Raw genomic sequence first — 72,089 nt, 5'->3', positions numbered from 1 at the left:
TCATATGATGTTTAGTTCTGATTTAAAAAAACTGTAATGTCTCTACAGCCACAAAAATCCGTGTTAGGGCAAAAGAAGGATTTGTAGGTGGCCTCCTCTGCAACTTGTTAGGACCCTTCATTTTTTGTTCCCCCACTGGACTGAGTCCTGTACAGGTAGAGGGGCTATGCAAGGTGAACTCATTGAGCAAACTACAGCCACGATTCCCCACCACCGGAGGAAAAGGTCGCTTTGAGCTTGGTCAGGCAGTCAGGGACACAAAGCTACAAGGTAAACAGCAAAGACAACCTAAGTAGAGGCATTTCACTTCATACAAAATCTTCAGTGTCTTTCATCGGACCTGCCTCCTCAGCAGCATGCAAGAAATGCCTGGTGAATGAATTGGAAGAAAAAATATGAAACCGGTTTGACTGGTTTACGAAATTGAATCTTTTTGCTGTTATTGAGAATAATTAGAATGTCATTCTGAGCAAAACTCTGATTTCCATGTTTCCTTCCTCTTCGGTACTATTTTATCTTTTGGAACCTTCCGTGGGCATGCTCATAAACAGTGCTGTGCATGGTGATCTCTGCCAAAGCGTTTGTTGCGGGGGGAGAGACACAGCCATGAATGTGTGGTGTTGCGTTCTTGCCTCCAAAAGCACAGGCAGCCAATTATCTCCTCTATTTTCTTCAATTGAATATCTAGTTCAAAAGAGTGCTGTTAATATGATTTATCACAATAAACAGCATGGTTCCCGCTTTAATTGATTTATCTTTTTCTCCATATAAAAATGTCTATCTCTGTTCTGCACCAACTTTTATTATTCTGCCCCTCGTCCTCCATATCTTTGGTGGCTTTGATAATTTCTACAGGAATTAGATTTTTTTTATACAGCCTGCATCTTAAATCATTCTTTTTTTTTTTTTTCACTTTAAAGTGCTGACTATAATTATCCCTTACATTTACTGAAATTAGCATGGGTTTTAAACCATTCGTCAAAAAAAGAAGAGGCTTTAAAAAAAAAAAAGCCTTCTGCTTTTCTTTGTGGATGAAAGAGTTGACATTTTGCTAAGAAATTTTTATCTAACTTTAATTCTCTGGCTTTAATGTATTCTTCACAGTTATAAATGGAATGGTTTGTCCTAAATGGAAGTGCGTCTATAGTAGCATAGCTATATCCAGTCTTTAAAATGGATCATTTCATTTCACACATTCCATAGACTCTTGAATTTCACCTTTACTCATTTCAACTTCTTTACTAAAAATGACTATATTGCTCCAAATTCCTACAGCAATGGATTGGATATATATGATTGTAGTAGCAATTGTTCATACGGACATATTTTATAACATGTACTAATAGAGTAATAAAATATATTGCAATAACAATATGCTCTGCCTGGTAAAATTTCATCATGAGACTCCATTAACACATTCAGCTGGTGTCAGCTTTTGAAAATGCCTTTCACTGTGGTGGAAGGGAAGTACTCTTTATAAATGAATAGAGACAATGGGATTCAAATAGGAATTTCTAGGAAGATCAAGTAAAATTTTAAAAAATACAGAAACATGAATGGATACTGACCAAGCATTTTTGATGTTGCTCGAAACTCTGGATCCATTCTGCAACTTCCTATACTCTCGTAACAGTCTTTCACCGCTGACAGTCTAGCTGCTGCCCTTTTGCCTGAATTACACTGCTTTTGACTGGCAACCCCAATGACTATATCTTAATTTTAATTTTCCTCCTGCAGTCATTAGCCCTTTCTTTTCTTCAGTTTCCCTCTTTTCTTGACCCCAGCAAGGCTGGCTCTCCTACCTGCCTGAATGATCTCTTTCTAGCAGGCTGCTCTCTTCATGGGCTCCATGCTGCACAGTCTGTCCATTCCTCAGGCTCTATTCCTGGCTCTGTTCTTGCACTCCTCTCCTCCCTTTCCTTAGGAATCTCCCCGCCTCTTCACCACATCTGGGGCCCACCTTTTCCTCCATGCCCTTGCCTGTGAAATGCAGAGATCTCAACCTTAACTTGTCTAAAAGTAGGACAATATTTCACAGTCCCCCAGACCAGCTCTTCTGAGGGCCATTTGCCCTGTGATTTTTACTAGGTCCCCTCTGTGATCCCTTGGTTTCTTCTATCCTATCAAGTAAGATCCTCTGTTACCAGGTCTTTTGCTTTTGTTCCCTGCATTTCATTTCTGAGTTCAGTCCTCCCATTTCTGTTCCTGTAATATTGGAACAGACTTTTGAATTGTTCCCTCATTCTTAACCTCTTCTCTGACTCATCCTGCTCAGTGTCAATGCAAGAAGCATCCAAACCTGCAGAGAATATTTATGAATTTATTTGAGCAAAACTGACAGTTGCCTGAAAGCAACATTTCAATGGATTGAGAAAATGCTCTGTAGAATGGCAGTTTTGCAATTTATTTTATATACTAGAGTCAAAGGAGGAGATGAAAGGGAGATTACATGAAATTCATTGGTGGTAGATTAGGGAGGTAGGAGAAAGCAAAGCAGGGAAATATCTGGGATTGTATAAAAAGTAAAATTGAGAGATACATAGTTCTTTTACATTGGTGGGTACAGGATAGTTAACAATGACCATTTACGGCACATAGAGGTGGTGTTTGGGGAATAAGATAACAATGCGGAATTCTGTGGTCTTGTGCTCTGGTGGGAGATTGTTCCTGCAGCAGTTGGAAAAAGGGGGTTACTCTGACATTCCAAGGGTATGTTTCTTAGATGGAAAAAGACAGTAGACAGGCTTTATTAAGGTAAAGATTGACAATTGTCAAGGAAGCTAAAGGCCCAGAATGTGGCTATTTGCCATGACTTGCTGTTTAGTTAGGAATTTTTATGTTTAGACAATTTGTGTGATTACTTTTGGTTTCTGAGTTTATAGTAGCCACCATGTGGGCCTCCTCAAGCTTGCCAGCTTGAGTATGTGGTCCCTTTTTTGTCCACATCAGTATTGGAAATCTGACCTCCTAACATGTTCTCAGGCAAAGCTCCTACTAAAAACAGCTCCAGTGATACCCTATTATCTACCAATTAAAGTTTATTCAAGTTTCTCCATGACCAAGCTATGATTTATCCCTAGACTTATTTCTCATTACTTGTGCCAATATGCTCTTCTTACACATTATTGCTTGTAAACATAATAGTGAATAAATATTATTCCCACTAGTTCTCAGATACTGCAAATATGTGAACATATGAATGACTAAATAGCATGAGAAAAACCACTTAATATAGCCCATCTCACCAGGAGATACTTAATCATAAAATTATAATATATATATATATATATATATATATATATATATATATATATATATCCTATCTAATAAAAGAGAAACATGGTAATTAGCGTATGACCACTACCCTTCCCATTGGCTAATCAGGACGATATGCAAATTAACTGCCAGCCAAGATGGTGGCCAGCAGCCAGGCAGCTGACGTGAACAGGGAGGCTTGCTTGCTTCAGTGACGGAGGAAACCAAGCTTCCCTGCCTGCCTTGCTGGCCTCTCAGCTGCACTCTAAGCAACATTGTAACAAATATAGAAGCTAAACAAAACCCCTGGCTTCAGCCAGCAGGACCGCAACATTGTTTCAAATACAGAAGGTAAACAAAGGCCAGAAACCTACTTTCAGCAGCGGAGGTCTCATAGCTGGAGCCGAGCCTCAGCGCTAAAGCTGGCCCTGAATAAAAAAAAAGGAAAAAAGGACAGGTTGGGAGCTTCAGTCACCCGCCAGCTTGAAAACGGCCCTCAGCCACTCACCCAGGCTGGCCAGGCATGCCAGTGGGGACCCCCACCCTATAGGGGGTGTGACCAGATGCAAACAGCCATCATCCCCTCACCCAGGCTGGCCAGGCACCCAAGCGGGACCCCCACCCTGATCCAGGACACCCTTCAGGGCAAACCAGCCGGCCCCCACCCATTCACCAGGCTTCTATCCTATATAGTTAAAGGGTAATATGCCTCCCAGCACCAGGATCAGCGTGACAGGGGGCAGTGCCCAAACCCTCTGATCGCCCTGCGGCTCTGTGTGTGACAGGGGGCAGGGCCACAACATCCCTATCCGCCCTGCTCTGTTCCTGACAGGGGGGAGCTCCTCCACCCCCTGATCAGCCCTGCTCTGTGCGTGACAGGGGGGAGCTCCCCAACCCCCAATCGCCCTGCGGCTCTGTGTGTGACAGGGTGCAGCGCCCCAACCCCCTGATCCGCCCTGCTCTGTGCGTGAAAGGGGGTGGCGCCACAACCTCCCTATTGACCCTGCCTTGAGTGTGACAGGGGGCAGTGCCCCAACCCCCCAATCGGCCCTGCTCTGAGCCCGACCAGGGGCTGCACCTAGGGATTGGGCCTGCCGTCTGCCACCCGGGAGCGGGCCTAAGCCAGCAGGTTGTTATCTGCCGAGGGGTCCCAGACTGTGAGAGGGCACAGGCCAGGCTAAGAGACCCCCTCTCCCCCTCGAGTGCACAAATTTTTGTGCACCAGGCCTCTAGTATATCTATGAAACCCTAATATGCAAATAGACCAAATGGCAGAACAACCAAACAACAAGTTATTATGACGTGCACTGGGGGTGCGCACAGAACATGTCGGGCATTGGCAGCAGGTGGCAGAGCACATAATATGGTGGGCATCAGCCGTGGTGGGATGGTGGAGCAGGTTAGTGGGGGCGCCAGACCAAAGTGGGGCACCAGTTGCTGTCATTGGGGTGAGCCTCTGGTGATTACAGAAAATCCTTTGTTCCCATGCATCGCAGTCCCTCTGGGCGCTGGCACCTGCTGCCGGCACTGGCCCCACTTGCACCCGCTGATGGCACCGAGTGATCCGGGCCGGGGCTAGGTGGAGGCACGGAGGATGGGCTGAGACCTGCCTGGTGCCCACCACAGCCTCGCAGTCCACAGTTCTTTTCAAGGTACACAAATTTGTGCAATGGGCCCTAGTTTTAAAATAATATATAAGGTTTTAAAAAAGTTCTTTGTTTCAACTAGTGGAACCTCAGTTCTCAAACTTAATTCATTTTAGAAGGTTGTTTGAAAATGAAAACTTTTTTTTTAAATTAGAAATAATGTAAATTGAATTAATCAGTTCCAGACCTTCAAATGATTCCCTGTTTTAATCTTTCTTATATAGAGTATATGCCAAATCTACAAATAAAACTTTAAAAACAAAAAAAGACATGAAATGTAAATGAAAATTTAACAAAAAAATATATAGTAAAAAAATGAAAATTTAATAAAAATATAAGCAGCAACAAGAATATGAACATATTCACAGCATAATATCCTGAGATATTAACAGTGGTAAACTGACTCATACTTCCATATTCTCTCCTTTGTTGCCTGAGAGATTCATGACTGATTATGCAGGCATCAGCATGAAAAGATTGTTGGGTCCAAAAGTGAATTGTTCGAGATGGGAGATGTTCGAGAAACGAGGTTTGCCTATATATTAGTTATCCTAAAAATTAAGCTACATTCTAACGTGAATTTCTTTTTTGGCTGTATGCCTGTGATATCGTGATTTATAATAAGAAACATACATTTGGTAGAAGCTCTGTTTCTAGCACAGAGCTCTTAAAACCCTTGGAATTTCCGGTGATGAGAGTGATAAAGGTGTTTTTGCCTATGTTAATGACATGATTTTTTGGAAAGCTCTTATGGAGCTAGTGGAGCCAGCCAAGCGATTAGAGCACTGGAACTGAGAGTTTCAACACCACCCCTCCCACTGGCTTCTCCTGAAGGAGGGAAGAGGGGCTGAAGATTGAGTCCAATCACCAATGGCCAGTGATTTAATCAGTCATGCCTACTAAAGGAGGCCTCCATAAAAACCAAAAAAGACGTGGTTGGTGAACACATAGATGTAGGGACATCTGAAGAGGATGTGGAAGCTCTGAGCCCCCTCCCATATACCTTGCTCTACACATCTCTTCAATATGACTGTTCTGGATTATATTCTTTTATAATAAACCAGTAAGCTAGTAAATTTTGCTGAGTTCTGTGAGCTGCTATAGTAAATTAATCGAACACAGAAAGTGGGTGATGGGAACCTCTGATTTATAGCCAGTTGTCCGAAAGCACAGGTAACAACGTGGGCTTGCAGTTGGCATCTAAAATGGGGATAAGTCTTGTGGGACGACACCCTTAACCTTGGAATCTGATGGTAGCTCTAAGCAGATAGTGCTAGAATTGAGGTACATTTTCTGGTGTCCAAGAATTGCTTGGTGAGGAGAAAACACCCACACACATTAGAACTACAAGCAGAATCAGAAAACCCTTCTGCTTTTTGTAGAAAAGAACCTGACAGTTTGAACCTCAACACCCGACTTTCTCTTCCCCAAATTAAAGGTCATTTAACTTTTTGATCTTATCTCCTTGTCTGGCTTCATGCATTTCTTGGCTGATATTTTCATCATCCTGGTCACAATGCATGTGACATAGCTCTCAGCTTTTTAAGCTCTCCAACCCTTTTGTTAGGAAATGGAGCCACATTTACTCCCTACCTTTCACACACCATCTGACTCACAAGTAGCCTCCCCCCTCTTCTCCAACCCCTTTTTCTCTACCCAAGTTTAGATGTGCTTCAACATACCCCCTAACTCATGGGCCTTTACCTTCTGATCTTTCCTTATTTACATAAATATACAACATAGCACACACTATAACAGCTTATTATATTTAAATAAGTAATAGATAGGAGTTCAATTTTATTTGACACTGCAAAGAAAAGTTTTGTTTGGCATCAGACATAAATGTAGATAGCCCTCAAATCTGGATCCAACCCAGATATGCTTGTCCCTGGACCAGGTACTTTCCCCATATATCTTGTGAAGCATTTTTCTCTTCCCAATTCTTCTCTGTATTTTTTTAAGATTTTTAATTGATTTTTAGAGAGAGATGAAGAGAGAGGGAGAGAGAGAAACATGTGAAAGGAAAACATTCATCGGCTGCTTCCTGCACACCCACTACTAGGGATCGAGCCCCAAACCCAGCATGTGCCCTGGCCGGGAATCAAACCTGCAACCGCTAGGTGCACAGGATGACTCCCAACCAGCTGAGCCACACGGGCCATGACTCTTCTCTGTCTTTTATGCCTGTTCTAGTCTGAATCTTCCCATCAACATCTCTAATTATCTGACAAATAAATACATAGAAAGCGCATGCTCCTCCACCAGACTGAAGCTCTCTTAGGGCTGAGCTCTCACTGCTTGCTATTTTTCTTTTCTTATACAAGCTGGGTTTCAGAAACATAACAGACTTTCAATGGTAACTTGTTAAGTCATTTTGATCATCCTTCCAGACTCATTACATTATTTCTAAAGTAGGAAATTTCTTTCTCTAGAACTCTCTGTTTATAAACAGGTACTCATCTCCTCTCAGGTCTGCCACGCATCGTGAGCCAGGGGGAAGTTTGAGAACTCCCACCATGTACCATCTGAATGTTTGGCTCAGTTACAGTTGGGTAAATTGCCTCTGACTCTACACCTAAGCTGTGATTTCCAGTAGCTATACTAGTAGGGATTTTCTCTATGTCTGACCTGATTGAATTCACTGTGTAACGGGTGTGGTGTGATAGCCCTAAAGTGGAGAAAATATGGGGAAATTCTCTGGAAGTAGACAGGGATTGATTTCCAACATAGGGATTGATTACACTTCAGGCAACCGACTGTAATTTAGAGGGAAAGCAGAGGCAATGAGGCCAATGTAATGGTTTCCTCTACAAGCACTGATGTAATTAGTAACCGATTTTAATTGAAAAGGTGCAGAAACTCTTGGACATGTTCCTATCACTTTCATCACAAACTAGGAAATGGGAGGGAAAAGCAAGCCAGGATTCATTTTGGTGAAATTGTAATGTATAGTTAGTAATACCTAGTCTAGGAAAAATAAATCATTTTAGTAGATTCAAGTACTGTTTTAACAAATCATTAGTTTGACCTAACTTGGAATAAGAACAATAAGCAGTATATTTACATGGGTTATTGAACATTATTAAGGAGATACTTCTACCCCAATAGCCTCTCCATCATGAAGTCTTTGCTCCTAAATTTTGGGCAAAGTTGCCAAACAGAAATTCATCTCATTAGGGTTAAAGCATCGTAACTACTGAAATCATTCCTTAAATGCAAATGGTTGTCCCTTTAGAAAATGCAAGTATCACCTGGGATGCTACCCCTCAGATTCTAGTGCCCTGGGTCTAGGAGGGGACCCAATAGCTTGCATTTTCCTTAAGCATCCTCAGTGAACCTGGTATATGAATTGTATTTTGATAGATATTACTCTCTCTCTGTAGATTACATATGAACTAGATATCAATTATTAAATGTTTTAGGCTTATCTGAAATAATTTCCCCCCCAACAGCTGTTGGAGGATTGGAACACAAAAGAACTAAGTTTCAAAAGAGGGTTATGGCAAGGAGAATGTGTTCAGCATGGGACAGGTATCTGAGAAGACAGGCTCAGACTGGGTATTGAGGCAGGGAGCCTGGACAAGGTGATTAGAAGTCAGCATAGGGGCTTGGATGCTTGTGGAAGACAGCAGGACAAAGACTAAAGTGCAGGAATGAGGTATCTAGGGAGGGACTGCATTGGGTTCACTCTCAAAGTCGTGCAATAATGAGTGTTTCCTACACTTTTGCACCCTAGGTGCCTTACTCTTCTTACCTTAGTTGTGACTTTGGTAGATAGCTTCTGAAATGGCTCCCAATGATCCCCACCTTCTGCTATTTATTCCCTTGGGAAATCCACTACTTTTGTGTGTGGGTTGGACCTAGTGAGTGACTTGTTTCTAATGAGTAGAACATAGCAAAGATGATGGATGTCACTTCCAAGATTAGGTTATGTAAAGCTGTGACTTTCACCTCTCTTATCTCTCTTTTGATTTCTAACTTTGATGAAGCCAATCCCCATGTATGAGCTGCCCTATTGAGAGGCCTATGTGGCAGGGAACTGGAGGTGACCACCAGACAACAGCCAATAAGGCGCTGAACACTTGGTCCAATAGTTCCCAAGGAACTAAATTCTGCCAACAAGCATAAGAGTGAGGTTGGAAATGGATTCTTCTCTATTTGAATCTACAGATAAGACCACCATAATCAAGCTGACATTTTGATTGTGGTTTATAAGTAATCTTGAGTCAGAAGCCCCAGCTAAGCCATGCTCAGATTCCTGACCACAGAAACTGTGAGACAGTCAACATTGTTTTAAGTCACTAAGTTTCAGAGGAACATTTTATGCAACAATAGATAACTAATACAATATATAGAGATTTTTTGGGGGGCCCGGGAAATGGTTGTCTGTTGGTTGTGAGAAATTACTACGGACACACTGAACCCACATAACAGCTCTGTCCAGGAGTGGTTCCTCCTGCAGGCGCGGTTTCTTTTCTTCCTCACCTCTTTAAAATCCTCCCTCCCCCCAAAAATAAGCTAGACAGTTGTCTTATCAAGGTTGATTACTAAATTTTGAAAATTCTGTTAAATTTCCAGGATTATTGCCATTGCAACCCCCAGTTTATCATGATCACCTTCCCTGAAATTTGCCATGGTTCCAAGTAAGGTGACTATAATTAATAGTGGCAATATTTTTCACCCATCCAAGTTTACTCCTGCTCAGCAGCCACAGTCACTAGAATACAAAAAAAAAAAAAGAAAGAAAAGAAATGTCTGACATTGCAAGGATGTGGAATAACTAGAACTCTTATAATTGCTAGTGGGAATGCAAAATGGTGTGGCCACTTTGGAAAACACTACAGCAGTATCTTATAAAGTTAAATCTAAATCTACCATAAGAGTCAATAATTGTACTTCTAGGTATCTATCTAAGAGAAATAAAAACTTCAGACAAATGTTTACATTAGAATGTTTATAGCAGCTTTATCAGTAATAGTCCAAAGTTAGACAACCCAAATGTTCATCAATTAGTAAGTGGATAAGCAAACTATGATATATCTATACAATGAAGTGCTACTTGGCAATGAAAAAGAACAAACTACTAATACAGGGTGGGGCAAAAGTAGGTTTACAGTTATAAGTATGCAAAACAGAATTTATTCTTATATTTATCAATTATTGTATTATTTTCCACATGAACAACCATAAATTTACTTTTGCTCAACCCTGTATATGCAACATGATGAACCACAGTAGTGTTATGATTGGTGAGAGAAGCAAGACACAAAAGACTATATAATGTTGTTTCAATTATGTAAAATTCTAGAAAGGCAAAACTATAGTGATAGAAAGAAAAGCAGTGATTTCCCTGGGAGAAGAAAATTTTCTATGCAAGGACACAAGGAAATTTTTTGAGTAATGGAAACATTCTATATCATGATCATGGTAGTGGTGACATGACTATACACATTTGACAAGACTCATTGAACTTTAATTAAGTACATTTGTTGCATATAAATTATACCTCAATAAAATTGTATGAAAAATAAAAATGCTAAGTGGCCACATAAAATAAAGAATTGCAGTAAAGTTCTACTTCTTGTTTTTTTAATCATGATATCCACTATTCATTTCAAATCTATTATTTAAATGCAAGAATATATAGTACCACAATGGTTGGAGATCTGTGAGCTGATACTGTATAGGTTGGGAGTTCCCAGAATTACTTTCCATAAAGAATAAAATGATTATTAAAAGGAAAGCAATGAAAATTCACTACTTTGAGATTTACATATAGACCATTAAAATTCAATAGTAACCTCCACATTTGTTTAGAACTTAGACCAACAAAATATTTTTGGGAAAGGAGTATTTTATCACTGATATTATTCAGAATCATTGCTGGCTTGTGGAGATGACAGAAAGAAGACCAACTTTTAGCTTTATTATTGTTTTTAAATTATTGACAGACAGTGCACCCCTATGGTCTGCAACTGAGATGGACTACTCCTGTCACCTGTTCTTGATAAATTACTGGTAATTTTCATCAGTAGCTGTGACTTCCTGGAACCCTGGAATAATATCACAAACTCAGACGACAGTCTGAATTGCAGAGTCTGAACATTTTATTATTATTCAACCAGTTTTATTGATTAACTACCACAAACCAGACACTATTCCAGTTTCTAGTAATTTCAAGTGAAATGGTCACTGATCTCAAGAACTTTCTGATGATGTCTATTGACATTGTGAAAGCAAGCAATATAGTCTCCAATAGATCAAAGTAGTAGATTTTTCTAAAAGTAACAGGCTGTCCCCGGTTCCCCATTGATCATCTTTCTCAGTGTCCTCTCACATGAGCATCTTTCTTCTGGCACCATAATCAATCATATTCTTTATAAGTTTTTGTCTGGGGCTTAAGAGGAAGGGCGTTATCTTTTCTGATGGGAGAGTCAACAGGTGGAACTTTCTGGGCCAACTTAGATCTATTTGTCCTTCTTATGGGCCTGTGACATTCACCTGCCAATTAGCTTTTAAATCTTCTATCAGAAAGAAGTTGCTTCTGAGATTTGGGATTCAGGGATGCAGCTCAGAATTATAAGTGGCCTCCTTGATATCCTGCATCACTAGCTAAAGTTTACACAGCAAATATCTGTGATAATAATAAAAAAGTCTAAGATAAAAGTGCATGCAAGAAGTTTAAAAGGATAAAAGTCCCATCATGGAAAGAATGGGAGGTCAGAATGGGCCAATTTTGGTATGCCACCACCTCTATTCCTTAGGAGGACTGCCTTACAGCTCACCCCGTGCCGTTTGATATTTTGTTCTTTTAAGTCTACCTAATGATTCTTGACTTAGAATTGTAAAGCTACTAGAGTATCTGAGTCAGGGTCAGCATATGTAGAGGTCAAGACAATTTTTTTTAATGTATCGTTATTATTAAAAGTATCACAGATGTTTCACCCTCACCCCTCAGGCCTTCACTGCACTACTGTCTATGTCCATGGGTTATGCATACATGCATATAAGCTCTTTGGTTAATCTCTTCCTGCTCTCCCCATCCCCCTTCCCTCTGAGAAGAAGATTCTTTATGATTAAGTGAATGAACCTAGTGAGGTCAGCATTGGCTTTCCCAAATCTTACTGTCAGACTTGAAGTTGGCCAACCAGCATCTTGTTTTTCCTAAAGAAAATGAAGATAGGGTCTCAGAACCAGTATTAGGAGTTTTCAGAATCTCATGACAACCTTTATATTTTCTATGTTATTGGTTACAGAGAGATGGTCATCATCATCAGTGAGGTTTGATGTAGTCCCATTTGTTTACTCTGTTTGTTTTTCTTGTCTGAGGAGACATCAGAAACATGTTGTTGTGAGAAATGTCCTAGATTTAACTGCCTATGCTTACTTCTAGGATTTTTATGGATTTGAGTCTTACATTGAAGTCTTTAATCCATTCTGAGTTTATTCTTATGTGTGGTGTGAGAAGGTGGTCTAGATTCATTTTTTGTAGGTACCTGTCCAATGTCCCCAGTTCCATTTATTGAATAAACTGTCATTACCTCATTGTATGTTCTTGCCTCCCTTTTCAAATATTAATCGACTATAAAGGCATGGGTTTATTTCCGGGCTGTCTATTCTATTCCATTGATCTGTATGTCTGTTTTCATGCCAGTGCCATGCTTTGATTACTATGGCATTGTAGTATAATCTGATATCAAGTAGCATAATTCCTCCAACTTTGTTCTTTCTCCAGAGTGCTGTGGTCTTTTGTGGTTCTATATACATTTTTGGAATATTTTCCTAGTTCTGTGAAATATGTCATTGGTATCTTGATAGGAATTGTATTGAATCCATAGATTGCTTTAAGTAGTATGGGCATCTTAATGATGTTAATTGTTTTTATTCATGAACACAGTATATACATTCACTTATTTGTATCTTCTTCAATTTAATTTGTCATTGTCTTATAGTTTCCCACATATAGATCTTTGATTAATTTTATTCCTATGAGTGCTTTTTTATACAATTGTAAATGAGGTTGTTTTCCTTTCTAATAGTTCAATATTGCTGTATACAAATGCAACTGATTTGTGGACATTTATTTTGTATCCTGCTACTTTACTAAATTCATTTGCCAACTTTAGTAGTTTTTTGGTGGAATCTTTGGAGTTTTCTACATAAGTATCATTCAGTTTTGCTTCTCCCTTTCTGATTTATATGCCTTGTCTGAGAGCTGTAGCTAGGACTATGGTTAATAAGAGTAGTGAAAGCAGACACCCTTGTTTATTCCAGATATTAAGGAAACAATTTTAGATTTTGCCGATTGAGTATGATGTTGGCTGTGGGTTTTTCATATATGGCCTATATTAGGTTGAGGTATGTTCCCTCTCTACCCACTTTGATGAGTGTTTTTATCATAGATGGGTACTGGATTTTATAAAATGCTTTTCTTCACCTATTGATATGATCAAGTTATTTTTATCCTTCATTTTGTTTAAGTGGCATATCATATTATTGATTTGTGGCTATTATTCTTGATTCTCCAGAATAAATCCCACTTGATCATAGTATATGATCATTTTAATGTATTGCTGGATCTGGTTTGCTAATATTTTATTAAAGACTAGAGGCCCAGTGCACAAAAATTTGTGCACTCGGTGGGGGGGCTGGGGGGGAGGTCCCTTAGCCCAGCCTGTGCCCTCTCACAGTCTGGGACCCCTTGGGGGATGACCATCTGCTGGCTGAGGCCTGCTCCCCAGGGGATTGGGCCTAAGCTGGCAATCAGATATCCCTCTGGCAGCCCAGCAGCCATCAGGGGATGTCCACTTGCCAGCAGGGAGCAGACATAAGCTGCAGTCGGACATCCTTAGCACTGCTGAGGAGTCAGGAGAGGTTCCCACCACCACTGCTGTACTGGCAGCCATCAGCCTGACTTGTGGCTGAGCAGAGCTCCTCCATGTGGGAGCTCACTGACCACCAGAGGGCAGCTCCTGTATTGAGCATCTACCCCCTGGTGCTCAGTGTGTGTCATAGTGACCAGTCATTCCCAGTCTTTCTGCTGTTAGGGTCAGTTTGCATATTACCCTTTTACTATATAGAATAGAGGCCTGGTGCATGGGTGGGGGCCAGCTGGTTTGCCCTGAATGGTGTCCCGAATCAGGGTGGGGGTCCCGCTTGTGTGCCTGGCCAGCCTGGGTAAGGGGCTGATGGTTGTTTTCAGGCTGCCCGCACCTCCTTTAGGGTGGGGGTCCCCACTGGGGTGCCTGGCCAGCCTGGATGAGGGGCTGAGGGCTGTTTTCAGGCTGCCCGCACCCCCTTCAGGGTTGGGGTCCCCACTGGGATGCCTGGCCAGCCTGGATGAGAGGCTGAGGGCTGTTTTCAGGTTGCCCGCACCCCCTTCAGGGTGGGGGTCCCCACTGGGGTGCCTGGCCAGCCTGGATGAGGGGCTGAGGGCTGTTTTCAGGCTGCCCGCACCCCCTTCAGGGTGGGGGTCCCCACTGGGGTGCCTGGCCAGTCTGGATGAGGGGCTGAGGGTTTTCAGGTGGGCCAAGCCTGCAACTGAAGCTCCCAGCCTCTCCTTTTATTCTTTTTTTTTATTATTCTGGGAAATATTTACCTTCTGTAATTGAAACTTTGTTGCGGCTCCAGCTCTGAGGCCGGCTGGCTAAAAGCAGGTATCTGGGTTTCTTTAGCTTCTATAATTGCAACATTGTTGCTTAGAGTGCAGCTCAGAGCCCAACTGCGGCAGGCGGGAACCTTGGCTTCCTCCATCACTGGAGCAAGCAAGCCTCATGTTCGTTTCAGCTGCGTACCTGCTGGCCCCCATCTTGGTTGGCAGTTAATTTGCATATCTTGTTGATTAGCCATAGGGAAGGGTAGCGAAGTTATGGTTAATTACCATGTTTCTCTATTATTAGATAGGATTTTAGCATCTATGTTCATGAGGTATATTGGCCTATAAATTTTTTTTTCTTTGTGGTGTCTCTATCTGGTTTTGGAATTAGGATAACGCTGGCTTCATAGAATCAGCGTGGGAGTCTTCCCTCTTCTTTAACTTTTTGGAATAGTTTGAGAAGAATTGGTATTAGTTCTTAAATGTTTGGAAAAATTTACCTGTGAAGTCCAGGACTTTTTAAATTACTGTTTTGATTTTTTAAAGTTGTAGTTGTATTATTCATATTTCATAATTCTTCTTGAGTCAATTTTGGAAGTTTGTATGTTTCTATGGATTTATCCATTTCACCCAGATTGTCCAATTTATTGGCATATAGTTGTTCATAATATTTTTTTTCTTACAATCTCTTGCATTTTTGTGGTATCCGTTGTTACTTCTCCTCTTTCATTTCTGATTTATTTATTTGGGTCCTCTTTTTTTCTTAATGAGTCTGGTTAAGAGTTTGTCAGTTTTGTTTATCTTTTCAAAGAATCAGTTGTTATCTCACTTTTTGCTTGTTTTATTTAAAACCATCAAGGCCGTGGAAAAATTAGACTTAAAATTTGTGTTTTGGAGTTATTCCTTTTTCTGCATGAGTGTATCTTGATTCGCATGGGGGAGATGAGTGCCTGAATTCTCTTACTTATGCGAAGGTCAATTACAGCATATAGAATGAACCCAGATGTAGCAGGTTGATAAGTCTAAGTTTCAAGATAATTCTAAGGGATTGTTGAGTCAGGCAAGATCCAGAAAATTTGGGGCCAAGTTGATTGCTGTTGCTTGACGGGGAAGAAGAGAGACATGGAAATGCACAGTCCAGTTGTGGCTGTGAAGATATGGCTTTGGGAGCCCTGCATGCTCCGTGCTAACTCTGTGTTGTTTGGGTATTTTCAATATGTGCAGTGGGTAGCTTTCAGGGGATGGTCACCCCGTGATAGAAGATCTGGCACCCTCTGATGACTTTTCCCCTTTCACTGTTCTTGGGACTTCTCTGGGAGGCTCTAATTCAAAAGAAGCTTTTACTTTGAAGCTTCAAGAGTCATTTTACTCTATAAATTATATGTGGAGTGAAAGGCTTATTTACTCTTAGCTCCATTAAACCTCTCAACTTTTTCTTGCTGGTAAAATTTATGTGCATGGAAGAAAGATTATTTTTATTTGTGGTTTTGTATTATAAGTTTTTATTTATGCTCATTCAACAAATATACACTAAACACTCACTAGATGCCAGGGTACATGAGCAAACTGCCTGTTAGAGCTGTGTAAAGTCATGGTTCCCAAAGGATCAGAGCTTTGCGCTTCTGGTCCTGGGTGGAACCACGGACACAGGGAGTGCTGATAGACATGTTCTTGTCATGACCGAAGCCCTTCCGGATACGGTTCTTTGAGGAGCTCCTTTGGCCGAGGCTTTCCTGGTTGAATCTCTAAGTACAGCAGCACAAGCCAAGGCCTCCTTTTGAGTTATATAACCTGGAGGGGGCAGGAAGGGAAGTGAGAGAAACTCTAAGGTCAACAATTTCACAAAACAAATAAGCAAACAACACTGCAAATATTAACAGATTCACAAAACGATATATGCACCCCTAAGTTCAGTGCAGCATTATTCACAGTGGCTAAGACTTGGAAACAGCCAAAGTGCCATGCGATAGAAGACTAGATAAAGAAGATGTACTATATATACACAATGGAGTACTACTCAACCATAAGAAAGGATGAAATAGCATCATTTACAACAACATGGATGGACCTTGAGAACATTATGTGAAATGAAATGTCAGACAGAACTAAGCTAAGTACTATATGATTTCACTCATGTGTGGAATATAAAACTGAAACTTATGAACACAAACAGCAGTGTGGTGGTTGGCAGAGGGACGGGGTTGGGGAAGAAGGGGTCCTAATATGAGACAACAGGAGAAGATTTGACTTTGGGTGGTGGGCATATGGCCCCATGTACAGATTTTGTAAATTAGTGATCCACACAAGAAACCTATGTGTTCATGATGACTAATGTCACCCCAATAAAATTTAATTAAAAACAAAAACACTAACCTTTTTCAGATGTACCATTGTTGAATATGTTCTCCCATACAATGAGTTTTCTTTTCATTTTGTTGATGGTTTCTTTTGCTATGTAGAAGCTTTTAATTTTGATGTAGTCCCAATTTTTTTTTCCCTTTGTTTCCCTTGCCCTAGAAGGCGTATTAGTGTAAAAACTGCTACATGAGATGTCTGAGATTTTACCAACTATGTTTTCTACTAGGATTTTTGAAGTTGCACAACTTACATTTAAGTCTTTTATCCATTTTGAGTTTATTCTTGGGTACGGTGTAAGTTAGTGGTCTAGTTTCTTTTTTCTTTCTTTCTTTTTTTTTTTTTTTTTTTTTTTTGCAGGTACCTGTCTAATTTTTCCAAAACCATTTTTGAAGAAATTATCTATTCTCCATTGTATGCTCTTGCCTCCTTGGTCAAATATTAATTGACTGTATTGGTGTGAGTTAATTTCTGGGGTCTCTGATTTATATGCCTGTTCTTTTGCCAATACCAGGCTGCTTTGATTATAATGCCTTTGTAGTATAACTTGATATCTGGTATTGTGATCCCTCCAACTTTGTTTTTCTTTCTCAAGAATGCAGAGGCTATTTAGTGTCCTTTTTGGTTCAATACAAATTTTGGGGATATTTGTTCTGGATCTGTGAAATATGCTACCAGTATTTTAATAGGGATTACACTGAATCTGTAGATTACTTTGGGTAGTACCCATATTTTAACAATGTTAAAAATTCATTCTGCAAACCACCCACACAATCATCTGGCTAAGACCACTTTTAATAATGCTTTTAAAATATTTTAATGTAGATGGAAATTTTAAAAATCTGGAGTAGCAATGCTTATATTGAACAAAATAAACTTTAAAACAGGTTATATAAGAGACAAGGAAGGTCACTATGTAATGATAGAAGTTGAAATCCAACAAGACAATACAATCTTGTAAACATTTATGCACCCAACATATGAGCACCTAAACATATAAAGCAAATCTTGATGGACATAAAAGGAGAAATCAATGGTCATAGTAAAAAATGTTAGCAATCTGATATCAATGGATAGATCTTCCAGAAAAAAAACCAACAAGGAAACAGTGGCCTTAACAGTCACACTAGATCAGATGGATTGAATAGATATCTTCAGAGCATTTCACCCCAAGGCAGCAGAATATACATACATTCTTTTCAAGTGCACATGGAGCATATTATACGATAGACCACATGTTAGGACACAAAAAAGTCTCAATACATTTAAAAAGATTGAAATCATATCAAGCATCTTCTCTGACCATAGTGGTATGAAACTAAAAATCAATCACAGGAAAAAAACAAACACACACACACACACACAAAAACCACACCTGAAAAACACACGAAGACATGGGGGCTAAATAACATGTTACTAAACAATGAACAGATTAACCATGAGATTAAGGAAGAATATCTTTTGATTTTGAAACAAATAAAATTGAGAACACAACAACCCAAAATCTATGGGTCACAGCAAAAGTATTTTTAAGAGGGGCATTCTTAGCAATATGGGCCTACCTGAACAAGAAAAATCTCAAAAAATATATAACTTTACACTTAAAGGAACTAGAGAAAGAACAACTAACAAAGTCCAAAGTGAGTAGAAGAGACAAATTTATAAAGACCAGAGAAGAAATAAACAAAATTGAGAAAAAAACAACTTTAAAGATCAAGGGAACCAAGAGCTGGTTCTTTGAAAGGTAAGATTGACACACCTTTAACCAGACTCATGAAGAAAAAAAGAGAGGACCCAAATAAATAAATAAATAAATAAATAAATAAATAAATAAATCAGAAATGAAAGAGGAGAAGTAACAACTGATTCCACGGGGATTGTAAGAAAATATTACGAATAACTATATGCCAACAAATTGGACAATTTGGATAAACTGGTGAAATTCCTAGAAACATACAAACTTCTAAAACTGACTCAGGAAGAATCAGAAAATCTGAATTAGCCAGTGACAACTAAAAAAATCAAGGAGTAATATAAAACAAACAAACTCTTAAAACAAAAGTCCTGGGCTGAATGGTTTCACAGATAAATTTTCCCAAATATTCAAGAAGAAATAACATCTATTCTTCTCAAACTATTCCAAAAAGTTCAAAAAGAAGGAAAACTCCCAAGCTGATTCAATGAAGCCAGTGTTATCCTAATTCCAAAACCAGATAAAGACACTACAAAGAAAAATATTATATAGGCCAATATATCTCATGAACATAGATGCTAAAATCCTCAACAAAATATTAACAAACCAGATCCAGCTATACATCAAAATGATTAGACACCATGATCAAGTGGGATTTATTCTGGAGAGTCAAGTTTGGTACAATATCCACAGATCAATAATGTGATATGCTACATAAACAAAATGAAGGATAAAAATAACTTGATCACATCAATAGATGCAGAAAAACATTTTATAAAATCCAGTACCCATCTGTGATAAAAACTCTCATCAAAGTGGGAAGAGAGGGAACATACCTCAACATAATAAAGGCCACATATGACAAACACACAGCTAATATCATACTCAACCGGTAAAACTAAAAGCATTTCACTTACGAATGGGGAAAAAACAGGATGTCTGCTTTCACCATTCTTATTCAACATAGAAGTCATAGCCACAGCTCTCAGCAAGTAGAAGAAATCACAGGCACTCAAATTGGAATGGAAGAAGTAAAACTCTCATTATTTGCAGAAGACATGATACTCTATATAGAGAACCTTAAAGATTCTACCTAAAAATGACTAGAGTTCATAAATGAATTCAGTAAAGTAGCAGAATACAAAATAAATATCCAGAAATCAGTTCCATTTGTATACACCACTAATGAGCTATCAAAAAGGGAAACAAAGAAAATAACTCCATTTACAATTGCATCAAAGAAATACCTAGGAATAAATTTAACCAAGGACGTAAAACACTTGTAATGAAGAATAAAATTGAAGAAAATATAAGTAAGTGGAAGCATATACCATTACATGAATAAAAAGAATTAACATAATTAAAATGTTCATACTACCCAAAACAATCTATAGATTCAATACAATTCCTATCAAGATACCAATGACATATATCACAGAACTGGATAAGAAATTCCAAAAATGTATATGGAACCACAAAAGAAAAAAACGAATAGCCACAGCAACCTGAAGAAAAAAAAAGAACAAAGTTGGAGGAATTATGCCACCTGATATGACTATACTACAATGCCATCTTAATCAAACAGCATGGTACTGGCTTGAAATCAGACATATAGATCAACAGAACAGAATAGAGTGCCTAGAAATAAACCCAAACCTTTATGGTCAATTAACCTTTGAAAAAGGAAGCAAGAACATACAATGGGGTAAAGACAGTTTATTCAATAATTGGTGTTGGGAAATTGGACAGATACATGCAAAAGAAATGAAACTAGACCACCTTCCTTCACCACACACCAGAATCAACTCAAAATGGATTAAATACTTAAATATAAGACTAGAAATTATAAAAATTCCTAGAAGAAAAGAATAGGCAGAAAAATCTTGTATATTTCTCATAGCATTATTTTTCCAGCATATCTCCTTGAGTAAGAGAAACAAAAATAAAAATAAATTAATGGGACTATATCACTTTTGCACAGCAGAGGAAAGCATCTACAGCATGAAAAGACTACCCACTAAAGGGGAGAACATACTCAACAATGATACATCTGATAAGGGGTTAATATCCCCCCACCACAAAAAAAACAATTTTAAAAATTGGCAAAGGACCTAAATAGACACTTCTCTAAGGAGGACATACAGATGGCCAATAGACATATGAAAAGTTGCTCAAGTCATTATCATCATACAAATGCAAATTAAAACGGAAATGAGATTACCTCACATATGTCAGAATGGCTATCATCAATAAATAAACAAAAATTGTTGGTGAGGATGTGGAGAAAAGGGAACCCTCAGACACTGTTGGTGAGAATGCAGAATGGTGCAGCTACTGTGGAAAGCAGCATGGAGTTACATTAAAACTTGAACTGCCTTGTTACAGAAAAACCAGACAAGAACCAAACTCTGTGAGTTTGGAGTTACACTTTATTCACCGCGGTGGGCATAGGGAAGTGAATCCAAATTCAAAGCAAAGCTACCAGAAGAACTTCCCTTTTTATGGAAGAGCCAGCCCTTTGTGTGCTTACTGGCGGCGGCCTTGAAAACTACACAGTTCTATCCAATTAAAAAATGCACCTGTCATGGCATTGGGTGTATCCAGTCTCTGGCCTACAAGGTCAGACAGCTAAGTTTATCTCCCCCATTATTCAAGCAGGCTAGAAAGCAAAGTTATTATTATTTTTTTTTTCAGAATAAGAAGCCATCCAAAGAATAGCAGAGAATTCCAAACAGTAGTTTTACAGAATAGGGGTTTTCCTTCACAGCCTTATGACCCAGTGATTCCATTTTTCAGAATATATCTAAAGAAACCCAAAACACTAATATGAAAAAATATATGCATCCCTGTGTTCATTGCAGTGTTATTTACAATAGCCAAGTTTTGCAAACAGCCCAGGTGTCCATCAAGACTACTTGTTGGTAAAAAAGAAGGAAATCTTGCCCTTTGCAACATCATGGATGGACCTGGAGAGTATTATGCTAAGTGAAATAAGCCAGTCAGAGAAAACAAATACCATATGATTTCATTTATATGGAATCTAATGAATAAAACAAACAAACATACAAACAAACAAAATAGAGACTCATAGATACAGAAAACAGACTTATAGCTGTCAGAAAGGAGGGTGGTTTGGGGTCTGGGTGAAAAAGTTGGAGTTAAATGAAAGACAAACAAACAAACAAAACCTCATAGACACAGACAACAGTGTGGTGACTACCACAGGGAAAGGTGGTTGTGGGAGGTATGAGAGGATAAAGTGGGGATAAATGGTAATGGAAAAAGACATGCCTTCGAGTGGTGAACACACACTACAATATACAGATGATGTATATAAATTTTTTAACCAATGTAACCCAAACATTTTTCGATAAAAAATAAAACAAAATAAAATAACTAAATGATAATGCTTTTTAAAAATGCAGATTTCTAGTTCTACTCCAAAGACCTTTCAAATCAGAAACTGAGAAAGTTAGACCTGAAATTTTGCATTTTATTAACACACAGAGGTGAAGTTTACATGCAGCAAACTTTGAATATTCTGCCTCTCTGGTTCACTGGCTTTTAAGTAGTTTTACTATGCAAACAAAATTACTAGATGATGTTTCAGCAATGCTTCTAACAATCATTGGGACCAGCTGAATCCTGGCTCTTCCATTTATTAGTTACATTACCCGGGTCAAATTTTTTAACTTATCTATGTCTCAATATTCTCTTCTGTAAAATGTGGGTAATAAAGGCATCTACCATGTAAACATGTTTAAGTTTTAAACAAGGTAATACATGCAAAGTGCTTAGAATAGTAGTTTGTACATAGGAAGTCCTAAAAACAGATAGCTACTCTTACTGTTTTTGTTATTAAATCACTTGGGGGAAAAAAAATCATCTTTTTCTTTTGTGCAAATATAGAAACAACAGTATAACTAGATGTGCTAATGCCAAGTGAGTAGTTTTGTTACAGGCACCCCAAACACCAGGAAAGGTGTTATGGGACAGGCCCCTGAATTGAAGGGAGAGAGCTGTCCCCTCCTGGGTTCTTGTCTTCTGGTATGAGTTCAAATGAGTGACTCCAGATTAATTGTGTTACAGTGAATTTATTAAGAAAGTAAAGCAAGCAAATTTATTAAAGAAGTAAGGCAAGCATAACTATCATCTGGCATGAAGCACAGATGGATTCTCTGCTATCTGAGGAATGAGTGTGGTGGGGAAGGGAGGTGTCTGCCTCATATACTTTTCTCTCTATAGATTTTAAATTTCCTCTGCTAGATATCCAGGTATAGGTTAACTCTGAAGGTCTCTTTCCCATTTACTTTGTTATGGTTTTCCCAGGATGTATGAGAAGCACTTGGTAATTAAATCCTCTGAGACTGCTGGCTTCTCTGTTTAAACAGTGAGATGAGATAAGACTGTATTCTTTCTTCCTCTTGGCTTTTAGTTAGTTTCAGAGTGATTTAAGCTATGTATTCTCTAGGTGCATTAAGATTCCTCTTCCCCTTCCCCCTCTCCTTCCCACTCCTTTCTTAAGTCTTTTAGTTAGTGAGGAGGGGTGTTTAGCCATTTGCTCTCAAGTGTCCTTGGTTGGGGAAGATAATGGCTTGTTATTTACAAGCTACCTGCAAGCCCCCCAAACTGTTGGGCCTTTTGTAATTTTCTTGTCTCAGTTTCCCTCTTCCACTTGCTTAAGAATTTTCTTAGCTTCTCACTATCCTGTAACCTTTTAGAATAAACAAACAAACAAACAAAACTCTATGGGAGTTAGGAGAAGATGTAATAGAGGGGAGCTGAAGACAAAATATTTTTGAGAAGAAAAGAGATTTAACAGCAATTACACCTTTCTGTAAGTTGTTGTTTATGATCTATAAGGTCTTTCACAACCATTATTTCACTTGTGCTTATGAAATCCCATGAGGTTCATAGAAGAGGAGAGACAGTGGAGCAGAGGGACGACAATGCATGAGTTTTGTAGGTGATCGTCCTAACTGACATGCGCTCGCTGGGTTATCTTGATCAAGTTTTGTAACCTGCGGAGCTACAGTTTCCCACAACTGTTAAGTGGGAAGAAAATGAGAAAGTACATGTAGAGCTCCAAGCACAATATCTGGAACATGGTAAATTCTCAACAATATAAATATTCCTGTTTTGAGTAAACCAAGTCTCTGAATTTATGCAACCAGCAAGGGGCTGAGCTGTGGTTTAAGCCTAGCCAGTGGTCAGCAAACTCGTTAGTCAACAGAGCCAAGTATCAACAGTACGATGATTGAAATTTCTTTTGAGAACCAAATTTTTTTAAACTTAAACTATATAGGTAGGTACATTGTTATTAACTTAATTAGGGTACTCCTAAGGCTTAGGAAGAGCCACATTCACGGGGCCAAAGAGCCGTGTGTGGCTCGCGAGCCACAGTTTGCTGATCAGGGCTAGACCATCCGCCTGAGGCTATGGCTGTTTCTACTAGATCAAGTTCCTATAAATGTCAGAGAACTATCATCTTATAATAATCCATCCTCTTTAATCCCTCTTAATTTACCCAGAGAAACTTGCTTTCTATTGTCAGGTATAACTTTTTGTAAACCATATTGGTAAAATAGCTCGCTGGAAGACAACGTTCTACTTGAAATTTTTTCAGGAAACTTGACTTCTGGCTGCAGTGTACTAGTCCCTTCTTGAGGTGCGTGGTGCAGGTCAAGCAGTTAAACTCACCAAGCAGCTGCTGGTGCTGAAGGGTGTGAATATAGCGGGTCTTCAGGGCCTCCCACTGGGGCCTGGAGTTGTAAATCTTCATGATGCTGTAAAAGTAGCGCTGCTGCCCTCGGGTCAGGTCCTATTAAAGCACAGCAGGTGATTTTGATGAGTTGGTGGAGTTTATAGAATTAAGAGTTGATGTATGCAAAGCTGACTTTCCTTCAAATAAGATGCCCCTCTCTCTCTTTCTCTCACTCTCACCATATATATAAAACAATTGGAAAAATAGCAATTGGGTAGTTTCATTCCTTAGTTTAATTAAACAATCTTCCACTGGCCTGTGTAAAGATGAAATGCCTAAGTAAGATTCTAGTAAGTAGGTCAAAATGTTGGGCTGAGGAAGTTCCAAGGATTTTTTTTAGTTTGGACTCATTTATTACAGTCCTGTTTGAGGAAGGTAGGCTGTGAGAATCTACACAGGTCCTGAAGTATGCCAGGCCTCTGGATGGGTAAAAGGAGAACTTTCCCCTGAGAGTTGTCAGTGAGCAGGGGAAATAAGCAGATGAAGAGATGGGCAATGTGACAAGGGTTCAACAGGAAAAAAAAACAAAACTCTGCCTGCAGCAGTCAAGGAAACTTTCTAAATGAGATGATTGACATATCTAGTCTTCAGGGTGAGCAGGAAGTCCTCAAAGGGACCAGAATCCTGGTTCTAAAAGTCATCACCATCACCTGGTACTTGTTAGAAATGCAGGTTCTCAGGCCCCACCCCAGACCTATAGATTCAGAAATTCTGGGGGTGGGGCCCAGCACTCTGACTTTAACAAGTCCTCTGAGTAATTTTGATACATGCACACTAATATTTGAGAACCTCTGACTAGACAGGGGTGGGCAAACGTTTTGACTCGAGGGCCACAATGGGTTCTTAAACTGGACCGGAGGGCCGGAACAAAAGCATGGATGGAGTGTTTGTGTGAACTAACATAAATTGAAAGTAAACATCATTACATAAAAGGGTACGGTCTTTTTTTTTTTTTTTTTTAGTTTTATTCATTTCAAATGGGCCGATCCAGCCTGCGGGTCGTAGTTTGCCCACGGCTGGACTAGAAGAAAATGAAGGGCTAATTAGAAGGAGGGCGTGGTACAATTTTTCTTATAGGACACAATATATCTGGATATGCTGGGAAGCAGACTTTTTCTTTACTTCAATTAGAACATGGAGTCTGAGCTGGAAAAGGCTGTAGAGTTAGGCAGGGGAAGATCATGGAAAACTTTTATGCTTCATTATTACCTTTAAAAAAAATGAGGAAACATTGAAGGTCTTATTTAAGGCAGTGGCTCTCAACAGAAGTAATTTTGACCCTCAAGAGACATTTGGCAATGTCCAGAAATTTTTGGGTTGTCACAAATGGTGAGAGGGAGGAGAGATGCTACTGGCATTCATTGACTAGAGGCCAGGGATGCTGCTGAACATCCTAAGTGCATGAGACAGCCTCCAGCTCTTATGACAAAAAATTATCCAACCCAAAATGTCACACCTTAAGCTGATCAGATTTGCATTTTAGAAAGCTCATTCTGGCCCTGCTGTGGAGAATAAGTTTAAAGGAGGCCAGACCATTGGCATGGAGACCATTAAGAAGGCTGCCACATATACTAGGGAGGAACAAAATAGGCCTGGGCATCAATTACTATGATACACAGAATATTTCTTACATGCTTATTACATGCAGATTGGAAAACTGAGATAGAGGCATCAACATTCTAGAAAAATCAAGGTAAAATAAGTTCACCGAGACCAAAAAAATTCAAAACAGTGACAGAATTTTAAAAACTAGTTGATAATGCTGTAATAAATCCAAACTTAAGATAATTATTTATAAAAATAAAGTGACTTTTATCTATTAGAAATTTTTTTTTTTTTTTTTTTTTTTTTTTTTTTTTTTTTTTATTGCTTTAAGTATTACAAAGGGTATTACATATGTGTCCATTTTATCACCCCGCCCTAGACAGTCCCCTAGCCTCCCCTATCCCCCAGTGTCTTATGTCCATTGGTTATGCTTATATGCATGCATACAAGTCCTTTAGTTGATCTCTTACCCCCCTACCTCCTGCCCCCCAACCCTCCCCGGCCTTCCCGCTGCAGTTTGACAATCTGTTTGAGGCATCTCTGCCTCTGTATCTATTATTGTTCAAAAGTTTATAATGGTCTCTATTATCCATGAATGAGTGAGATCATGTGGTATTTTTCCTTCATTGACTGGCTTATTTCACTTAGCATAATGCTCTCCAGTTCCATCCATGACGTTGCAAATGGTAAGAGTTCCTTTCTTTTTACAGCAGCATAGTATTCCATCGTGTAGATGTACCACAGTTTTCTAATCCATTCATCTACTGATGGGCACTTAGGCTGTTTCCAGATCTTAGCTATGGTGAATTGTGCTGCTATGAACATAGGGGTGCATATATCCTTTCTGATTCGTGTTTCTGGTTTCTTGGGATATAATCCTAGAAGTGGGATCACAGGGTCAAATGGGAGTTCCATTTTCAGTTTTTTAAGGAAACTCCATACTGTCTTCCATAGTGGCTGCACCAGTCTGCATTCCCACCAGCAGTGCACAAGTGATCCTTTTTCTCCACATCCTCTCCAGCACTTGTCGTTTGTTGATTTGTTGATGATAGCCAGTCTGACAGGTGTGAGATGATACCTCATTGTTGTTTTGATTTGCATCTCTCGGATGATTAGTGACTTTGAGCATGTTTTCATATGTCTCTTGGCTTTCTGAATGTCCTCTTTTGAAAGGTGTCTATTTAGGTCCTTTGCCCACTTTTTGATTGGATTGTTTATCTTCCTTTTGTTGAGTTGTATGAGTTCCCTATAAATTTTGGAGATTAGGCCCTTATCAGATATGACATTGGCAAATATGTTTTCCCACACAGTGGGTTTTCTTGTTGTTTTGTTGATGGTTTCTTTTGCTGTGCAGAAGCTTTTTATTTTGATGAAGTCCCATTTGTTTATTTTCTCTTTAGTTTCAAGTGCCCTAGGAGCTGTGTCAGTGAAGAAATTGCTTCGGCATATGTCTGAGATTTTGTTGCCTTTGGATTCTTCTAGAATTTTTATGGTTTCCTGTCGTACATTTAAGTCCTTTATCCATTTTGAGTTTATCTTTGTGTATGGTGTAAGTTGGTGGTCTAGTTTCATTTTCTTGCATATATCTGTCCAATTTTCCCAACACCATTTATTGAAGAGACTATCTTGGCTCCATTGTATGTTCTTGCCTCCTTTGTCAAATATTAATTGAGCATATTGGTTCGGGCCGATTTCTGGGCTCTCTATTCTATTCCATTGATCTATATGCCTATTCTTGTGCCAGTACCAGGCAGTTTTGAGAACAGTGGCTTTGTAATACAACTTGATATCTGGTATTGAGATCCCACCTACTTTGTTCTTTTTCAGGATTGCTGCAGCTATTCGGGGTCTTTTTTTATTCCAGATGAATTTTTGGAGAGTTCGTTCTAGATCTCTGAAGTATGCCGTTGGTATTTTAATGGGAAGTGCGTTGAATTTATAGATTGCTTTGGGTAGTATGGACATTTTAATGATGTTGATTCTACCAATCCAGGAACACGGTATGTTCTTCCATCTGTTTATGTCTTCCTCTATATCTTTTTTCAACGTCCTGTAGTTTTCTGAGTAGAGGTCTTTTACCTCTTTAGTTAAGTTGATTCCTAGGTAGCTTAATTTTTTTGGTGCAATGGTAAAAGGGATTGCTTTTATAATCTCTCTTTCTGAAAGTTCACTACTGGTGTATAGAAATGCCTCAGATTTCTTGGGGTTAATTTTGTATCCTGCTACATTGCCAAATTCATGTATTAAGTCTAGTAGCTTTTGGATGGAGTCTCTGGGGTTTTGTATGTATAATATCATGTCGTCTGCAAATAAGGACAGTTTTACTTCCTCTTTTCCAATTTGGATGCCTTTTATTTCTTCTTCTTGCCGAATTGCAATGGCTAACACTTCCAGTACTATGTTGAACAGGAGTGGTGAGAGGGGGCATCCCTGTCTTGTTCCTGTTCTTAGGGGAAATGGTGTTAGTTTTTGCCCATTGAGTATGATGTTGGCTGTGGGCCTGTCATATATGGCTTTTATTATGTTGAGGTATGATCCTTCTACTCCCACCTTGCTGAGAGTTTTTATCAAAAATGGGTGTTGAATTTTGTCAAATGCTTTTTCTGCATCAATTGATATGACCATGTGGTTTTTTTCTTTCAGTTTGTTTATGTGATGTATCACGTTGATTGATTTGCGGATATTGTACCATCCTTGCATCCCTGGGATAAATCCTACTTGGTCATGGTGTATGATCTTTCTGATGTACTGCTGGATCCGATTTGCTAAGATTTTGTTGAGGATTTTGGCATCTATGTTCATGAGGGATATTGGCCTGTAGTTCTCTTTCATTGTGTTGTCTTTGCCTGGTTTTGGTATTAGGGTGATGCTGGCTTCATAGAATGAGCTTGGAAGTGTTCCTTCCTCTTGAATTTTTTGTAGTAGTCTGAGGAGGATAGGTTTTAGTTCTTCCTTGAATGTTTGGTAAAACTCCCCTGTGAAGCCGTCTGGTCCTGGGCTTTTGTTTGATGGAAGCTTTTTGATGACTGCTTCAATTTCTTCCATAGTTATTGGCCTGTTGAGATTTTTAGATTCTTCCTGATTGAGTTTTGGAATGTTGTATTTTTCTAGGAATTTGTCCATTTCCTCCAGGTTGTCTAGATTGTTGGAGTAGAGCTGTCCATAGTAGTTTTTAATGATCATTTGTATTTCTGTGGGGTCTGTTGTTATTTCGCCTCTATCGTTTCTGATTTTGTTTATTTGGGTCCTCTCTCTTTGCTTCTTGGTGAGTCTGGCTAGAGGTTTGTCAATCTTGTTTATCCTTTCAAAGAACCAGCTCTTGGTTTCATTGATTTTCTGTATTGTTTTTTTGGTCTCTATGTCATTTATTTCTGCTCTAATCTTTATTATTTCCTTCCTTCTGCTCACTCTGGGGTTTTCTTGTTGCTCTCTTTCTAATTCTTTGAGTTGTAGAGTTAGATGATTTACTACCATGTTTTCTTGTTTTTTGAGATAGGCCTGTAGAGCTATAAACTTCCCTCTCAAGACTGCTTTCATTGTGTCCCATAGGTTTTGGATTGTTGTGTTTTCATTGTCATTAGTTTCCAGGATGTTTTTAATTTCTTCTTTGATCTCATTGGTAACCCAATCAATATTTAATAGCATGCTATTCAGCTTCCAGGTGTTTGAGTATTTTTGGTTGTTTTTATTGTAGTTTATTTCTAATATTATGCCATCGTGGTCTGTGAAGATGCTTTTTATGATTTCAATCTTCTTGAATTTGGGGATACTTTGCTTGTGACCCAATATATGGTCTATTTTTGAATATGTCTTATGAGCATTTGAGTAGAATGTATATTCCCTGGCTTTGGGGTGGAGTGTTCTGAAGATGTCTATTAAGTCCATCTGATCTAGTGAGTCATTTAGGATTGCTGTATCTTTGCTGATTGTTTGTCTAGAGGGCTTATCCAGTGCTGTCAGTGGTGTATTAAAGTCCCCTACTATGATTGTATTGTTGTCGATCTCTCCTTTGATATCTTCCAGGAGTTTTTTTATGAATTTGGGTGCTCCTGCATTGGGTGCATATATGTTTACCAGAGTTATATCTTCTTGTTGTATTGATCCCTTTAGTATTATGAAATGGCCTTCCTTATCTCTTGTTATGGCCTTCACTTTGAGGTCTATTTTGTCCGATATAAGTATTGCTACCCCAGCTTTCTTTTCCTTTCCATTTGCCTGAAAGATATTTTTCCATCCTTTCACTTTCAGTCTGTGTGAGTCCCTTCTAATGAGGTGGGTTTCTTGTAGACAGCAGATGTATGGGTCATGTTTTTTTATCCATTCAGCCACTCGATGTCTTTTGTTTGGAGCATTTAGTCCGTTTACGTTTAAAGTTATTATTGAAAGGTACTTGTTTGTAGCCATTTCTGTTTTTGTGTGTGTGGCTGTTTTCTTTCTGAGCTTTTTATTATTTTTATACCAGTCCCTTTAGCATTCCTTGCATTGCTGGCTTGGTGGTGATAAACTCCCTTAGCCTTTTTTTGTCTGTGAAGCTTCTTATTTCCCCTTCAAGTTTGAATGATAGCCTTGCTGGATAGAGTATTCTTGGATTCAGTCCTTTGCTTTGCATCACTTTGTAAATTTCTGTCCATTCTTTTCTGGCCTGATGTGTTTCTGTTGAGAAATCATTTGACAATCTAATGGGCGATCCCTTGTATGTAACTTTCCGTCTCTCTCTTGCAGCCTGTAAGATTCTCTCTTTGTCCTGAACATTTGCCATGGTAATTATGATGTGTCTTGGTGTGGGTCTTTTCGGGTTCACCTTGTTTGGGACTCTCTGGGCTTGTGTGACTTTTTTCTTCCCCACCTCAGGGAAGTTTTCTGATATTATTTCTTCTAATAGGTTTTCTAATCCTTGTTCATCCTTCTGTTGTTCTGGTACCCCTATTATTCGTATGTTGTTTCGTTTCATGTTGTCCCAAAGCTCCCTTAGGCTCTCCTCCTGTGTTTTAATTTTTTTCTCCAATTGCAGTACATTTTGGGTGTGTTTTGCTTCCTTGTCTTCTAATTCACTAATTCGGTCCTCCGCTTCTCCTAGTCTACTGTTGATACTTTCAATGGAGTTTTTCATTGCAGCTATATCACTCTTCATTTCTTCTTGGGTCTTACTTAAGTTGTTGATTTTTTCATCTGTTTCTTCTAGCTTCTTCCATATGTTATCGATTTTTTCATCTGTTTCTTCTTGCTTCTTGCAGAGGATGTCGATTTTTTCCTCCATCCGGTTTATGCACTCTAGGACCCTTATTCTGAATTCTTTGTCTGTCATGTTGCATGCCTCTGTATTACTTAGCTGCTTTTCTGGAGAGCCCTCCTTCTCTTTCCTTTGGGGGTTTCTTTGTCTACCCATGTTTGATCTCACTGACATATCTAGACGTTGAGTCGTTCAGTGGTTGCTCCCTTGGTGGCAGTGACTCCTTGGTCTGTGGTTGCTCTTCGGGCGGTTGCGGTAGCAGCTGCTCTTCAGTTGGCAGCAGCTCCTCTGGTGTGTGCTGTTCACAGCTGAGGTGGCTCTTCTGGCTGGTGGGGCGAGGCTTCACATACAGCTGCTGTTCCTCAGCAGAGGGTGTGGTGCTCTGGAGGTTGCTGTAGCTTCGATCTGCTGCGTTGATTTAAAGGCACAAAATACAACACAACAAGGCACCACGTACCCGGCAGTATACACAAATATATTCACGATATTAATAACCCCAAATAAAGGTGACCACCCGAATTAAGAGAATTAGGGGATAAGGAGGATGGAAGGGAAAAAGATAAAAGAGAAAAAAGAAAAGAAAAGTAGGGACCAAAAAAAAAAAAAAAGAGTGCAAAAATGAAATTGGGAAAAAGGAGGGGGGAAAAAAGCAAGAAAAGACAAGACAAGAAAAAAGAAAGAAAAAAAAAAAAAGGAGAAAAAAGAAAAAAAAAGAAAATAAAAGAGCGAAAAGAGAGAATGAAGTGGAAGAGGGGAAGAGACTTATAATATGAGGAGAATACTCCTATAGAACCGCCATTAATCCCAACAGATTCCAGCAACAGCTCCCTGGAGATGAATGCAAACTAGAAACAACCAATAATATTACGATGAAAATAGAATGGAGAACACTAATCCCAAAATAAAATAAAGAGAAAATAAAATGACACTTTAAAAAATGGTAAAATGGTAGCAGTAATAATACTGGTTAAAAATAAGAAGGTAGTAGTTAAAAGGGTAAAATGAGGTGATGGAAAAGAAGAAAAAAAAAAAAAAGAAAGAAAAGAAAAAAGAAGAAGAAAAAAATTGGTTTCTTAGTTAAAAGGTGAAAAAAGAAAAAAAAAAAAAAAAAAAAAAAAAAAAAGACTTGCAGTAGTGAAGGTCCCTCGGTTCTTCTATTCTTCAGTGTGGCTCGCCTTAGACCTGCCAGGTATTCAGGAGAGTGTTGAGTTCCCCTGCGATACACTGTTCCTCTGTGTTGTAAACCACAGTCCTTATTTTAAAGCAGGCCGCATTTCTTTCCCAGACTGCCTTATTTTGTGTTTAGCAAAGAGTCAGTTTGTGGGTCAGCCTCTGGGTGGCAGTGTTCTGGGGTTGGCCTCTGAGGCTATAGGGCCTCTCTGTCCAGTGGAAGTTCACTGCCCAGAGCTGGCTGCGTAATAGTTAGTTACCGGCGCTGTGTTGTTGCTGGGATTGAAAATCCCTCTATAGGCCAGACCCTGTTAACTCCCAGGGATTGATCAGATTATTTTAATCCTTGATCTCCTACAGGGTGGAATCTGGGTGTGGCTGTGCTCCTTGCCTGGGGGCTGGGGGGAGGAGTCTCACTCTCCGGAGAGAATGTCTGCCCCAGACCTGGGCTCGGGGGTGTCTCAGCACTCAATTCGCTGCCACCTCTCCCGGCCCCCCCTCTCTCTTCAGTCTCTCCCCAGATTCCACTCCTCCGCACACTCTCCCTCTCTTCAGCACAGGTGAGTGTCTGTATCCGAAATGTCCCATGAACAGGATTCAGTGAAAACAATCAAACAAACGCCGGCCGCGGAAACGGGGAAGGCTTGGTTTCTGTAAGCTTCTTCTCTTACCGGGACTGCATGGTCTGGTCAGCTCTTCAGGCTGCCCCCTTTAGGCTCAGTCCTCTGTGATCACAGCACTGAGCTCTCAATTCCCCCGGCGGCGCCAGGAATCCCGCGGTTCTCCTTTCCCCCGTCAGGGGCTGTGCCTGTCCCAAGGGACGCGGCTGCCGCGCGGTCTCCCTCCGACTCTCTGGGTTCAGAGGTCTGGCAAACTTTCCTGCCCAAATCCCTGGTTTTTTTACCTTTCCTGGGGAGTTCTGCTCTTCACGGCTGCAAACCGTCTCACCAGCTGAGCAATTTCGCCAATTCGGTGTGGGTGTTACTAGTTTCAGCTGCTGACTCCATTTGCTCCGGGACACGACCTGGGACGCGTCTGCCTATATCGCCGCCATCTTCCCCCTCCTCCTATCTATTAGAAATTTTATATGGGGTTGAAATATTTGTTAGAAAATTTGTATGCAGTCAGTTTTGTTTTGTTTCAGGTCCAGAGTGAAAGTAGCAAAACCAAGTACTTCACAATTTGAGACTTCATTTCAACTTTACAGTTTCTAAATTAGGTGTTTTACAAGATAATATATTTGAAGAAGAAAATGGATTCCTAATTTAGCCTTTTTAAATGATTGACAACAATATAAGATGAAAAACCCAAGCCAATTTCAAGAGCAAACTCCAAAATGCAATGAAAGTTTCCATTATATAAAGATAAAACCTTGAAAGTTATGGTTTTATTTAATGAGATGAAAAAGTCTACTTATTTTTCTTACTAGAACTATCAACTTCAAAATAAGAAGTAACAGTAACTTTCTAATATTCTTAGCCAGTTGCTTAATCCTCCTTAAGAAGATGGCAGAGAACTGAAATGTTTACCAAGAGTATTTATGAGAATGGCTTTAACTAATTTTGAAAGGAACTAACATGGCTTTCTAGCTAGGAGCAAGAGTGTAGTCAATCAGCAAGTTTTCCATTACTGGATGGGTGTAGGGTTAGATTTCCATACTCATTTATTCTCTCACATGCACTCTCAACATGCTCTGAAGGCCTACATTGGGCTCAATGTTCTCCTAAATCAGTGATGGCGAGCCTTTTGAGCATTTTGAAAAACCCTAACTTAACTCTGGTGCCGTGTCACATATAGAAATTTTTTGATATTTGCAACCATAAAAAACAAAGATGTATATTTTTGATATTTATTTTATTTATTTAAATGCCATTTAAAAAAGAAAAATCAACCAAAATAATGAGTTCGCGTGTCACCTCTGACACGCGTGTCATAGGTTCGCTGTCACTGTCCTAACTGCTAGGTAAACAAAGACATGGAAATTCCTCAGGCCTTGAAAAAGATACAGACAAGGTCTAGTCATCTGTGAATAACATGCTGTACCTTCATTAATGAAGTGTCAAAGGCAGAGGGAGGGACTCGAATGCAAGGAATCTGTGGCACTTTCTGAAGCTTTTGCTGTCTTTTCCATTTTTCTCCCATTCTTTATCCTGTAACTCCAAGGAACAACAAAGCATAGCATAAAACTGCACTTGTTTAACCAATTTTGAGAATATACCTAAGTAAATAAGTAAGCAATTAAATAAATAAAAAAAAAATATTATGTATTTCAAAGGATAAGAAATTTTCTCACATGTTTCAAAGTAAGGGACCTCATCAGTCTGCTTTAGTTCCGTGCTTTTCCCTATTCTCATTTTTTTATATATATGTGTATATATATATATATATATATATATATATTTTTTTTTTTTTTTTAATTGACTTTTTGAGAGAGAGGAAAGGAGAGAGAGAGAAATATTGATTTGTTGTTCCACTTATTTATGCATTATTTGGTTGATTTTGGTATGTGCCCTGACCAGGGATCAGGGATCAAATGCACAAAATTAGCATATTGGGATGATGCTCTAACCAATTGAACTACATTCTCATACCTTTTTTTATGGGAGGACTAATTCAGAGCCCTATGTTTCTCTGCTTAACTATGTTTGAAGCAAGTGGGTTGTAGAGCCATACCATGTCAGAGTAGTTACTTCTTGAAATTTTCAAATAATATTTTCTCTGATTCTAAAATTAATGAATATTATTATGGAAAATTCATAAATAATTAAAATTTGAAGAAAATAACATCATCCATAATCTAACTGTTCATAACTACTGTTGGCATTTGATATCCTTTTATGAATTTTTCTGGGTACATTGTGTGATTTTAGAAAAGGGAGATCATACCCTATGTGTTATGACTTTCCCAGCTCCTTAATTATCCTTTAAAATATGATTCTTAGCCCGGCCAGTGTGGCTCAGTGGTTGAGCATCAACCTATGAACCAGGAGGTCACACTTTGATTCCTGGTCAGAGCACATGCCCAGGTTGTGGGCTTAGTCCCCAGTAGGGGGCATGTAGGAAGCAGCAGATCGATGATTCTTCTCATCGATATTTCTATCTCTCTCCGTCTCTGAAATCAATAAAAATATAGTTTAAAAAATAAAAATCAATAAAATATGGTTTTTAGTGGTAGTATAGTATACCTTTATATCATTCTCCATTTCTTAAAGATTTAGATTTGCAATTTTATAGCATCACTAGAGGCCCAGTGTATGAAATTCATGCATGGGGGGGTCCCCTCAGCTCAGCCTGCACCCTCTCCAATCCGGGACTGCTGGCTCCTAACCGCTCACCTGCCTGCCTGCCTGATCACCCCTAACTGCCCCCCTTGCCAGCCTGATCACCGCTAACTGCCTCTGCCTACCGGCCTGATCACCCAGAACTGCCCCTCTGCCAGTCTGATCACCTCTAACTGCCCCCCCACCCCCGCCGGCCTGGTCACCCCTAACTGTCCCTCTGCCAACCTGGTTGCCCCTCACTGGACCCCCTTCTGGCCTGGTCACCCCTAACTGCCCCCCTTGCTGACCTGGTCTCCCCTACTGCCCTCCCCTGCTGGCCTGATTGCCTCTAACTGTTCCCCCTGCTGGCCTGGCTTCCCCCAACTACCCACCTGCTGGCCTGATCACCCCTAACTGCCCCTCCTGCCAGCCTGGTTGTCCCCAACTGCCCCCTACTGTTGGCCTGGTTGCCCCTAACTGCCACCCCCTGCCAGCCTGGTCACCCCTTCCTACCCCCCTCCAGCCTAGTCACCTCCAACTTCACCCCCCCCACTTGCCTGGTAGCCCCCCCCTGCCACCCCCTGAAGGCTTGGTTGTCCCTCACTGCCCACCCCTGCTGGCCTGGTCACCCCCAACTGCCCCCCCATGCCAGCCTGGTTGCCCCTCACTGCCCCCTCTGCCGGCCTGGTCACCCCACGCGGCCTGCTGTTTGGTCGTTGTGTGAGGGTAACACAACCAATTTGCATATTACCCTTTTATTAGTATAGATACTAAAAAGTAGTTATTAAACCTAGTGACATTATTTGCCACTTGCCTGACAAAGATACGAAATGAAGTCACACCTGCTTATGATTAAGTCTCCTTTCCATGTAATTTAGGATTTAGAATCTGAGGAGTATATAATAATTAAAATGTTAACAATTAAAGAAGAATAGACATATTGGACTATGGTTGTTGAGGCACAGAATGGAAACCCTGAGCATTTCCCCTCTCTTCACAATTTTGCCCTTGGCAACAATACCTACCTCTTCAGGTTGTTTGATTAACTGAGATCGTGACTATAAAACATTCTCCCTCTTCTCTCCTCCCCTCCCCTCCCCTCTCCTCTCCTCTCCTCTCCTCTCCTCTCCTCTCCTCTCCTCTCCTTTCCTCTCCTCTCCTCTCCTCTCCTCACATGTGCATACATGACTACACACTTAAGAAGTATTTTAACATGTCAGAAAACTCTGGCTCTGAGTTCACAGAGCTCAGGCTCAGATATTCCAAAAGAGAAATGTATAAGGAAAACATTAGTCAGCATCTCCTTGTATCTTGTTTCCATGATAAGAACTTATAAATTAAACTATAAATATTTTATTTACTACTGTTTTTCTTCAGCATGCACTCCAGAAACCATGCCAACTAAGATATACACTTTTAATATTCTTTCTACACTCTTTCCTGTACTCAAATCATCTCAATATCCCTTCTCCCACTTTCCAGATCTGTAGAGCAAAGCATAAATACTTTTCTAAGCTTGAAAGATTTCTTATTTTCTTAAATAGCATAAGAAAATGACTGATGATATTTCTCATGGCAAAAATTTATGTGTGCTTTTCTGGAACTATTGCTGAGAAAATCCATCTTACCTATTCAAATGGTCTGTAACTGATAAAGTTTGTTTAAAATGCTTGGGAATTCAGGAGGAAAAAGTTACAAAATAACATACCTGAAACAAAAAGACATGTTTGCTTAAAAGGAACTTACCCTGTATTGTAGTCTCCCCCTTTTTAAAAGCTTTTATTCATATTCCACATGAGTTTTTTCAAGGCCCCTTTCTTCTTGCAGTGGTGGGGTGAAAATTCAATCTGTTGATAAGCCAATATCCAAGCAACATCATGTGATGAAACAAAGAACGGGTGGAATTTGGCCTCATGCCTTTTCCGCTGCTGGACAACATTAAACTACACAGTTTCATCTTTTTTCTTCCAAATTTAGTGTCCAATCAAGTGTCAACTTCTAAATGTATCATATCTGTACTATATGCAGACATAGGGGTGGAAAGTTAATGGATACAGAGAGGCTGAATGTTAAAGGTCAAGTAATTCATTGGAACAATAGGCAATCACAGGAATATTTCCCAGATTTGGAGTTGATAGCCTGTACACCCATTGCTCAGAATAATGAAGGAACCTAAATATAGAGGTTCAGGCATTAATTTGACTGTGGTAAGCTATGGAATTGTCACATAGTACAAGATAATGTTCCTTTCTTAATTTTTGGACAAGTATGATATTTTCCATATTTGAACTTAGAGTCTACATATGATGATAGTGAGTCTATGGCACAAGATTCTTTTTTTAAAAAAAATATTTTATTGATTTTTTTTTTTACAGAGAGGAAGGGAGAGGGATAGAGAGTTAGAAACATCAATGAGAGAGAAACATTGATCAGCTGCCTCCTGCACACCCCCCACTGGGGACGTGCCCGCAACCACAGCACATACCCGCGACTGGAATCGAACCTGGAACCCCTTAGTCCACAGGCTTACGCTCTATCCACTGAGCCAAACCAGTCAGGGCTGGCACAAGATTCTTGCCACACTGATGTTTTCAGCAAAGTCACACATTTTAACCTGATTCACGAGAACAATCCTATTTTTTCCTCTGCGCTAGCATTATTACTACAGACTTTCTTTCTTGAGAATGCTCGTTCTTAATGCCAGCTGTATCTGCAAAGATAAAAAGTCCTTAGAGAAAATAGAAGAAAAAATACCAAAATAAAATCACAAATTAAAAATTCTTGGAGGCTAAGAGGAAGAATAACACAGGGAGATATGAGTTATGAATTACAAAGCTTAAAGAATAAAGGACTCAACAGACTCACAAAGTTTGCATTTTTAAAATTATTTAAATGCAAATTTTCTGGGGAATAAACATAACTCAAACAAGAGTCTATAAATGCCAGTAACTACCACAAAACCTCTCATTGTATATGAGAGGTTGGTGATTCTCTCCTGAGAGATAAAGAAAAGTTGAATGTAGAATCAACATTGTCAATTGAGTATTCCTTGAATGTTTTTCCAGCATATGATGAAATGCCTTCTGGGGTATAACATACTAGTATATGCTGACTGTTACTCACACATGCTAATTCATAACACCATGCATCAATCTTTGCCCAATCAGAAAAGCAGAAACAGATCTAGGTGTCCAATAGAGAGGGGATTTGATGTAAGGAATCTGCTACAAAAATTATTGGAATGGGCTAGAGGAGCAAAACAAGAAAGATTAGCTGATGCAAAGATTGGCAATTACACTCAAGTGTGATCTCACCTAGAGCTGGAAAACAAAAGGGAAAATGATTTACCCAGAGTCTATAAACACTGTGTCCCTGAGGCTGCTTCTGTTGGGACACTACTGCCTGAGCAGCAACTCAGGGCCTGCTAGTCACCATCCACCCTTGCTTCTACGTTCTTTCCAAAACTGCTAATGTTACAGTTGTGATACCACTGTCACTGCCCCTGCTGCTGCTATTGCTGATGTGCTTGATGGTGCTGCCACTGCCACAGATGCAAGCAGAAACCATGAAAATGCCTTCTTCTTGTATCCAGGTTTCCATTCCCTACCTCCCAGTGGATACCAGCTGGAGAGGGATTTTGCAAAATGTATCTTGCAGCCTTCCCACTACTATGGTAAAGAGAAAGTTAAATATAAAGCTGAGAGATAATGAGCACTATCCAACACATGGGGATGCCATCAACTAAAATCTGAGAGGTACATCTGAGACCTATGATGTCAGGCAGAAGACCAAAGGAGTTAAGCATGCAGTTAATATTTGCTTATACCACTGAAGTTTGGAATTTTATAAGACAATACAAAATAAAAGATAATTAACTAACTCTATTGATGTTGTCAAAGAATGAAATATGCATTTTTGGATAATAGCTTGATTTAATAATGATAAAACAATGTATATCATCAGTTTTAAACAAAATAAATTGTTCTCATAAAAAGTTGCTATCTAGACTTTTCAAAAGAATTTAAAAAACAGAATAGAAAGACCCATCACCTAATTACTATAGAGAATGAAATGTTAACTATTAGTGGAAAAGGTACAATGGGATCCAATGTTTAAAACATGGGTAATAAAATGTTTTCATAGATTAGCAGAGTAAATGGGCATTAGCAAGTGAGGAAGAGACAACCATGATAGGAATTCAAAATGAGGTTAAACCCTAATTCAAAGAATCTTTAGAACATGAGGCATAGTATTACAGTACATCATGGGGATGAATTCTTCGCTTGAAAACCATGGGTCCAGTGAAAAAGATGAAGCAATTGAGAGTACAGATTGGTCATTTCAAAATAGTACAGTATAGGGAATATAGTCAAAACTATTGTAATAATTATGCATGGTGCCAGGTAGATACTGGAAATACCAGGAAGAACACTTTGTAATGAAGCATCCATTTTATATAAAACTGCTTTTGAAATTTTAACCCTGCTATTCTGGCTTCTGTCTTAAATAAAAAGGAAAATAAGACTACTCCCATTCCAGAGAGGCCGTAAACTATGCCCCAGAGTTGTCAGTGCTGACACCAGGCCAGGCCTTGAGATACAGTCTCATGGCCCCTTCTTTCTCAGAAGGCCAGGAAGTCTCATTCCAAATTTTTGAGACAAAGGACCGGAAAAAGTATAAATAAAGAGAGTTTCCTCCATGTTGGGGGCCCAGAATTTGAGACATATTTTTCTATGGGCCTGCGCAGAATTTAATAATAAAATGTAACTCCCTTTCTCTAAGCATGGCTTGGTTTTTCTCCGGTCTTCTGCAACAGTAAAGTTTATGATTGTCTGACTAATAAAAATAATATTGAATATAAACTATAATTGAAATTAAAAACAAAAATCATGAACCCAAGAAAAAATTATCTGCTCATATCCTCCTCCAGGATCTCCTTAGCTTCAGAACTTTCCATGAGGATAATCCTGCCAAGCACAACCCTTGACTGCCTCAAGCTCTCAGAGGGCCTCAGTGAACAATAATGAAGTGAAGAAAGTGTCCATTTCCACTCTGTGTTGCTGTTTATCGCATGGACTCCGGAGTATCTCCACTCAGAGTCTTTCATAGTCTTTGTTGGACTCTATCAGAGGGCTACATAGTCCATTGGCCTCAATCTTGTTTGATGGAAGGTTGGAGTAGGGGTTGATTATTCTTCGATTATCCTGTTTGTTTTTCCCCCCTCCAATCTCCTCACAGAAAACGCCTATTTCTTCAAGATCCTAAAACAAAAGTTCTCACATATACCAATACCTTAGTAATGTCTAGTCTCAAAAACAAGAAAAAGTAGACCTCCAATTTGGTCTCTAAAAGCCACTTCCGTGAGTGGAAACTATTTTGGACACTTAGAAGCAGTGATTATCAGCAAAGAAAAAGCTGTATATGGTCATACTGGCATATAGGGGTGGGCAAAAATAGGCTTACAATTGTTCATATGGAAAATAAAACAATAATAAATAAAATACAAGAATAAACCTTCATGTACTCACAACTGTAAATCTACTTTTGCCCACCCCTGTATATGCTAAGGACTTTGGAAAAAGAGATCTAAAAAAAGGTCAGGATTTCAAAAAAAAATCTAAAGTGGAGTATAACTAAGGAGGAAATGTCCAGAGGTTTAATTTTTGACTCTATAACCCTAAATAAATTCTATGGAAGAAAGAGGTAAGATAACAAAAGGAACTAAAGTAGGTATACTGAGAGTTCACATACAATTCTATACTTGAGGCCAGGGTATTTTTAAAAATTGTAAGAATTTAGAAAAATGTATTTTTCTTTAGGAATTAGCAACAGTTTTCTAAAAACAGATCCTATGCATAGCTATTAAGTAGCAGAGCCAGGACTCAAACCCATGGTTACCTGAAGTCTGTGATTTCTCCTTTAGGACTCTGGAACTGAAAGGGAACTCAAGCAACAAATACATTGCTATATAAAAAATTATCCCTCCTATGTGGATAATAGCTACAAATAGACAAAATTCATACATCTTGAATCCTTCTGTCCTTGGGGTATGTCTTGTTCCCATCTGAAATACTTATTGGTAAAAGGGGAGGCTTCTGTTTCACAAAGACTTACAGTCATAATTCTGAAGCAGGATATTAGTCATTAATTAAACAGGATATTAGCAAGATAACAGGTCACTGACCTTCTAATAAGGCTCCAGGGAAGGCTCCTTGCAAATGGGTCTCTACCAGGCCAGTCCCATCAGTCCTCAAAGCTGCCCTGGCATTTTGAATTCACAGAGGATACGGGTCTGAAGCTTAGGTCCTTGCCAATGAAAATACTTTCCGTATGCATTCTGATTTTTTTAAAAGGGGATTCAATAGAAATACCATCTTCCACTAGACAATGGATTAGCAATATAACTTTAACAATGCTTTGAAGCACATATTATGACTATATCTGTTCTGCCTCTGAGTAAATGGAGGCAAAAGGTGGTTAAACAACCTATACACATTCCCACTGCTGAGAAGTGGTAGAACTTGAACCTGAACCAGGAATCTCCTTGGCATCTGCTTTTAGTGACACTAGTTTATCCCTGAAGTGAGGAGTCAGTGGAAAGGGCTTTTCTCACCTCCTTTTCCCTTTTGCACAGGAATATCACTTTTATATATTTTTTGGCCCAGACATGGTAAGGAAACAGGGAGGGTCATAAGAATCCATGAAGGATGGAAAAATAGAAAAGGTTGAAGAAGTAACCTTTGTTGCACATGGAATATTTCAAGGAAGATTGTAAACCTACTTTCCCCCACCCCTGTTTAGGGGTGAAGGGAATGAAGCTCCGTGCCCATCAGTGTGGTTATGGGATCTACAGTTCCTGGGAAGGATATCCTAAATGCTTGGGTATCCATTGAATTAGCAGGTTATGCTGACTGAATGAATCAGAAAGCTAACAAACAATATAATATGTAACATCTGGTAACTAACCAGAAATAATTCTTGGAATTATCAAATATGTTAACTTATATTATAAAAACCAAAATCTTAGAGTTAAGTCATTCTAGGTTTCAATGTTGGTATATATCACATAGGACACATTCAGTTGCATATTACAGAAATGCCAAACAAATCATGCTTTAAACAAATAGAATTTATTCTTGTCACTTTCACTAAGTGAAGCAAGATGGTGGTGGCATTGGGTCAGTGACTCTGGGCTGGTGTCTCTTGGCCTTCTTCTCATGGTCATAAGCTGGCTACTTCAATCAAAGTCAAGATGTGGCACTAAGCTGAGAGTTTATCTTCATGCACCTTTCCCTTAGCAGACAGGAACACTTTCTCCCAGATGTTACTCAGCTGCTTTTAACTAATATTTCATAAGCTAAGTATATCAGTTAGTCATTGCTGTTACTGCTGAACAAACAACCACAAATCAACTCAGGGACATACAGTATTGCACATTTACTTCTCCTTCATATATTTTCAGGTCAGCTGGGATGACGGCCCTTTTATAGGCTGCAAGCTGGCAGGTCAGGCAGGAAAGCTTCTCCTGTATCTCTCATTGTTAAGAGACCTGAACTACCCAAGGGCATATGTCACTGTGGCCAAGGTCAGAAGCTCCCAGAGAGGGAAGCTTTGGTATGGAATTGGCACACTCTTACTGCTGCTACCTTCCAAGTCCAAAATCAATGGGGCAGGAAAGGATATTCTCTTCAGGGAGGTCATGAGGAAGGAGTAAATATTAGCTGAAAGGTAATACAATCTACCACAAAAGGATTGGATGTAGGCCAACTTCTAGACCAAGGACAAGGCTGACCTTCTGGGAAGCTAAAGGATATTTATCCAATCTTAAATTTGGAGAGCTGCTATCCAGAAAGAAAGAGATAAATGGCTTTAGATAGGTCAGGAACAGTGACAACAGGGTCTGCTGCAAGGTGGGGATTTTACCCAGAAGGAATTTTTATATAGTTCTATTTACCTTTTATGCTATCAAAATATTAAGATGTAGTGTATTTAAACAGATAATTATCTTTTTATGCTTCACACCTCAAGGGACAGGGAATAAGATGAGAAAGAGAACTACTATTTATTATGTGTCTAATATGTGCTAGAAACTGTGATAGGAAGCTAAAGTAGACTATTTTATTTAATTTTAATAATGCTTTGAGATAAATATTGTTATAACAGTTTTATGAAGGAAAAAATTGAGGCTTTGAGAAGTAAGTTGACAATTTATATATATTATACAAGGTAGAGGCAAGATTTAATATAAGTTTGTCTGAAACTAAGGCATTTTTAAAAAACTGATACACTAGCATTTTATTTATTTTTATTGAATTTATTGGGGTGACATTGGTTAATAAAATTATATAGGTTTCAAGTGTATAATTCTATAATACATCCTTTGCGTATTGCATTGTGTATTCACTACCCAAAGTCAAGTCTCTTTCTGCCACCATTTACCTCCCCCCCCTGCTTCGCCTTCTTCCACCTCCCCTGACACCCTTTCCCTTTGGGAATCACCATCCTGTTGTCTGTGTCTGAGTTTTTATTACACTGCTTAATCTGCTCACCTTTTTTTCCCCAGTCCCCCTAACTCTACCCCTCTGGCAGCTGTCAATCTGTTCTTTCTAACTAGGAGTCTATTTCTATTCTGTTCATTAGATGCCACTTACAAGTGAAATCATATATTTGTCATTCTCTGACTGGCTTATTTTACTTAGCATAATATTCTCCAGGTCCATCCATGTTGCTGCAAAAGGTGTGATTTTCTTCTTTTTTTATAGCTGAGAAGTATTTCATTGTGTATATGTACCATATCTATTCATCTAGTGATGCACACTTGGGCTGCTTCCAAATTTGGGGTATTGTAAATAACACTGCAATGAGCATAGAGGGGCATATATTCTTTCAAATTAGTGTTTCAGGTTTCTTCTGATACATTCCCACAAGTGCAATTGCTGGGTCAAAAGGCAGCTCCATTTTTAATTTTTTGAGGAAACTCCATACTGTTTTCCAAAGTGGCTGTACCAATCTGTATTCCCACCAACAGTACATGAGGGTTCCCTTTTCTCCACATCCTCACCAACATTTTGTTGTTTGTTGATTTATTGATGATAGCCATTCTGACAGGTGTGAAATGATATCTTATTATAATTTCTATTTGCATTTGTCAGCTGATTAGTGACACGAATCATCCTTTCATATGTCTATTGGCCATCTGTCTGTCTTTTATGGAGAAGTGCCTATTCAGGTCTTTGCCCATTTTGTAATTGAATTATTTTTGTGTGTGTTGAGTTGTCTGAGTTCTTTATAAATTTGGGATATTAACCCCTTATCAGATGTATCATTGGCAAATATGTTCTCCCATTTCGTGTGTTGTCTTTTAATTTTATTGACAGTTCCCTGTGCTGTGCAAAAAACGTTTTAGTTTGATGCCTGCCAGCAGCCAGAGGGAAGCCTGGGTCCCAGGTGCCAGAGGGCAGCCAGTGCCAACAACCAGGGGAGGGAAGGCCTACTCTTGCAAGAATTCTGTACATCAGATCTCTAGTCTATATATATAAAAGCCCAGTGACTGGAATGGCAGAATGAATGGAATGACCAGAACAACCGAACGACCAGTGGCTATGATCTGGGCCCCAATCAGCCACCTGATCCGGGCCCCAATCACCCCCACCCACGATTGGCCCATAACACCCTGATCATCCAGCCAACTGCCCAGGGGCCCTCCCCTCAACTGGCCCGGCTGATGAACCCCAATCAGAGCAGGCTGGCCATACCCCACCTGTGCACAAATTTGTGCACCAGGCCTCTAGTTGGTGTATAAAGATGAAACTGATTTCTGGATATTTATTTTGTATCCTGCTATTTTACTGAATTCATTATCACTTCTAGTAGTCTTTTGGTGAAACCTTTGGGGTTCTCTATATACAGTATCATGTCATCTACAAACTAGAGGCCCAGTGCATGAAATTCATGCGGGGGGGGGGGGGGGGCCCTCAACCTGGCCTGCACCCTCTCCAATCTGGGACATCCCTCTAACAATCCAGGACCACTAGCTCCTTACCGCTTACCTGCCTGCCAGCCTGATTGCCCCCTAACCACTCACCTGCTGGCCTGATTGATGCTTAACTGCTCCCCTGTCAGCCTGATCGTCCCCAACTGCCCCCCCCCCCCCACTGGCCTGATTGCCCACAACTGCCTGCCCCTGACAGCCTGATCGTCCCCAACTGCCCTCCCCCACTGGCCTGATTGCCCACAACTGCCTGCCCTGACAGCCTGATCGTCCCCAACTGCTCTCCCCCACTGGCCTGATTGCCCACAACTGCTTGCCCTGACAGCCTGATCGTCCCCAACTGCCCTCCCCCACTGGCCTGATTGCCCACAACTGCCTGCCCTGACAGCCTGATCGTCCCCAACTGCCCTCCCCCACTGGCCTGATTGCCTACAACTGCCTGCCCCTGCCAGCCTGATCGTCCCCAACTGCCCTCCCCCACTGGCCTGATCGCTCACAACTGCCATCCCCTGCCATGACCCGCCTCCTCTGTGCGAGGCAGTGGAGACACTGAGACTGGCCTCCTCCATGCCACACAGAGCCATGGGACCCCCAGGCCTCACCACGGGGAGAAGCCACTAGGCTCTGTCTCCACTGTGCGCATGGCCATCTTGTGGTGGCCGTCTTGTTACAGCCGTCTTGTGGCAATGTCACGAAAGGTGTGACGCCACCTAGGCTTTTATTAAATAGGATAATGAGAGTTTTACTTCCCTCTTTTCAACTTGGATAACTTTTATTATTTCTTCTTGTCTCATTGCTGTGACTAGGACTTCCAGTACTATGTTGAATAAAAGTGGCAAAAGTGGATATCCCTGTTTTGTTCCTGATCTTAAGGGAAACAATTTTAGTTTTTTTCCCATGAAGATGATGTTGGCTGTGGGTTTTCATATCTGGCTTTTACTATTTTGAGGTATGTTCCCTCTATTTCCACTTGGCTGAGAGTTTTTTTTATCATAAAAGGGTGCTGGGTTTTATCAAATGCAGTTTCTGTACCTACTGATATTATTATCCTTCATTATGTTTATGTCATCTATCACATTTATTCATTTATGCACATTCTACCATCCTTGCATCCATGGGATAAATTTCACTTGACCATGGTATATGATATTTTAAATGTTTTCTGGATTCAATTTGCTAATATTTTGTTGAGGATTTTAGCATCTATGTGCATTAGGGATATAATTTCTTTTCTTTGTAGTGTATTTATCTGGTTTTGGAATAAGAATAATGCTGGCCTCACAAAAATAAGTTTGGGAGTCTTCCCTCCTCTAGAATTTTTTGGAATAGTTTGAGAAGGATAGGTCTTAATTTCTTTGAATTTTTACTGAAATTCACCTGTGAAGGCATCCAATTCAGGACTTTCTTTTGTTGGGAGGTGTTTTTTAATTCTTTTTTATTATTGCTTCAATTCCCAGAATTGAATGATTTAATGTCAGTTGTAACAAAAATTGTGAATTTTATAGCTTCTCTACCCCTTCACAAGTGAGAATTTTCTGCACTTTTACAGGAAGTTGATTCAACCGACAGCAGACTACTGATGTTCAATAATGTGAGATGGCTGAGTCGAGGTAAAGCACTTGAGTGATTTGTGGAGGGCTTTGAAGAAATTACGGTATTTATTGAGAAGAAGGATCTGGCAAACTTTCCTCAGATCAATGATCATAAGTGGGTCAGCAATTGGATGTTTTTTACAGCTCTCTCTGTTCATATGAATGAACTGAACTTAAAATTACAAGGTTTTGGCAAAAGTATTGATGTTATGTTTGGATACATCAAATCTTTTGAAAGTAAACTTAAAATTTTCAAGTGAGATATTGAAACTAAAACTTGTCAGTATTTTTCTCAGATAAAAAAGTATTTCGAGAAGGCCACTACAACGAGTGTAATGGAGTCCATACTTATGTACCAGAATATAGTAAACTCATTATTTGAACAGTTCAGCGAAAGATTCAACCAATTTAGAAGCCTAGAACAGACCATTAAAATAATTAAGTATCCAGATGTAGTTGTTTACAGTACTTTGGAATTAAAGGATTTCCAGTAGATGCAAATAGACGATTTAGAGATGCAACTTGCAGATTTTCAAGGTAGCATTTGGACTCATGTGTTTGTCGACTTAAGATTGAAACTTGAAAATCTGGAATGAAATTGTTTGAATAATGAAGAAGAGTGCAACTATGAACAAGAAATTTTGAGTGCTTGGAACACAGTACCTGACACTTTTAGCGACATAAAAAATCTAGTGATGGCTTTGCTAACAATTTTTTCATCAACATATTTTTGTGAGACTTTGTTCTTAGCATTAAATAATATTAAAACAAACAAAAGAAACCAGCTAACAGATGACGTTAGTGGCGCTTGCTTCGCCTTGAAGTGCACCAAGTTTGAACCTGCAATCGAAGAATTAGCAGACAAACTTCAGCACCAAAAAAGTCACTAATTTCTAGTTTTAGTACCATTTGATTATCATTGTTTTTATTATTATTTTTTCCTAAATGTATATTGTTTTTCTGTTTTTGTTCATTTTATACATATTTTTTGTTGATTTTTTCTTTGTTAAATGGCATTTAAATATATAAAATAAATATCAAAAATATAAATTTTTTTTACTATGGTTGCAAATTTCAAAAGAAATTATGAATATTTCTATATGTGACACAGCACCAGAATTAAGTTAGGGTTTTTCAAAATTTTGACACGGCGAGCTCAAAAGGTTAGCCATCACTGCCCTATAATGTTGCTCTTCATGTTGTGCCAGAAAAATCTTAAGCTTCTCATTTTTTAAACTTTTTTTTTTTCTGCCCTGATTGGGTGTTTTCCACTATCTTGTCTTCAAAATTGCTGATTCAATCATCTGCTTCATTCAACCTACTGCTTATTCCTTCTCATGTATTCTTCATTACCAATATTGTATTTTTTATTTCTGACTGGTCATTTTTAATGGTTTCTTTGTCTTTTTTATGCTTGCTATCTCTGTTGAAGATCTCACTAAGTTCCGTGAGCATCCATACAACCGTTTGTTTTTTGTTTTTTTTTTTTAAATCTATATATGATAAATTGCCTGTCTCTATTTCATTTAGCTCTTTTGCTGGAGATTTCTTCTGTTCTTTCATTGGTGGCATGTTTCTTTGTTTCCTCATTCTGGCTGCCTCTTTGTGTTTGTTTCTATGTATCAGGTAGATCTTCTATGTCCCTCAGTCTTGGCAGGGTGGCCTTATGCAGTAGGTGTCCTCCAGTACCCAGTGGTGCAGTCTCCTTGATCACCTGAGTTGGATGCTCCAGAAATGTCCCTTGTGAGGGTTATGTGAGCCCTCCTTTTGGATTTGAGTCTTGGTTGCTATTGTCTTATTCATGCGTGGGATTGACTCTCATGTTAGCTTACTGTGAGGATCAACCCTGACCTCAGTATATGAGCTACAGGTGCTGAGCACACTAATTGGAATTTGCTTCAGCAGAGTCCCAGCCTAAGTCAGGGACCATCTTCTACTTATGAGGCTAATTGGATCCTTCTCTGATATTGTCTGTAGCTGGCCACTTGGTGTGATGGTTCTGAGGCCTCTTGGGTGGACTCTAGTGCAGGTCAGTGTTAGATGCTGCTTGAAACTAAGACTTTTATTTTGTATGTTGTACTTTGATTTTTTTTTTAGTACATTTTGTTCAAGTTGTTTAAGAGCTATTTCTAAAATATCTAAAATATCCCTTCTCATAGAAGAAACTTAATTATCCTCAGACAGGATAATTTTTTATATGTGTGAAATTAACAATTCTGTCTCTCTAAGTCATTTCCTCTCCAGATTAAAAATAGTTCCTTCAGAAATTTTTATTATATGTGTAAGCTCTGTAATAGTTCAATTTTTCAAAAGGCTGCCAGGTAGTCAGATGTAGAAGAAGTCTTAGCTAAAACAACCAAGACAAACAACCTGCTGATTACTCTTATAATCAGTCTATGTAATATTTAATTAAAGTATGGTAATTACAATAATGAGTACAATAAAATAAAGAGGTTTGGGAGTATACGCACAGTAGGAAACATACAGTACAACTGAGAATACCATTAGTTAATCAAGATACTTCAAAAAAATGAAATTAGATTATAGTCCTTTGACAAATGTTTCCCAGAATCACGAGTAATGGCCTAAGGAAAATCCCTTGCAGCCCAAAGTAGATGTAGTGCAGATGCTCCTCAATTAATGGTGGAATTACTTCTGGATAACCTGGCAGTGAATAGAAAATATTGTTAAGAAGAAAATGCATTTAATATATCTAACCTATTGAACATCATAGCTTAGCTTTGCCTACTTTCAACATGCTCAGAATACTTACATTAGCCTACAGTTGGGCAAAATTTTCTAACACAATGAATGCCCAGTAGAAATGGGTCGCTCACCCTCATGGTTGCATGGCTGACTGGGAACTGTGGCTCACTGCCACTGCTCAGCAGCGCAGCCATAGCATATGGCTAGCTCGGGAAAAAATAGAAATCCGAAGTACAGTTTCTCTATAGAATTTATATTGCTTTCACACCATCATAATGTTCAAAAGCCACTACTTGAACCATTATAAATCAGGGACCACCTATAGATTGAAATCCATTTTGCACTTGAATTCCCTACCAGGCTGTTGCTTATTTTTCTTCTTTTCCACTTTGCTGGATCTTCTTCTGCTACTGTGTCTTTTATTTGGGCCCTTCAAATATTTATCAGTTATGCAATATAAACCCGAAGAAGAGTATCTTAATGAATCACAGCTTTATTTTTCTCACAGGTTACAAGAAAGAGCTTTTTATCCTTGCCTACTTTTCTTGTGTTACTGCATTTCTTGTGTAACTGCCATTCCAAATGGCTCAGTTGGTGAAGCTAATGTGCAAATCTTTTATGATATTGCCTCTTATAGTTGCCCCTCCATCTTCTTTCTAGCACTCTGCTCTTTAACTATTGTCACAATAATGAAAACTCTGGCTTTCTGCTCCATTTAATGTTGGAGATTAGGCCTGTGAGCATCATCTTTAGCCCTTCCAAATGCACAGGTAATGGTACCATCTCTGGTTTGATAGTTTGTGTACACTTGGGAGCCAGGCTCCATAATTAGTTTGAGATCAAGTTAAAGACTATAAAGCCCAGAGACGAAAATTTCAGATTCTTGAATCAGAAAAACTGGGGTTTGCAGAATAGTTCCACAATATTCTATCTGCACAATACTAGGGTTTTTGTTGTTGTTGTTGTTTTTTAAAAAACATTTAATAAGATAATGAAGCTTGAGATATAGCTAGTGCTTGATCCACGGTAAACTTGCATAGCGCTTAAGTGTCAAACTCAAGTGTAAGAATTTTACATGTATTATCTTGTCTAATCCTCATATCAACCCCATCAGCTAAATATTATTAGTCCTATTTAGTAGATAATCTGAGACGTAAAGAGGTTTAATGGCTCAGTCAGTCACATAGCTATACAGTCATATAGCTATTAAGTGGTAACCTCGGGATTTAAACACAGATTAGTTACTTCAGAGTTTGTCCTGCTTACCACATGTAATGCTGCCTCTATATTGGTAGCTCTTACTATGAGTGTTATTGCTCTTACCTGCATAATCTTCTTAGAGGGAAGAAGGAAAAAGACTGATGTTCCCTTTTTTGCATGAGGTAATTCTTTTCTCTTTCTTTTACCACCAACTTACACTCTCCTTTTATCTCTCCTGTGCAGAAGACAAATCATACACTCTTCCTTCTGCTTTGCCACTCATGCTCATCTCCCCCCTTCACCCTACCTCACTAGAAACTGCCTCTGTCACTCTATACCAGGCTCCTTGTGGTTTCTAAACTTCCTAACTCTCACTATGCAGTTATGGACTACCTTAGTTTGTCATCAGCCTTTAAAAACATTTCTGCCTGAACTAGATACCATGTGAATGATCAGAGTAGACTCTAAGCCTAGTTACTTCCTATAACCTGACTGTTATACTTCTCTTTATATTTCCCTAAAGAGTGTTGATTCCCTTAGAAGTATAGTGAAAAAAATAAAGGACAGCAGATATTTGGAGATCTGGATTGAGGGTGAGTTGTAACTTTAAATAGCATGGTCAAGGTACCTCACTGAACCAACGTCCTTTGAGCAAAGACTTGAAGGAAGTGGAAAGTGAGCCAAACTTTCATTATTGACATTAATTATAATCTCTTCTTCCATTTTGTATGCATAGGCTCTTATGTTCTGAATCAATTTAGAAAAAAAAGTGTTACATTTTATCCCTCCAATATTCCATTAACTACCCGCCCACCCCTTCCCCCGCCCCCCCTCCCTCCCTCCTCCCCCCCCCCAGCGCCCCCAGGCTTCTCTCAACATTTTTTAGTCAGGGTCTAAGATCTACTGTGTCCAAGTCATAATTTCAGCTATACAATGATTCTTTCTTGGCACAAAGTAGGCACTTAACAAATATTTAGTAAATGAATCAATAAATGAACAAAGGCCACTAGCTCATAATAGAAGGTGGAAACTGATTTTGTTTTATTTATCTATGCTTTAAAATATATTTGTATTGATTTTAGAAAGGATAGGAGAGGGAGAGAGAGATAGAAACATCAATGATGAGAATCATTGATTGGCTGCCTCCTGTACACCCCACACTGGGGATCGAGCTGCAACCAAGGCATATGCCCTGACCAGGAATTGAACCATGGCCTCCTGGTTCATGGTTGATGCTCAACCACTGAGCCATGCTGGCCAGGCATGGAAACTGATTTTGAAGATTCCAGGTATGTATTTCCTCGAATGGAATCATTTGAAGAAGCCCTTATGCAAGGCTTGAAGGCAGACTGGAAGAATAGCAAGTGGTGGATTTGTTATTTGGGGCCGAAGTTTTCCTTATGCTGTGCCTTGAGAACTGCCTTTCGCTAGATAGCCATAGAGTAGCTCACTCCATGAGCTGCCCCTGAACTTGGGAAAACTGTGTACTAAGACATTGATTCTGTGAGAATAGGAAGTGGAAAAATCAACCTTGAGGTATTTTTTTCCATTTAGCTTTCAATCTTCTGAGTGAACTCTGCTGCCTTTCACCACAAAACAAACAGCAAGCAGTTTTTCCCAGGGTCCCACATCTTGGGCGGGCTAAACACAAAAGGCCCTTGCCAAAGTCCCTGCACTGAGTGTGCTGTTTTTAAGGAAAGAAAAACAGAAATTCACAAACCATGGAATTCTGACATAATATGTAGGAAAACTTTCTGAGCCATAATTTTTCCTTGGCTTGAAATATGCAAATGTGGAAATCAAATGTAATCTATATTTGTAAACATAGGTAATGAACAAAAGAAGCTTAAGAGATGGGTGACGTTATGTTATAGTTTATTGTCCCACTTTGGACACTTTTGACAGTGAAAGGGTCTCTATTAATCATCACACTGGGAAAACAGGCATAATCCAAAACTTTCTCAGACAAATCAGCATATATGGTGACCCTTTGTAGAAGAAAAGTACTGTGAAAAAAAGTGTACAGAGAAGTATTGTTAAAATTTAATATTTCCCTCTACTGTCCACTTTACACACCTTTGATACTGTCATCCCTATTCATAGAATCACCAAATTTTGAGACTTAAATTGGGATTTCAGGTCATCTAATAGCCCATGGACTAGCAGCCCATGGACTAGCAGCATTGGCATCATCTGGAAACTGTTAAGAAATGCAGAATCTTAGGCCCCCACTCAGACCAATTGAATCAGAATCTGCATTTTAAAAGATCCCAAGGAGACTCATATACATATGAAAGTTTGAGGAGCACCAATTAAAGCCTTTTTACAAATATAGTAGATCCTCAAATAATGTGATTTTGCTCACTAATTGCATCGTTATAACATTGATGAGATGCCATAGGAACTTAACTCTTTGATTTCATTATTTGTTGTTTCACTTAAAATCACAAAACGTATTGACAACATTAAGTGAAGACTTCTGTAAAGAAACTGAGGCTCAGGAAGGTTAAAAATATTCATATAAGTCTACTGGTTATATATATATCCAGGACAATATATTCAATCTTTTTACCAAGCTAGTTTTTCTTCCAGTAAGCAATGGTTCTTTCCTGTCTGAAAAGCCCAGATTCTGGCAGAGCAGACTGAATTCTAGTCCTGGTTTCACCTCAAATTTAGAAAAGTCACTGCATTCAGTTTCCTCATCAGTAAAATGAGGGAATTTAATTATATGGGCCACTAAGTTTCCCTTCACGTTCTGAAGTTCCATAATTCTGCGAATTGCCAAACATCTGGGAAGCCTAAAGCTAAATAAGAAGAGTTGAAAAAAACACCATGTAGTTTAAGTGTCCTGATTAATGCCTTTCATGAAGACCTGTTGTTAGCAATGAAAAACCAAAGGGCATTTCGGGAGGTAGAATGCAAAAGCAGATGTTTGATTGGAGGAAGTATGTTTGGGGACACTGGAGAGAGGTGGTGTAGAATGTTTAAGAAATGGGAAAAAATATATAAGGCATCTTTAAGCATGTTCCTAGTAAATTTAGATCATGGCAAACAAAATAACCTCTAAGTCAGTAAAATTTTTCCTCAGTGAGAGGTAGCTTGTACATTCACTGTTTCTGAGACTTTCCCTTCTCTACGGTGGACACCTGTAAGTGTGGGGACTATAATGGTTAATTTTATTTGTCAACTTGGCTAAGCTATCAAGTTTGGTCAAACACAAGAATAGATGTTGCTATGAAAGTATTTTTTTAAATGTGATTAACATTTACAGTTAGCAAATATAAAGTATAACAGATTATTCTCAATGATGTGGGTGGATCTCTCTCAATCCATTGAAGGCCTTAAGAGCAAAGGCTGATGTTTCCTGAAGGAGGAATTTTGCCTCAAGACTACAATATAGAAACCCTACACAGGTTTCCAGTCAGCAGGTCTATCCTGTACATTTTGGACTCAAGAATTAACATCAGCTCTTGGCTGAATTTCCAGCTTGCTAGACCGACCTACCAATTTCAGACTTGCTAGCTTTTATAACTGCATGAGCCAGTTCCTTAAAATAAGTAAATCTCTCTCTGTCTCTCTCCTCTTTCTCCACACACACATTCTACTTTCTTACTGATTCTGTTTCTTAACAGAGCTCTGCCTAATATAGTCAGTATTCACAGATTTCTCTCAACTCTTATTTAACCAGAAATGAATTGGCAGTCAGACTTTAGGGGATCTACTGATAAGTGTGAAAAATACCAAAAAAAATCTTTATTCCCAAGTTGTTTGTCTGAAGAAAGCAGGGTTCATTTCTGATTCATCAACCTATCTTCAATGCCTAAGACTGTGCCTAGCACAGAAGCAAAGGAGAAGCTCAAAAAATGTTTGTGTATGAATTCACATGACAGTAATATTTTATCTGTGTAAAAAGACAGGTTTAGGCTACATTATCAACTGATTAATACTTTGGCAAGCAAACAATAAACTATTTACAATAACTGTAAAGAAATTCATTTTTTTTAGAGGGAGTTGAATTGAAATCTAATGTAGTCTCTTAGTAAGCTTTGAATTTTTGAGAGTTTGGGAGAGGAAAATGGAATACCCAGGTTTTCTCTTGATATCACAGACTTTGTTGACAGAAAGTCTAGATTCTAATCCCAGCCCTGCCATTTGGCATCTGTGTGACCTTGAGAAAGTTACCTAAACTCTCTTAATCTCAGTTTATCTCAATGAAAAATGGAAATAGAAATGTGCCTGCCTCAAAGGTTAAGCGAGTTAATACAAATAAAATACAGTTGGTCCCTGACTTAGGCTGGTTCAACTTATGATTTGTCTTTTTTTCTTCACATTTAAAAAAAAATTTGACTATATTGTTAAAGGTATTATAGATGTCTCCTTTTTCCCCCCATTGGCCCCCTCCAACCCACATCTGTCCTCACGGCCTCCCAGGCATTCACTACACTATTGCCTGTGTCCATAGGTTATGTATAGATAGATGCATATAACTTCTTTGGTTAATCTCTCCCCACCCACCCCCACCTTCACTCTGAGATTCACAAGTCTGTTCCATGCTTCTATGCCTCTGGATCTATTTTGTTCATCAGTTTATTTGGTTCATTTGATTCCACATATGAGTGAGACCATGTGATACTTGTCTTTCTCTGACTGGCTTATTTCACTTAGCATAATACTCTCCAGGTCCCTCCATGCTGTCTCAAAGGGTAAGAGGACTTTATTTTTTTATAGCTGCATAGTATTCCATGGTGTAAATGTACCACATCTTCTTTATCCACTCATCTACTGATGGTCACTTGGGCTGTTTCCAGATCTTAGCTATTATAATTGTGCTGTTATGAACATAGGAGTGAATATATTCTTTCTGATTAGTGTTTTGGGTTTCTTAGTATATATTCCTAGAAGTGGGACCACTGGGTCAAGTGGAATTCCAAATTTAATTTTTTTGAGGAAACTCCATATTGTTTCCATAGTGGCTGCACTAATCTGCTTTCCCACCAGCAGTGTATTAGGGTTTTCTCTTCTCTACATCCTCTCCAGCACTTGTCATTTTTTGATTTGTTGATGGTAGCCATTCTAACAGGTGTGAGGTGATATCTCATTGTAGTTTTCATTTGCATCTCTCTGATGACTAGTGACTGAGCATTTTTTCATATGTCTCTTGGCCATCTGTATGTTCCCTTTGGAGAAGTGTCTATTTAGGTCCTTTGCCCATTTTTTAATTGGATTGCTTGTCTTCCTTTTGTTAAGTTGTATGTGTTTCTTATGTATTTTGGATATTAACCACTTGTCAGATATATCATTGGCAAATATGTTCTCCCATACATATAGTGGGCTCCCTTTTCATTTTGTTGATTTTTTTTTTTTTGCTGTACAGAAGCTTTTTATTTTGATTTAGTCCCATTTGCTTATTTTTTCCTTTGTTTCCCTTGCCCTAGGACAGTGATGGTGAACCTATGACACGCGTGTCAGAGGTGACACGCAAACTCATTTTTTTGGTTGATTTTTCTGTTAAATGGCATTTAAATATATAAAATAAATATCAAAAATATAAATCTTTGTTTTACTATGGTTGCAAATACCAAAAAATTTCTATATGTGACATGGCACTAGTGTTAAGTTAGGGTTTTTCAAAATGCTGACACTCCGAGCTCAAAAGGTTCACCATCACTGCCCTAGGAGATGTATCAGCAAACATATTACTATGAGAGATGTCTGAAATTTTGTTGTCTATGACTTCTTCTTGTAACTTACATAAGTATTTTATCCATTTTGAGCTTATTCTTATGTATTGTGTAAGTGGGTGGTCTAGTTTCATTTTTTTGCATATACCTGTCCAATTTTCCCAATACCATTTTTAAAAGAGATTATCTTTACTCCATTGAATGCTCTTGCCTCCTTTGTCAAATATTAATTGAGCATAATGGCTTGGGTTGATTCCTGGATTCTTTGTTCCATTCTATTTATCTATATGCCTGTTCTTGTGCCAGTACCAGGCAGTTTTGAGAAGTGTGGCTTTGTAGTATAACTTGGTTTCTGGTATTGTGGTTCCTCCAACTTTGTTCTTCTTCCTCAAGATTGCTGTAGCAATTTGGGGTCTTTTTGGTTCCAGATAAATTTTGGAGCATTTATTCTAGATCTGTGAAATATGCTGTTGGTATTTTAATAGGGATTACATTGAGCTTATAGATTTCTTTGGGTAATATGGATATTTTAATGATGTAATTCTACCAATCCATGAACATGGTATATTCTTCCACTTGTTTATATCTCCCTCTATCTCTTTTTTCAACATCCTGTACTTTTCCTAGTACAGGTCTTTTACCTCCTTGGTTAAGTTTATTCCTAAGTATCTTAATTTTTTGTTGCAATGGTAAGTGGGATTTTTCTACTTTATGATGGTACAGGAGCAATACCCATTCAGTAGAAATTGGACTTGGAATTTTGAATTTTGATCTTTTCCTCTCCTAAAATATGAGGTACAGTACTCCCCTGTGATGCTAGGCAGAGACAGTGAGATGAGTTGCCTACCTATAGGCTAATGTAAGTGTTCTGAGCACATTTAAGGTAGGCTAGGGAAAGCTATGGTATTTGGTAGGTTAGGTATATTCAATGCATTTTGACTCATGATATTTTCAACTTACAGTGGGTTTATAAGGACATAACCCCGTCATAAGCTGAGAATTATCTATACTCAAAATAGTACCTGGTATCTAGTAAGCACAATAAAGGTGCTGGCTGTCATTACTCTCATCCTCTTCCATTCGGTGATGAATATTCATTGTCGGCAACTGTACTAAGTGCTAAATATTTTAAACAGGCAAAAGGGCAGCCTTTGATGAGATCAATCAGACCAAATACCTCAATACACCCTGGTGAATGTGCAAAAAGTTAAAGTGCTTGAAAATACAGAAGGCAGATTATTATCTGAACCAAATAGCCCATGAGGGCTTTGTGGAGGAGGTAAATTTTAAGCTAAATTTTGAAAGATGAGTATGAGTTCTCAAGACAAAGCATGGACAAGGCATTTCTGGTGGAGGAAGTAACATACACAAAAGCATAAGACAAGGTTGGGAAATGATGAATTTGTTTTGAACCTGAGGAATGTCTAAGAAGAAGTACTTAGTAGGTAAAATGACAAGCAGGTATAGAGATCTGGAGAAGGGAAAGGCTGGAGGATTAATCTGGAAGTCACAATGTCAGAAAATTTGTCTCAGCAGCTCTGAGCTACGTGAAAGAATGACCATGTGGGTGAGAGAATATGAGAGTCAGAGAACCATGGTGTTGAAGGAGTAGGTTTGGGGGTGACATACTTGAAACAGAACTAGTTAAAGGGGTACAGAGGAGACAGAAGAGAATGGTGTGGTGGAAGCCAAAAAAGAAGAGCATTCCAGAAATGAAAGCATGCTAATTTCTTTCTGCCACTATGATTTCTTAATGGAATTTATTAAAATACATGGTCTTTTGTTTCTGCTTCTTTCAATTAGTATAGTGATTTCAAGGGTCATCTACATGTAGCATGTGTCAGTACTTCATTCTTTCTGTCTGTATGGCTGAATAATTTTCCATTGGGTGAGTATTACACATTTTGTTTACCCATTCATCATCTGATGGTCGTTGTTGTTTCCACTTTTTGTATGTTATGAATACTGCTGCTATGGATATTCACGTACAAGTTTTTACATGAACATGTGTTTTTTGAATTAAATTTATTGGGTGACACTGATTAACAAAATTATACAGTTTCAGGTGCACAATTCTACAACATATCATCTGTACACTGTAATGTGTATTCACCATCCCAGTCAAGTCTCTGTCCATCATCATTTATCCCCCTACCCTCCTCCTCCTTCCCCTAATCTCTTCCCCCAAGGCAATCACCACACTACTGTCCATGAGTTTTTTCTTTTTATTCCCTTTATTGCTCAATCCTTTCACCCACCCCTACTAAGATCCTCCCCCTCTGACAGCTATCAGCTCTATCTATGAGTTTGTCTCTATTTTGCTTATTAGTTCATTTTGTTCATTGGATTCCACATATGAGTGAAATCATATGGTACTTGTCTTTCCATGACTGTTTTATTTCACTCAGCATAATGCTCTTCAGGTCTATCCATGATGTCATAAGAGGTAAGATTTCCTTTTTTTTTTTTTTATGGCTGAGTAGTATTTCACTGTGTAAATGTACCATGGCTTTTTTTTTTTTTATCCACTCATCTATTCTCTTGGGTCCAACAATTGGAAATTACCTAAATAGTAGATAATAAAATTATATGTGACCACCCAAGGTACATTATTGAATAAACAATTTTTCTAACTAAAAGCAAACAAAGATGAATAAATATGAAAAAATAATAATAAAGGGATAATAGGAGGACAATTATTGTTTCATGTCTTCCCTTCTCCCCAAAAGCAAGTACCAATAGGCAGATGCCTTGAAAACAATCAAAAGGGGATGTACCTGTTTGCTTGTGTTAAAAGGAAAAAAGAGCTAAAACAACCTCACCAATTACGTCACTTAAAGGTAATCTTATTTCATCTCTTTGTGGAGTTTTCCATGAATATACAATAAATATAACTGCCAGTAACTATGGGAATTTAGTCAAAGAAGGAAGTATTTGCTGTTCTAGAACTTGTGTGGGCACAATTTAAAAATAAAGAATGAAAACATCTGTGAATGCTCTTGAAGAATTTCCAGTGCTTTCAGTCCCAGGATACCATCCAAAAAATTGTTATAAATCTTAGTTTTGTCCCTACAGACCCATCTGTTCCCAGAGGAGCTCTCCCATTTATCTGTCTTCCTTTTGTTTTGTGAAAAATTCTCCCAAACAAATGCTTTTTCAATCTGTAACAATGGTGGCCTCCAATGAGCCTGTTTCCCGGTGTTCACACCTTGGGGGTCCTCTCCCCTGGAATCTGGATTTCTCTGTGACTTACCAATAGAGTGTGGCCACCATGGAGGTGATGCTGTGCCAGTCTTTGCCTAACCCTTAAGAAGGCCTGGCAGCTTCTGCCTTTGTGCTCCCAGGAGACGAAGCCACCAAGTAAGAATCTGGCTACCCACCTGAACCCAGTCCAGTTCTGAATCCTACCCCAAAAATTGGTTATTGTGTCTTAGGCCACCACACTTTGAGATAGTGTCCTATACAGCAATAGATAACCAAAACAAATAACGGGGTTCCTTTTCCTGAGAAAGAAAGGTGTAAAAAATTTTGAGGAAATTTAAATGACCTTACCTCAAAGGGATAAGAACAAACTTCTTCATGTTTCAAATTAGCCCTTTCATAATCAACCCTTTCCTCTCACAAGTAGAGAGACTGAGATTGTTAAAAGCTAAGTGAAGCAATGCACTTACAATGGCCTTGGTTTCCTTCAGCCCACATAAATCCATCAAGGCAGCAGCCCCACTCTGTAAAAGCTGTAGGCCCCTAATTTCTCTCTCCATCTGCTGTTTTCATGTGTGTGCTTTCTGAGAAGTATATTCAACACATACCAGTATTCATTCCTTAGAAAGTTCCTTTATCTTTCCAGCTTTAACATTCCCCTGGAACCTATGCTCCTCAGTGTCTCCTCTCGCTTTCTTTGAATCTGCTCTGTCCTGTGGGCCACTGCAGTCCCTGATTCTCTTAAATACTGGTTCTCCGAGTGCAGATCCTGGCCCAGTAACAACAGCATCACCTGGAATGTATTAGAAATGCAAATTTTGGATTCCACTTCAGATCTACCAGAGCAGAGACTCCAGGGATGGGGCATTTGGTCTGCTGTGATGAGCCTTCCAGACAATTTCTAACATGGCTGCAGTTTGAAAACCACTGCCCTAGGACAGAGATCTGCAAACTTTTTTCTAAAAAGGGCTAGATAGTAAATATTTTAGGCTTTGAGGGCCAAATGCTAGTATTCAACTCTGCTGTTGCAACATGAAAGCAGTCACAGATAGCATATAAGTGAATAAGTGAGCTGTGTTCTAATAAGATATTACCCATGGGTACTAATATTTGGATTTCATAAAATGTTCATGTGTCACAAAATATCATTCTTTTTATTTTTTTAACCATTTAAAAATGTGAAAATTATTCTTAGCTTGAAGGCTGAGCATGGCCCATGAGCCTTAATTTTTGCAAATCCCTACCCTGGAACATTCTGGTTTGCTCTTACTAGGGACACATTTGCTGAAGTATCCATCTTTAGTCCAGCAATGTTTTCCTTTTGAGGCTCCAATGTGGTGTCACACTCTCTGGGCCATTGATCTTCCCTGAGGCCACACCTTGAGGAAATGGCTGCATTTCAGATGCTGGGTCAGACTGAGAAATGGTTTGTAGGTAGCCCCTCAGCCAGGACCCTCCTTGTCCATCAGGAGAACTGACTCCACCTCAAGTCAGTCTGGATGGGAGTGGATTCAGGCCACGCTACTCCGCTAGACCAGCAGTGTGGTCCATGCTAAGCTGGGCCCTCATTAGCCCAAATAAAGCAGAATTGTGGAGTAGAGATGGCCCTGCCAGAGTCAGCCTAGACAGGGATGATCATGGACCACAGCCTCTGGAGCTGTTCCCTCAGGAGTGGGTGTTCCTGGGGTTTGGGGGCAGCACTATTTGTGCAATGCTATTCCAAATCACACCTTCAGGGTGGTCCAGGGAGGGAGACCCATGAGTCTTGGCACAGCTGGGAGAGAAAGCACAGGGAACAGTGGGCTGGGAAGATAGCAAACATTGAAGTCTTCTAATTTTAAAAGAATAAAATAAAATAACACTGAGTCCTGCTGCTCTCTAGGATGTCCACACAGTTCCTGTCTCTTCCCTCCCCACCCCCCCTCCCCGGGGAATGCACAGACACCTTAAAGGTGCTGGTGTTTATGACACCCTGGCCACCAGTAAACAGCTTCCCCCATCTTGCCCACTGCTCTGGGAATTGTAACGCTTCCAGGCTCTTGAGGTAAATGGAAAGCAGATGGAACTTTTTTTTGTGTGCTATTAAAAGAAGCAAAACATTTTAGGATTTCTTGTTACCTGGCAAGCTGCAGATTTTATTGTTGTTGTTGTTATATAAGTGAAACAGAAAAGTGTTCAGTGGGGGAATTTTTCTTCCTGTTCTGGAATCAGAATAGAATCCTTCTCCTGAAAAAGATCAGGAACCCAGTCCATATGTCATCTTATTCAAGCTTCCCCATATGGAGCTGGTCCGGGCTGCAGCCTGTGCAGAGATGGCTTCCTAGCCAGTGACTGCAGCACACTGTGTGAGAGAAACATAGGGGTGGGCTGGTAGAACAGTTAGGAAAATTGTCATCATTAGCAGTTACCATGGAATGGGCACTTGACACAGAGATAATGAAATAGAGGTGCAGAGAGATCAGGTAACTTGTTCAAGGTCACCCAGTTAAGTAGCCAAAACTGATTGCAGTTCCCGATATATTTGGCTCCATCTTCCTTCAATGGCTCCTGCAAACCTGCCAGCATCAGCTGATACCAGCACTTTTCCTGATACCAGCACTTCAGGGTACTAGTGCTGCCTATTGTTCTAAGCACCTTACATTATTAACTCATCTAATCCCCACCTTTAGGTAGTAGTCACCATTATTACCCAAATTTACATAAGAGGCAATTGCAGTACCAAGAGGAAATCACTCCTCACACACAGCTGGGGGGTTACTCAGTGGAATCTGAACCTCAGGCCCCTGGCTTTAGATGCTGCCCTCACTCCTGCACTGCGGGCTCCAGAGTGAGGGCAAGGCTGAGAACCCCTGCTTTGCACTTGCTGACCACGTGATCTTTGGAAGTTATCTAATATTTCACAACCTCAGGATTCTGATTTGTAAAATGGGCCTAATACGGTTAATAGTGACAAGTAAGTGGATTGTCCCTTAAAAGCCTACTTACCAGGCAGGCTGTTATTTACTAGATATTACAGATCCAGAGTCCATTCAGACACATGGACTTTAAAATATATTTTAGTAATTTTTTTTTTACTAAAAATATTTGTACAATATAGAATATGCAGTCAGAATGAAGAAGACAAGTCTCATAATGCCAGCAGTAAGAGATTAGCACTATGAACATTTTGGTATATAATCTTCTGAACTTTTTTTATGCATATGTATAGAATCATTTTCATAAAATTGAGACAATATTATATTAAATTGTGTATTATGAACGTATTTCTATACTGTTAAATATTCTTCTGTAATGTCATTTTAAAGAATATATACATTTTTACACTATAATTAATTCCCTATTGTTGGATATTCAAGTTGCTTTCAGTTTTCCCTATCATACAATTAACACTTTGATGAAAATTCTTGCATTGAGTGGAAGACTACAGCCTTTCACATCATTTGGAATTTAAGCATCCTATTTGAGATCTGCATTTGGGTTTCCTTCTGGGCACATATATACTATGCAACCTTGAAAAAGTTACCCTTTTTTTTTATAGTTTATTTGTTTTTTGTTTTTTTGTTTTGTTTTTCAATATTTTTTATTGATTAAGATATTACATATGTGTACCCTCTACCCCCCCCCCCCGCTCATCCCCTCACCCCCCCCCCCCGTTGTCCGTGTCCATTGGTTAGGCCTATATGCTTGCATATAAGTCCTTTGGTTGATCTTTCCCCCTTGCCCCCACCCTCCCCTACCTTCCCTCCAAGGCCCGACAGTCCAATCAAAGCCTCTCTGTCTCTGGATCAGTCCTTGTTCATCAGTTTATGTTGTTCATTATATTCCACAAATAAGTGAGATCTTGTGGTATTTATCCGCTCTCCAGTTCCATCGATGCTGTGGCAAATGGTAAGAGTTCCTTTTTCTTCTTCCTCTTCTTAAAGAATACCTTTCAGCATTTCATATAATGCTGGTTTGGTGGTGATGAACTCCTTTAGCTTTTTCTTATCCGTGAAGCTCTTTATCTGACCTTCCATTCTGAATGATAGCTTTGCTGGATAAAGTAATCTTGGTTGCAGGTTCTTGCTATTCATCTCTTTGAATATTTCTTGCCACTCTCTTCTGGCCTGCATGGCTTCTGTTGAGAAATCAGCTGACAGTCGGATGGGTACTCCCTTGTAGGTAACTGACTGTCTTTCTCTTGCTGCTTTTAAGATTCTCTCTTTATCTTTTGCTCTTGGCATTTTAATTATGGTGTGTCTTGGTGTGGTCCTCTTTGGATTCCTTTTGTTTGGGGTTCTCTGCGCTTCCTGGACTTGTAAGTCCATTTCTTTCACCAGGTGGGGGAAGTTTTCTGTCATTATTTCTTCAAAAAGGTTTTCAATATCTTGCCCTCTCTCTCCTTCTGGTACCCCTATAATTCTGATGTTGGTACGCTTGAAGTTGTCCCAGAGGTTCCTTACACTATCTTCATATTTTTTGAATCTCTTTTCTTTTTTCTTTTTCGGTTGGGTATTTTTTGTTTCTTTGTATTTCAAATCTTTGATTTGATTCTTGGGATCCTCTTGTCTGCTGTTGGATCTCTGTAAATTATTCTTTATTTCAGTCAGTGTATGCTTAATTTCTAGTTGGTCCTTTTTCATGTCCTCCATGGTCTCACTATACTCCTTGAGGGATTCATTAAATTTATCGGCGGTTTCCATAAAATTCTTGACAAACCTTATAAACGTGGCCTTGAATTCTATATCCAGTCATCTGCCCTCCTCCGTTTCTGCCAATTGTGACCTGTTTCTTTGTCTCCGCATTTTGGCTGCTTCCCTGTGTTGATAGAGTGGCCCTGCGCGCCAGGTGTCCTGTAGGGCCCAGTGGCTCAGCCTCCCCAGTTACCTGGGGTGGACACTCTTGGTGCCTTGGTTGTTGTAGGATCACTGGGAGGAATTGACCTCCAGGCCAATTGGCTGTGGGAAGCAGCTGTGTCTGAAGTGGGAGAATGGACCCCCTCTGACCACTGGGTACAGTGGCTCCTGGTTCTAAGGAGGTGCTAATTCAGCCCCTGCCTGAGGCCACACAGCCGGAGCCACGAAGAGGCTCAGCTGTGAAGCAATGCAAGCCGCTGCGGGGCCTTGGGCCTTCTCTTGGAAGTTCCGGGTCTGCCTGGCTGGGCTGTAGTTAGGTACATTCACATGCAAAAGCCTCTGCCGCAGCCTGGGTGGGGCGGGGTCTCAGGGAGTCAAAAGGGTGGAGAAAGAAGCTATGGCTGATTCTACGATCCCGGAGTCGCGCGTCTCAGTGTCCCGGTAATGGCTGCAAGCACCTCTGAGGGAAATCTGCCCTCAAGTTCGCCCGCTGCCGCCTGACAGACCAGCCTCTCCCCGTATGAGTCCTGGGTCCCCAGAGACTTCCCGGAACCGGAGTTCAGAGCAGTCGGGAGCTTGTGATTCAAAAAGACAGCCGCGTCCTCAGGTGCCACCCCCTTTCCGCGCGCGCGAGCCGCCGCCGTACCTCTGCACTCAGCCTCCGCAGCTCCTCTGGCTCTCAGCGTGCTTTTCTTGTCTTCTAGTTGTAGAAATTACACTCAGCCAGCCTTCCTGTTGTTCTGGACGATGTTTGCTCCGTCCTTTGGGATATTTTTCAATTGTTGTGTGAGGCGACTATTTCCCGGTGTTTATCTATGCCGCCATCTTAGTTTCTCCTCAAAAGTTACCCTTTTTGAGTCTGAGTTTTTCTCTTTGGTAAATGCAGATAATGATAATTACCTTGTGAAATGACTGAGAATTATATTGAGAGACTTCACACATATACTCAGTATGCAACTGCCAGGTCAAATGAGATGCATATTTTCAAGACATAGGGTAAAATTGCTCTATTACCTTTCAGCAAGTTTGCGCTAATTATATTCTTGCCAGCAGTGTAAGACAGCAACCATTTCCCTGGAATCTTGACAACACTGTGTATTAACATAAAAATAAAACTTCACCAATTTGATTGACAAAAAATACTTCAGTGTTTCTTTAATTTGCATTTTTGATTATAGGGATTTTAAAATCAAGGTGTGCCTATATGAGGCATGTGGTGCCAATGAATGGGGAAAGAGAAAGCTGACAAGTGAGTAAAAATACTTGGAAATGCTTAGAATGAAAAATGGCAAAGATTTCTAAAATATGCAGCTGATGGGAAGAGACAGGACTGGGAAGAATAACACTTCATAACCACATAAACTGTGCCTCCAGAGACCTGATCTCATATTTATAGGCAGTATTTTACACCGGGCTGTCTGGGAACTTGAGGCTGCCAAAATTCAATGCTCAGACACGAAGTCTCACTTGGAGGACAGACAAGGGAAATGAACCTGTTCTTCCCAGGCTGGTTTGCAACATACTTCCAAACTCCTCCAAGCCCTACTCCCTGTGTGGTGGGGATCAGTCCCCACAGCCTCGATGTGTGGTGCCCTCTGCTTCCCACTGTCACAGTCCTGGGGTGAAGAAGCAGCTGGCCAACACTTCCATCAGCTGGCGATGCAATTCCCCTGGAAGCTGCCAATGAGAAAGGGCAAACCAACTGCTGTCAATTAAAGCGCAATAAAACACTGGGTCTTAGTTCTAGGCTCTTCTTCATGGCTTTATTCCAGCTCAGAGGAAAATACTAGTAAGTAAGCAAGATAAGGAAATGGAGCTGAATTCAGCTTTAAGACCCTATTTTACTAGATCTCTATGGTGGCACACACTCCCCCACACAAACAGTAATGAAAAGTATTTTCAACTTTGCAAATTCACCTATGGATTTATTTATTTCCTGGGGTCTTTTGCAGTGCACTGTTACTCTGACCTGGATCTAGGTCTGCATTTATTCACTCAGTCACACTTGACACTGTGGATACAGAGATATAGGAAAACAGCCTTGTCCTGAAGCTTCTCTCAGTGACCTGGGAAAATTCTTACCCATCTGCAAATGCTTCCAGCTCAGGGCTTTAAAAAAAAACTGATAAGCACAATATTTCAAAAATATTATATCTTTGGTATCAGGTAACTAGTACCTTCCAGGTAACAAGTAGCTTGAAAGGCAATAGAAAATGGGCTAGGTCAGGTACAGTCCCTGGTGGAACAGGGGCTTTGCTGCTCTGAAAGCCACAAACCAGCAATGAGTTGTCCACACTGAACATATTTGCTGGTCAAGTCTCAGACCCAGCGAGCTGTTCAGCTGTGTGCTCCCCTGCTTCTCAGACCTTCACAAGATTGTTCTCTCTCTCCCATGGATGGGGAGGACCTGATATTCTTATTGTCCGCCTTCTTTCTCCCAGGACACACCAGTATCTTTGAAGCTAGGAGAGATCCAATAGAGTCCCTTAGATGCCACATTCCCCCTTCCTTGCTTTTCTCTACTGCCCTCAAAAAAATCTTGGGCCCCTGCTTCCCCAAGGTTTACCCTATCTCGCTTCCTCAGTCATTGACCCGCTTGTCACATTCTCTGTCTTGACACCTTCTCATTCATCTCTAATAGCTAGTCAATTCTCATGTCTTTCTAAATATCTCTCAATTCTGATTATCTCTGAAGCAGGAATTTTGAGGGAACATAGGCAGGCTTAGGGATTTTTTTAGAATTGGGGCCCATGGAAAAGTGTGGGCTGCAGACTGGGTGAAGGTATATTTCCATAACACCAGGAATCCAGGTGCAGTTACATCTCCATAAGACAAGGGAGCAGCAACAATTGCATTTACATAAGACAATGGAACTGGAAGTAGCCAAGAAAGGTCTATATTTACAAAATAAAGAGAAGGAAGCCCTTCATTCAGAAGGAGAAGAAAGCCCAGAGGGAATAGGAAAACAATAAGGAAGGAGGCAGGGAGAACCTCACATGTCCCATGTGAGGTTCAATCTTTGAGCCCAGGAGTTACTATAGTAACCAACTGGAAAGGGAATATTGACCAATCAGAGGGGATATCAAGACACAGGAACTGCAGCCTTTATAAGCCATGGGGAAAAAGAACTCAATGGGACTCTTCCCCCTCCCTACATGGGAGTCAGTTCTGTGAGACCCTTTTCTCCCTCCCTACATGGGAGTCTGTACTTGTTATTCAATAAATCTCCCCCTTTGCTATACCACTTTCTGTCCATGGATTCATTCTTTGATTCCAGTGGACAAAGAATCCAGGTTCCAGTCCAAAAATTTGGTATCATCTCTATCTACCTCTGATCATCTCTATCTACCAATCTACCATTATCGCTCCCCAGGACTCTTGAAACGCAAGGTCTCCACATTTTTCAGTCTTGTTCCTCTTTGATTCATTCTCCCCACTAAACCTATAAGATCTCAAACTACTTCAATGGCTTCCCATTATGTTGAGGAGAGTCACAAATCTCTAACCCACCCTTTTTGACCCTGGATCTTGTGCACATCTTTGGTTTCACCTCACCCCATCATTCCCTGGGTTTCTTCCACCCTGGCTATAGTAATTGAAAGGGCGAGGGCTATGCCCTCTATCTTGCCCTGGATCCTCCATGTTGGGGCAGAGGCCATGTGCTCAGAGGAGTGCCTTCTTCCCAGAGGTCCAGGCCCCTGCTGGCCACGCCCGGGATTTCTTTGAACTAACCAATGACAAGCAGGGGATGTGAGCACCATGGAGATGACCACATCCTGTGTAGCAAGACCCGACTTGGCGCCTGGCCAATTGGAGGGCCTACAGTCAGCTCCCCTCCCCTCACTATTAAAGCCCTGATTTTCTCATGAGTGGCACTCGGTTTCCGGTCGCTGCGTCGACTGGATGCCCGGGTCGGGTTAGCTAACTCAATAAAGGACCTTCTGCTTTTGCATCGGACTGGCTCCCTGGCGTGGTTTCTTGGGGATCTTGAATTCTGGGCATAACAGTCATCTTTCAGTTTTTCAAACCATCTTTGTTCCTTTCTGCCTTCGGGCCTCTGTACTTCTGTTTCCCAGTCTAGACCACTTTCCCCATCCCCCACTGAATTCCTCTGAACCTTTTAGATCTCCACCCAAAGGTTACCTCCTCATAGATGTCATTCCTCCCCTCTGACTAGATCAGACGTCATGCATGTTCTTAGTTCTCCATGGAACTTCCCTTCATGGCATTTTCCACTTTAGATACATTTATATTTATGTAATTATTTAATTTATGTCGGTAGCCAATTAGACTCTAATATTCATGAATCAGAGACCATGGTATTCTTGCTCACCATTATATTTCTAGCACATATTTGTATATAATAATCAGTAAATTATTTAATAAAAGGATGATGAAATGATTTAACAAAAAAAGTTAGCTTTTCAAGAAACCATAAGGTTTTTCCTCAGAAATAGACCATCTATGTATGAGTCTTTCTGGTTTTGTCACATTGGGGTATTTTGGGTAATAGGATCAAGAAGGCCATTTATCTTTGGTGTTTCATGAATAGGGAGAACCATTTCAAAAATTTTATTCCTTTATCCTAATTTTGTAGATTATCATGGAAATTTAGGGTATGCGTAGTGTAGGGTGATAAAGTAAATGTGTCTAATTAACTTACTTCTTCCCCAACAACTCTTACCCTTGACCTACTCATCAGAGCTTGTCTCAGATGTATGCAGGCATCCTGTCAGGATTACAGGAATGTTTTCTTTTCTTGCCAACTCCACTCATTTGATCATTATAAAGGTATTTCTTTCTTTGTCATTATTTTGATGGTTTTCAGTAGTACTGGTCTGGCATTCTATAGAATGCCCTTCAAGTTGTGTTTTTCTGATATTTTCTTTCTTTTAAAAAATATTGAAATATATTTGACATATAACTTCATGGAAGTGTAAAGTGTACACTTGTTGATTTGATATATTTAAGTATCACAATATGCCATTCTAGCTAGATAAAGGGTATACAGGAACAATATGCCATTCTAGCTAGATAAAGGGTATACAGGAACCTCTGTAATATATTTGCAACTTTATAGTAACTATAAAATTATTATGGAATGTTTTTTAAAAGGCACGTACATGGGTAAGATTCAGCGAGGCAGCCAAGCCTTTTTAAGTGTTATGTTAGTTTTTTTACATTTGCACTATCCTAAGCAACTAAATAAAAGGAATTATTGTGTCCATGGAAAAGCAAGCATATGCCCCTTTGAAAACAAACAATGTACATCTAATCAATTGGATGGCATTCTGCAAAATAGGAAAACATATGCTATTGTGGTGAATGTGTTAAAATAACTAACTATAGACAGTGTTGCTTCTCAAGCAGGTTGGGTTTCTTAATTGCAAGTTGCTATAGCTCTTTTCCTTTCTCAATTGTGAGCCTTTATCCTAATTGTCTCACAGACTTGCAGTGAGGCTGTTCATTACCATACACCAGGGGTGGGCAAACTTTTTGGCTTGAGGGCCACAATGGGTTCTTAAACTGGACTGGAGGGCCGGAACAAAAGCATGGATGGAGTGTTTGTGTGAACTAATATAAATTCAAAGTAAACATCATTACATAAAAGGGTACAGTCTTTTTTTTTTTTTTAGTTTTATTCATTTCAAACGGGCTGGATCTGGCCCGCGGGCCGTAGTTTGCCCACGGCTGCCATACACCATCATACTGTCTTGCCAACTGGTTCTCCTTGCACATGGCTGTTGGGTTTTGTTTTGTTTTGTGTTTTTCATTGCATGTTTCACTGCTTAACTGCATTTTCTTCATATTCAATCCGAAGTCCTACCTCTCCCAGGTCCTTTGGGCTGCAATAATCAGGTTATGTTGCTCTCTCTTCTCATTTGGAATGAAACTCACTCCTCTGAGTCTGTTTCCAGAAAAGTAGGTCAAAGTCATGAAGAATAGACTTCCTAAGTGGTGACTTTTTGGTTCATCATTAATCACTTCCTTTTGAACAATTGGGAAAATATATTTTATGTGTCTCTTGACAGGTTTCAAGCAAGATTCTCTGCTGAGTCCTATGAGGATATAGATTATTTTATGACACTGGGAAAAAACACACCAAGTGTTCCATTTTTGAAATCTGAGCTTTCTCTTTTCATTTAAAAATCTTAATAGCTTCCACTTTTACCATTTTAATAAATACTGGGAAATGATTCTGAGGAGTTTATTTGTATAGTTAGAAGAAGTAAGTGTGTTCCAGTGAGTGAGTAGGGATACAAAAGGGTGTTCCCAGTTCAACAGTGGACAGTATTTTCTCAGAAATAATTTCTACCCATTGGTTCATATTTATTAAAACAGAGGTGGCACAGGGAAAGGTAATGAGGCATGTCAACCCTTTAGCTTTAAATTGCTTTTATGTAATTGTAACCCAGCTCTACAAGATGAAAAATCACTTGGCCCATAGTAAAGAGATAGTCACATTACAAAAGAAAGATTCTAGAGCAGGGGTCTTCAAACTACGGCCCGCGGGCCACCTGCAAATACAAATATTGCATTTGTTCCCGTTTTTTTTTACTTCAAAATAAGATATGTGCAGTGTGCATAGGAATTTGTTCATAGTTTTTTTTTTTTTTTTAACTATAGTCCGGCCCTCCAACAGTCTGAGGGACAGTGAACTGGCCCCCTGTTTAAAAAGTTTGAGGACCCCTGTTCTAGAGGGTAACCGAGGCTTGACATGTAATTATTACCACAAGAGGTTTGAAGACTCAGGCAAAGATTTTGACTTGTAATCAGTCTAGAATTTTGCCTTGGTAGACCAGGTAGTTGTCCTACATCCTATCTAATAATAGACAAACACTGTAATTGACCGTACCTCCACTACACCTCCCATTGGCTAACCGGCGTGAAATGCAAATTAACCGCCAACAAAGATGGCGGCTAATTTGCATACTGCAGTCAGGGCGGGACAGTGCAGCTGCCAGCACGAGAGCCACCATCCAGGCCCCGTGTGCAATGCCAGAAGTCTCCTGCCTGCATCCTGTGATTAGATCTGATCCTGGGCCCCAGGCCAGATCCAGAAGCCCCAGAAGCTGCCCAGAAGCCAGTGTTTGGGGGGAGATGGGATTCCCTTACCAGGCCTGACACCTCTGGCCCAGGCATCAGGCGTGGGCAATGGGCCGATTTGGTGATCGGAGGGTGATGGGGGTCAACATCTCTGGCTGAGGCGTCAGGCCTGGGCAAGGGGCCATTCCAGTGATCGATGGGTGATGGGGATCGACGCCTCTGGCCGAGGCGTCAGGCCTGGGCGAGGGTGGAGCCGGTGATCAGGGGAAATGTGGGTCCCCTGCCCAGGCCTGAAGCCTGGGCCAGAGGCATCAGGCCTGGGC

At 39.7% G+C, this 72,089-nt stretch overlaps 1 protein-coding gene across 1 annotated transcript; it reads right to left on the bottom strand.

Moving 5' to 3' along the window:
* Positions 1-16,102: 16,102 nt before the first annotated feature.
* Positions 16,103-34,395, bottom strand: FAM216B (family with sequence similarity 216 member B; the record flags this gene model as incomplete). Its single annotated transcript, XM_081081655.1, has 3 exons — positions 16,103-16,287; positions 24,245-24,365; positions 34,297-34,395. The coding sequence occupies 3 exons, from the start codon at positions 34,393-34,395 to the stop codon at positions 16,103-16,105; spliced, it is 405 nt and encodes a 134-aa protein (XP_080937781.1).
* Between the last annotated feature and the right edge of the window lie 37,694 nt (positions 34,396-72,089).

This window comes from Myotis nattereri, assembly GCF_964212035.1.
Source record: "Myotis nattereri genome assembly, chromosome: 2".
Classification (NCBI taxonomy): domain Eukaryota; kingdom Metazoa; phylum Chordata; class Mammalia; order Chiroptera; family Vespertilionidae; genus Myotis; species Myotis nattereri.
This window is presented reverse-complemented; position numbering and strand designations above follow the sequence as displayed.